This window comes from Mus musculus, chromosome 14 (genome assembly GCF_000001635.26).
Source record: "Mus musculus strain C57BL/6J chromosome 14, GRCm38.p6 C57BL/6J".
Lineage (NCBI taxonomy): Eukaryota > Metazoa > Chordata > Mammalia > Rodentia > Muridae > Mus > Mus musculus.
Window position 1 is genome coordinate 7,527,523 of NC_000080.6, and position 72,089 is coordinate 7,599,611.

Here is a 72,089-nt window from a genome sequence, read left to right on the forward strand (position 1 = left end):
TGGACACGCAAAATTTATATGCCCCAGTACAGGGGAATGCCAGGGCCAAAAAGGGGGAGTGGGTGGGTAGGGGAGTGGGGGTGGGTGGGTATGGGGGACTTTTGGTATAGCATTGGAAATGTAAATGAGCTAAATACCTAATAAAAAATTTTAAAAAAAAAGAAGCGTGCTGGCACTGCCCCAGCTCAGGGCTAAGACTGTGCTTTGAAGGGCATGTAGTTTGACAGTGATCTCCTGTATATTAGTGCCCTCCTCACCTCCATCTTTTTTGATGTCTTTGGTCCATTTTGTTCATCTTCCTATTGACTAGGTACATTTTTTTCCTCTTTACTCATTCTCTGTTTTTCACTTGTATCTTTCCTCCTGTCAGCTGAGTAGGACTTCAGGTAGTTACATTTACGTTGCTATGTGATAAGCAAAATGATTTTGTGTCCAACTTAATTTCCCAAAGGCAAAAAAAATCTGCAGGCTTGAAAGAGATGTTGGCTTGAAAAAGGCAACTGGGAGCAGTAAGGTTTCCATTCTTGGTTTTCCTCTTTACCCTTCTGTATGTTCCCTGTGAGGTGGAGTCCCCTTTAGACTCAGTGCTGTAGGTATTTCATATGCATTTCGTAGATATCAATGGTCTGAAAGGACATTGCTATAAACTCTGAATGTGAATAAGTCTGTTTGCGCCTTTTGTTGGCCTGTGAGTACAGTAATCTTTCATTGTGCCTCAATGGCTGGAGATTGTTGCTCTACTTTCAAGCTGGCATAGTTAATGGTTGGTCATACGGTGGTACACTCGGATGAGAACTGTCTCCATGACTTTCAGCCATTGAATTATCTCAGCCTGCCTGGCAGCGGTGATGCATGCCTTTAATCCCAGCACTTGAGAGGCAGAGGCAGGCAGATTTCTGAGTTCGAGGCCAGCCTGGTCTACAGAGTGAGCTCCAGGACAGCCAGGGCTACATAGAGAATCCCTGTCTCAGAAAAAAAAAACCAAAATACCAAAAAAAAACACCCAAACAAACAAACAAAAAGAAAAAACAAACAAACAAAACCCCCCAAAACAATTAAAACAATAAAACAAATAAAACAAATAAAACAATTATCTCAGCCAAGGTCAGAAAACTTTTTGTGTCAAAAATGTCTCCTGAGTAAGATATGGATTTCTTATTTTGTTTGACATTCATGTATATTCATTGTTAATTCTGAATGGCTTTAAATTTTTCTCTAAATTTGGCAAAAGTGTGCTAAACACAGAACACAGTCAGCTGATATGCACCTTGCTTTTAATTAATCATGAAAGTAGCTTTAGAGTGAGGCAATTTTGACTTCTGTTTTTCTTCCTTTATGAGATATAGTTTAGGCAATTAAAAGATTATTATCTGATATGCTTGTGTACAACTTTAATCCCACCACTTGGGAGGCAGAGGCAGGTGGATCTCTCTGAGGTTGTAGCCATCCTGCTTTATGTTGTAAGTTCCCCGGACATCCAGGGTTACACTGACAGACCTTGTCTCAAAAAAACAGAACAAAATAAAAAACCCACCACCCCCAAAACTAATAAACGGACAAACAAACAAAGCAACATTCTACCACCGTGGATTATTATTAATTTTTTAATCATGATTTCTCCAGGGAGGAGACAATAGGGCATTTGGTCACTGACTTTCAAATTGTAAATCATTTTGTCTTGGGAGGTCATGGGAGTTTCTACCTAGTGTTTTAAACAGAAACAATAAACCACAAGGTATCATTAAGAATCTCCAGCCTCTGTTTTGTGTGGAAATATTGGGATCTAGGTCCAAATAAGATGAGAAGGGAGAAGTAAGACCAAAGGTTTCCAGACAAGTTGAAGGCCAAGAGGAACATCTGCAATCATCTGGGGCAGAACTCTGCCTACTTTCCTAAAGATCAAGTGCCAAAGATGACTACCTTTGGGGCTATTAGGATTCCCTCAGAATGGCTCATCTCTGAGAATGATGGTCCAGGGAAAAAGGTAGAAGAGGGATGGAGTGATGTTTGTCAGAGGGTTCAAAATTTCTGTCAGACTGATTAAGTAAGGTCTGGAGTATAGAAAAAGTTGATTTTGACATAAACTATGTACAAAGCAAAGATAAAAAAAAAGAAAGACTTGCATCCCAAAGGTCCATCATTCTCCTCGAGTCTAAGTGTTTGTGCTCACCTTTACCAGAACTCTGGAGACCTGTGTTCATCCAGGTCTCAGGGCTCATCCAAAACACAGACCTGAACCAGCTGTGGCCAAGTGTTCCTGTGTTGTTGGCTGACCTCTGCCTCAACTTCAGAGACACTGGAGGGGCAGCCTTGGCCTTCAAGCGCCAGACATTCCAGGTCCTCTGCCAGCTAATGGAGTCTTCCACAGAGGCCTGTCATCTCAAAAATAGAAGCTTGGGTATTCCAAAGATTGGGATGCCACTCTATAGTCATGATGAGTTGGTTACGTGAGACCATACAAGTTAACTAATGTTTGTATGACTGTTTTCCTTATTTGAAAGTGAGTAATGAGATCATCTGAGGAGTGATTGCTAAGAATAAAATCACTGATTAACATGAATGATAGGTCTGTACAGAGCATGGGCTTAATTTTCTGGGTCCAGTGCAAATAGCTGGGAGAGTTCAAAACAAATCCAATAGAATCAACAGGAATACTAACAACAACAATTTTTTTAAAACCTGAGTGCTGGAATCACAGGCATGTACCAACTCTGGCTAACTTTTGTATGCTTTTATAATAAACAAACAAACAAACAAACAAACATCCCTATTCCAGTTCTAGCAGTTGCCTCAGAGAGAGCTGTGTGACACTGCATGCTGCTTCCTTTCCCCAGATAGCTCAGGAGATCTTTTCCATCTTCTATGATCTTCTGCAATTTCTTTCTTCAGAGACTTGAAGTTCTCTTTTTTTCCCTTTTTTTATTTGTGATTTTCTTCATTTACATTTCCAATGCTATCCCAAAAGTCCCCCATATCCTCCCCCTACCACTCCCCTACTCACTCACTCCCACTTTTTGGCCCTGGTGTTCCCCTGTACTGAGGCATATAAAGTTTGCAAGAACAAGGGGCCTCTTCTTCCACTGATGGCCAACTAGGCCATCTTCAGATACATACTCAGACTGAGACACGAGCTCCGGCGGAGGGGGGGGGATTGGGGGGGAGTGTACTGGTTAGTTCATATTTTGTTCCACCTATAGGGTTGCAGATCCCTTTAGCTCCTTGGGTACTTTCTCTAGCTCCTCCATTGGCGGCCATGTGATCCATCCAATAGCTGACTGTGAGCATCCACTTCTATGGCAGTTTCTAGATGATACATCCTTTCTTCTCAACTCCAAATTTTGTCTCTGTAACTCTTTCCTGGGTGTTTTGTTCCCAATTATAAGAAGGGGCAAAGTGTCCACACTTCAGTCTTAGTTCTTCTTGAGTTTCTTGTGTTTTGCAAATTGTATCTCATATCTTGGGTATTCTAAGTTTCTGGGATAATATCCACTTACCAGTGAGTACATATCATGTGAATTCTTTTGTGATTGGGTTACCTCACTCAGTATGATGCTACCTCCAGGTCCAACCATTTGGCTAGGAATTTCATAAATTCATTCTTTTTAATAGCTGAGTAGTACTCCATTGTGTAAATGTACCACATTTTCTGTATCCATTCCTCTGTTGAGGGGCATCTGGGTTATTTCCAGCTTCTGGCTATAATAAATAAGGCTGCTATGAACATAGTGGAGCATGTGTCCTTCTTACCAGTTAGAACATCTTCTGGATATATGCCCAGGAGTGGTATTCTGGGATCCTCCAGTAGTCCTATGTCCAATTTTCTGAGGAACTGCCAGATTGATTTCTAGAGTGGTTGTACAAGCTTGCAATCCCACCAACAACGGAGAAATGTTCCTTTTTCTCCACATCCTTGCCAGCATCTGCTGTCACCAGAATTTTTGATCTTAGCCATTCTGACTGGTATGAAGTGGAATCTCAGGGTTGTTTTGATTTGCATTTCCCTGATGATTAAGGATGCTGAACATTTTTCAAGTGCTTCTCTGCCATTCGGTATTCCTCAGGTGACAATTCTTTGTTTAGCTCTGAGCCCCACTTTTTAATGGTGTTATTGGATTTTCTGAAGTCCACCTTCTTGTGTTCTTTATACATATTGGTTATTAGTCCCCTATCCGATTTGGGATAGGTAAAGATCCTTTCCCAACCTATTGGTGGCCTTTTTGTCTTATTGACGGTGTCTTTTGCTTTACAGAAGCTTTGCAGTTTCATGAGGTCCCATTTGTCCATTCTCAATCTTACAGCACAAGCCATTCCTGTTCTATTCAGGAACTTTCCCCCTGTGCCCATATCTTCTATGCTTTTCCCCACTTTCTCCTCTATAAGTTTCATGGTCTCTGGTTTTATGTGGAATTCCTTGATCCACTTAGATTTGACCTTAGTACAAGGAGATAGGAATGGATCAATTCCCATTCTTCTACATGTTAACCGCCAGTAGTGCCAGCACCATTTTTTGAAAATGCTGTCTTTTCTCCACTGGATGGTTTTAGCTCCCTTGTCAAGGATCAAATGACCATAGGTGTGTGGGTTCATTTCTGTGTATTCAATTTTATTCCATTGGTCTACTTGTCTATCGTTATACCAAGACCATGCAATTTTTGATCACAATGCTCTGTAGTACAGCTTTAGGTCAGGCTACCAACAACAATTTTTAAAAAACCTTCTGAGGGCTGGAATTACAAGCTTGTACCAAATCTGGTCAACTTTTGTATGTATTTCCACCAGAGGTTCTTTTATCCTGGAGAATGGTTTTTGCTATCCTAGGTTTTTGTAATTCCAGATGAATTTGCAGATTGCCCTTTCTAATTCATTGAAGAATTGAGTTGGAATTTTGATGAAGATTGCATTGAATCTGTAGATTGCATTTGACAAGATAGCCATTTTTACTATATTGATCCTGCCAATCCATGAGCATAGAAGATCTTTCCATCTTCTGAGATCTTCTTTAATTTCTTTCTTCAGAGACTTGAAGTTCTTATCATACAGATCTTTTACTTCCTTAGTTAGAGTCACACCAAGGTATTTTCTATTGGTTTTTACTCTTGTGAACAGTGTTGTTTCCCTAATTTCTTTCTCAGCCCATTTCAAAAGACCAAGTCAGAATCAGTGTCAATCTCTTACTCCCTGCAGATCAGGATGTTAGTTAGCTCTTAGCTGTTGCTCTAGCACTAGGCCTGCCTGTCTGCGGCCATACTTCCAACCATGATGACCTTGGACTATATGAAACTCTAAGCAATCCCTCAGTTAAAAGCTTCATTGTATCTTACATTGTTTGTAGTATTTCATCACAGTAATAGAACAGTGACTACCACAGGCAGGAAAGAGTTTCTCTCAGCTTACAGTTATAGACCATCATGAACTGAAGTCAGCGCATGACGCCATGGTGGAGCCCTGCTTACAGGCTTGCTCCTCATGGCTTGTTCAGCCTGCTTCCTTACACCACAGGACCACCTGCCAAGGCAACCCACTTCTTGCAGTGGGCTTAGCCTTACCACATCAATCCTTAAACAAGAAAATGCCCGACAGACTTGCCTACAGGCGAATATTAGACAATTATTTCAAACACCTCATGAGGAAGCTACATCTTTTTTATATTTCTTTTCAGGAACTTCCATGTTGTTTTGCCTGTGGCTCCACCAATTTACATTCTTGCCTGGAGTGCACACAGCTATCCTTTGTGAGGCAGTGGACTGTGTCACCAGAGGACCATGACAACCGGTGACATGGCATAGAGTTTTCTATTGTGATGGGGTATCTAACTAGGCTCTAAGTGATTAGCCAATGAGCTTCCCTCCAATTCTGTGAAAGATATTCAATCTCTGGTTCACCCAGAGTAAGACTTGTGCATTTTCATCTACCCTGAATAAAACAGTTTAGACAAGCAAGGACTGTCTTCTTCATCAAAGACCTGAAGGGTGTGGGGGACAGTGGGCTGTGGGGGGATGGGGATGGCGGGGGGTAAGGCTTAGACACACAGAGCTGTGGTTAAGTCTCCTGTAGAGGACCCCTCTTCTAGCCCCTCCATAGTCCTGGCACTCACCTGGAGCTAAGCTGAATTCCCCACACTGGGTTCATATATGGCTACTGGCTCCTGTTCCCAACTACTTGAAGTTCCCAGTGGTATCTGCATACACAAGCGGATTGGGACCACCATTTTCAACTCATCATGGTTCCCAGGAGCTTCTGGGTGCATAGGACTCCCCCTCCCCCCAACCCTGCTGTTTTCAGCCAGAGAAACACAGGCTGGGCCCCCTATCTGAGACTGTTTCAGCCTTCCCTGAGCAATGTGGCTCAGCACCCCAGGGGCTAGGAAGAAACACAGCCTAATATCCCTGAGTTTTGCTTTCCCCAAGTGGCACGTTGGTGGCATTCCTGACCCCCAGAGGGAAGGCAGAGACACAGAATGATGCCTTTACTGTATGCTGTATGCTGTCTCTCTGCTCTGTTTTTGATATCTGTGCTCACAGGTATGGGGTATGAAGCAGAATGTCACTGTGGTTGATTTGCACTTCCTTGGTGCATAGGGATAACAAACCCTTATCATAGAAATTAACATTTAGAGTCCTACTTGCTATCACGTGCCAACATACATCCTAATAGATTTATTAGTTGGTATGTTAAATGACTTTTTTTTTAATTGGAATTTCTTTCTTAGAGCTGCTATTGTGGCAATATCATAACCAAAGTAACTTGGGAAGAAAAGTTTATTTGACTTATACTTCCACAATACAGCTCATCATGGAAGGAATCTGGACAGGAACTCAAACAGTATAGAAATCTGGAGACAGGAGCTGATGCAGAGGCCACTGAGGAATGCTGCTTACTGGCTTGCTCCTTATGGCTTGCTCAACCTAATTTCTTATAGAACCTAGGACCACCAGGCAAGTGACGGCCCCACCCACAATGGGCTGGGCCCACATCCATCAATCTAATTAAGAAAATGTCCTATAGGTGTACCAACAGCCTGATTTTGTGTTGGCATTTTCTCCATTGAGGTTCCCTCCTCTCAGATAACTTCAGCTGGTGCCAAGTTGACATTAAGTTAGCCAGCAGAGAATTGTTATGGCCAAAAGTTACTTTTCCAATGAAAGCAGTGATTCAGTGAGCTCATGTCCCTGGAGTTCCCTGACATCAGCAAGTTGCCATCATCAGAACCCCCTTAGCAAATGCTCTCAACAGAACATTCTTTGAATCAGTGGCCAAAGTGGTGTTCCCTTAACAGCCAGAAGACCAGGGTCACCAATCTGATCTGCTTGTAGAAGTCACTCTCTAACTCACTTGCAAACATCTGCAGCTTCATATCAATCCATGCAGCAACCTTTCCTTTGAAACCTTCAAAACCACTACAAGAACAAACCTGAGAGCTGAGATTGACCTGAATTAATCTTGTGGTGAAAAAATAAAAAGAGTGGAGTACTTCCTCCATCTCTGGTCCACGAAGAGATCAGCAAGCTGCTTTAAAAGTGAACATACAATGCAAAATCAAACCTCAGGAAAGAAATCAGTTGAAACAATTTGTCCTTGGTCAGGAACTCTTTCTTGAATGACTGGAGGACTATTCCGGATGTCGGCTGGTCCATTTCTCCAGCTGTGAATATGTGATATTTAATGGCAGTAGATGATAGATGAGAGGCTTCATTCAAAGTTTCAAAAGATTTTAAATCTCACAGATGAGAACATAGGCAAACCCAAGAATGAAGTGATATATCTTTTAAATTGATTCTTACAACTACTGCATCATAATGTCAGTCTGTTGGGTTGGTTATTTATCTTAGTGCATTGGTTGTAGCTGTGTATCGTGCCGTGGTATCTTTTTCAAATATAAAAGATGAAAAACTTCTTCATTACAATCTACAGCTACAAAAACCTCCAGCAAAGTGGCTGGAGGCTCAGTGGTGGAGCATTTGCCTGCCGAACATGTCCAAGGCCCCAGACTCTAGCATCAGCAACACAAACAACATCAATAACAACAAGCCAACAACAAATGAACCATACAAACTATACACTGTTGGGCTGTAAAGGGAGAGAGTAAACTTAAATAATTTACTGTCACAGAAACGGTAGTTAAGCACCTCAGGTAACTATCACTGTCGTGAGATCCAAAGCACACAAAGATAATAATCAAAATATGGTTCTGAATACAATTTAATGTTTGTTATAATATTAACCGACAAGTAATACACAAATTTGGTAGATACCAGGGAACTTAATACATGTTCATCTCTTTCCTTCTCTCTACCAAAAGAATTATGAAAGAGAGAAAGAGAGAGAGAGAGAGAGAGAGAGAGAGAGAGAGAGAGAGAGAGAAGACATCAGCTTTTTTTCCCTGAGTTCTTCTGGGTCAGGCCAACTTGAAACTCACTGTAGGCTGAGGATGAATTTCTGCTTCCCACATGTCTACCTGTAGAGTTCTGAGATTACAGACACGAGTCACCATACCTACACAGTGCTAGGAATTTAAACAAGGGCTTTGTATATACTAGCTAGGTAAACACTCCACCAACGTTGCTACATCCCAACCTGTAAAATGCCACATTTTACAGAAAAGAAAAGAAACGAAAAGGAAAGGAAAGGAAAGGAAAGGAAAGGAAAGGAAAGGAAAGGAAAGGAAAGGAAAGGAAAGGAAAGGAAAGGAAAGGAAAGGAAAGAGAAAAGGAAAGAAAAAAGAAAAGGCAGGTACATTTCTAGATAGTAGGCAACAACTTTATTACTAACCTGAGATAAGAGTTGGTATCTAGTTTTATTACCACAATTGTTGCTCTGCAAGGAGAGAAAAATAATTAAAGCTTAAAATAATATGAAAAGTGAAGCCAGCTACAATTGTATGTAGAAGGAAGCATCTGATTTGGACTCAGGAAAAAGCCCACTCAGGTATAGCCCCCATCTCCCCACACGCCATGGGTCACCTTGGGTGAAGGAGACTTGGTTGGCTGGAGGAAGAAAAGGCCCAGGAGCTGTCTTCCTGCAGACTTCCAGGAGAACAGAAAGAAATGCCTGGATTCCAGTCAGCTTTGCTGAGTTCTTGGAGAGGACCTTCATGCCTACAAAGGAAAAGGTGAAACCTGAAGATACAGCTCCAAGTGACAAGGCTTGCTCTGAGGCTATGATAGCTGATGAAGAATTATGTTCCTCTTAAAGGCAATAAGAAAGGAACTGAAGAAAAATGAAGACTTAGGTACTCACAAAAGACTACCGCTTGCTTTCTTCCTGCTTCGTTCTGAATATTGTCCAAAGATCAAGAGTGAATCACCGGGCTTGTCCACTGGGAATGTAGCAAGGAAATTGGGTGAGATGTGGTCTGAGCAGACAGCCCAAGATAGACCACCATGTGAAGAGAAGGCAGCTGAACTAAAGGAAGAAAGAGATACAGGATATTGCATGCCTTGAGAGGGCAGAGGTGATGCAAGATACAAGGGCCCTAGTGGGCCAGGAGGCTCAAGAAAGAATGCATAGATGAAGAAGAGGAGGAAGAGGAGAAGGAGAGGAGAAGATGGAGGAGGAAGAGGAAAAGGAGGATGTAGAAGAAGAAGGAGGAGGAGGAGGGGAAAGAGAAGGGAGGAGGAAGAGGAGAAGCAGGAGGAGGAGGAGAAAATGAGGCAGAGGAAAACCAAATGGTTAGTCTGTGATTCCCATGGAACTTGTGGAGGCCCAGTTACTTATTTCATTACAAATGTGAAACTTAAGTACGGCTTAACACTGGCTTCTCTATAAATATCATGCAGTTTTTTGTTTTGTATAGGATCCCTACCTACTTCAAGGCTCAGGAAACAGTATTGAAGAAGCTATGGAAAGAGTGAGTGTAAAAACCTGATGAATGGTGAGGAATACTGTGAGAAGCTGGCCTCTGAACACACCATGGCTGTTACACACACACATTCACAGCAGCTGTGTTTACCCATGCAAGCCCTTCACAAGATCCAGAGAGTTAAACTTTCCATTGTGGAGGGGGAGGGATTCTCAATACCCCAACCCCATCCCTTGCTGAGTTGCTAATGGCAACTGATAAAAGCTAAAGGACAGAGAGCCACTTTTCTTTGAGAAAGGTGGCCATTGGCAGGTTTCCCACGCCCCTTTGTATGCCCAGCAAGCATGCACGAATACAGGCAGCACCAGTTGGAGTTAGTGGGTGATTTTATTAAACAACATGAAGTTGGGAGGGATACAGGAGACTTGTTGAGGGAAGGGTGTTGATCGAAGCATATGGAAGACAGGCTAGGGGCAGGAGGTGATGGTGGTAAGGCTAGAGGGAGTAACCAAGGAATGACTACAACTAAGATACATTGTATACACGTATGAATGGATTTTATTGAATGTTATCAGGATGTAGCTCAGTAGTGGGTGCTTGCAGTGCTAACTTAATATTCACAAGGTTCTGAGTTCAATCCCTAGTACTGTGGTAGAGAAAGAAGTTTTCAATACAGTCTGTAGCTCCCCCTCCCCCCAGGGTTTGTTTATGTGTTCATTTGTTTGTTTGAAGCAGTTTCTCTGTCATCAAGCTAGGCTTACGCTCACACAGATCCCCCTGCTCCTGCCTCCTTGGTGATGCAGTAATGGTTACTCCACCACCATCTGCAAGCTGGAGGTTTTTTGGAGGCTACTATATACTTAGATTTTTAAAGTTTTGATGTTGAGTGTTCATAAATACTTAGTAGTTTCTTTAATGTCTTGCATGTGGTAACAGGGCCAATTTCATAGGCATTCATACTACTAGTATCTCCTTTTTAAGGATGTTTGTAATACAATTGTGAACATTAAAATATAAAAAATATTACTAGAGAACATCATGAATAATGTACATACTAGTTTATAAACAGAAGTGAAAATGTGAGGTGTGACATCACCGCCTATCTTTGCATCCTCCACTCTTTCTCCTGGCTCTGTTCCTCCTTTATGCAAGCTCATAGAAGTAAGGAAGGGAAGGAAGGAAGAAAGCAGGGAGGCAGGGAGGAAAAGAAAGGGGGGAGAGAGGGGTGGAGGGATGGATGGAGGGAGAGATGGAGGTAAATGGAAGGAGGGAAGGGAAAGGGGAAACCCACATACACTATAATAAAAAAAGAATTATTCAGAGGCTCATGTTATCAACACTGATCTCACAATAACATATTGTGAAACCGTCTAAAAATGCTTTCAAGCATTGTTATACAAGGGTCTCATCATTTCACTCCGATCTTTAAAGCCACCAAGAACTGACAGACTTCCCTTGCATTCTAACATCCTGTTCAACCCAAAACATTTCAACTCTGTGGAAGTGAAAACGAAAAACAAAATAAAACACAACATAGCCCGAGTTCTACAAGAGAATCCAGTTTAAGGAAAAGGTAATTCAAAATCCCTGATACTTATTCAGTCTTTAGAAATCATTTGAAAGGGTGGGAAGGATCAGGGGTTCAAGGCCTTTGAGAGACATTGCCTCAAAAAGCCAAAGGAATAAAAACTACTTGCACCTTTGTGTCTATGTTACCCAGAACTAATAGTGTCTCACTTGGATCCCCTGAGTGGCAGCTGTCCCTCAGTTGAAATCTGAGTTTCTCTATGGGCCTTACAGGAGAGAGTGTCATCATGGTACCCTCTGGGGTTGTTATGGTGGATGTGAAGAGAACATCTACTTCCTCCCTCAGCAGTGCTGTGAGAATGTCCGGGAGATCACATGGTGTGCCCTATCTGAACATCTTGCCTGATCAACATAACCTTCTTAGATCACAGTCGCCTGTCCATACTTGACCAAAACAAAGCCTGAGACAGAGTGCTTAGAACAAAAAAAAAAAAAAAAAAACAGTACACAGAATTAAACACGGGAGAGAAATGGAGAAAGTGGGCAGAATGACACAGGCACACATTTACAAAGCACCTGCCTTGCTCTGGGAACAGACAGAGTCAGATATGATTGGCCAGAGCAGTGGTTCTCCTCCTTTGTAATTGTCACTCTTTAATACAGTTCCTCATGACCTGAACCATAAAATTATTTCCATTGCTACTTCTTAACTGTAATTTTGCTATCGTTATGAGTCTTAATGTAAATATCTGATATGCAGGATATCCTGTACAGGGGTTGTGACCCACAGGTTGAGAAAGAACCACTGACATCGTGGTTGACAAAGCTGAGGCTTTCAGTGCATTCTAAACACGTGATATGCGAAACATTAAAATTGGGAAGCAGCAGAAACTCCATGCTTACAGAAGCATTATAAGATCCTCCTGTTTAAAAAAGATTTTAAAAGTGGTGATGTGTGGTACAGAAAATGTTCTCAAATGAATGTGATGGCCGTGCGGGTAAAACCACCATTCTAGGAGCTGAAATAAAGATGGTCACGATTTCTAAGCTCCCCTGGGCTAGCACCATCTCTCTGTCTCTGTCTCTCTGTCTCTGTCTCTCTCTCTGTCTCTCTCTGTCTGTCTGTCTGTCTGTTTCTGTCTCTCTCTCACACACACACAGACACACACACACAAACACACACACACACACACACACACACACACACACACATACCTATGCACTTATTTTACACTCTGGGGCTTTTTGTTTTACAGATGTGGGTGTTTTTTGGGTTACTTGGGTTATTTTTATAAGGAGACAGGGTCTGTTATGTTCTTCCCACCTAATCCCTGACCTCAAACCATCCTCCTGCCTCAGTTTCCTGAGTAGCTTAATCTACAGCACACACCACCACGTTTGGGCATTTCAGACAGACGAGAGTACTTTTATACTTTGTGCTTTCCTGACAAACGTTTATTTTTATTTTTGTTTTGCTTTGCTTTTCTGAGATAGGGTTGAGCTTCATAGTCCTGACTGTGGATCAGGCAGACCTTGACATTGTTGGTGAACGTTTTTTTCCTAATGTGTAGTTTGCCAATTTGTCCTATTGGGTATGCCCTTTGTCTTATAGAAGCTTTTCAGTTTCTTGTGGCCCATTTATAAATTTTGATGTTAGAGTCTGAGCTATTGGACTTCTGTTTATGACATTTATCCCCATTCCCATGAGTTTGAGGCTCTTTCCTGCTTTGTCTTCAGTTAGATTCAGTGAATCTGGTTTTATGTTGAGTTCTTTAATCCACCTGGCCTTGAGTATTGTGCCAGGTGACAAATATGCATCTATTTTCATTTTTCTACATACTTACTCCAAGTTAGACCAGCGACATTTATTGAAGATGTTTCTTTTTGCATTGCATATTCATGACTTTGTCCATGATTAAGTGTCCATGAGTCTAGTTTAATTTCTCGGTCTTCAAATCATTTCTTTTTCTATTTTAAACACTTTAATCTTACATTTCAAATGCTAGCTATTTTTCCGGTTTTCTGCCTAAAACCCACTTACCTCATGCCCCTTTGAACTGCTTCTATGAGGGTGCTCCACCACACAGTGCTCTCTTGCTAGCCTAGCATTCCTATACACCGGGGCATGGAGCTTTTAAAGGACCAAGGGCCTTTCCTCCCATTGATGTCCAAGAAGGCTGTCATCTGGCACACATGTGCCTAGAGCCATGGGCCAGTCCATGTGTGATTGGTGGTTTAGTCCCTGGGATATCTAGGGGATATGGTTGGTTGATATTGTTGTTCTTCCTATGGTTGCAACCCCCTATAGCTCATTCAGTCCTTTCTCCAACTCTTCCACTGGGGACTCTATGCTCATTCCAAAGAGGGGCTGCAAAAATGTGCCTTGGTATTTGTCACTCTCAGGTGGAGCCTCTGAGTAGACAACTGTAGCAGGCTCCTCTCAGAAAGCACTTATTGGCATCTTCCATAGTGTCTGGCCTTGGTGTCTGTATGTGGGATGGATCTCCAGGTGGGGAAGGCTCAGGATGGCTTTAGCTTCATTCTCTGCTCCACACCTTATCTCCACATTTCCTCCTGTGTTTGCTGGCCTAAAGGGTCCTGGATCCACCAACAAGGGGCTTACTCTATAGAGGCTCAATTTTACCAAGAAAAGAATTGTTGCAGAATCATACCATGGAACCAAGAAGTTCAACTACAGTATCTTAGGTCCAGCAGACCTGGTAGAGAACTGAAGACCTGAGCTATCTGGGGAAAGGAAGCAGTATGCAGTGTCACACAGCTCTCTCTGAGGCAACTGTTAGGACTGGAATAGGGATGTTTGTTTGTTTGTTTGTTTGTTTGTTTGTTTATTATAAGGCAGAGTTGGTACATGCCTGCAATCCTGGCACTCAGAAGGTTTTTAAAAAGTTGTTGTAGTTAGTATTCCTGATGTTTCTATTGGTTTTGTTTTGAAATCTCCCAGCTCTTTGCACTGGAGGCAGAAAATTAAGCCCATGCTCTGTACAGTCCTATCATTCATGTTAATCAGTGATTTTATTCTTAGCAACCACTCCTCAGATGATCTCATTACTCACTTTCAAATAAGGAAAACAGTCATACAGACATTAGTTAACTTGTATGATCTCATGTAACCAACTCATCATGACTGTAGAGTGGCATCCCAATCTTTGGAATACCCAAGCTTCTATTTTTGAGATGACAGACCTCTGTGGAAGACTCCATTAGCTGACAGAGGACCTGGAATGGCTGCCACCTGAAGGCCAAGCCTTCCCTTCCAGGGTCTCTGAAGCCTGAGGCAGAGGTCAGCCAATAACACAGGAAAACTTGGCCACAGCTGGTTCAGGTCTGTATTTTGGGTGAGACCTGAGACCTGGATGAACAGAGGTCTCCTGAGTTCTGGTAAAGGTGAGCACAAACACTTAGACTTGAGGAGAATATTGGATCTTTGGGATTTGTTAGTATTCCTGCTGTTTCTACTAATTTTAGTTTGAACTCTCCCAGCTATTTGCACTGGACCCAGAAAATTAAGCCCATACTCTGTACAGTCCTATCATTCATGTATTTATTGTAATCAACACAGTCATCAATAGTAAACTAAGTATATTGGTTCATGGTTATAGTCTTCTCTACTAAAATAAATGATTTGGACTGATTAACAATTTCTAGTGATTGTGTGAGTACAGGAACACATAAGAAGATATTTAACTGAGAATTAGTAAGTAGTTGCCCCTTTTTCTTAATCCATACATTGTAATATGTAAAGACAGAGTTATTTTGAAAACAAGACCTCTGGAAAAAAAAACTTTCCGCGAGCACATATTCAGCAAAAGTTTAAAGTACAAACCTGAACAGAATTATGACAATGACATCTGGTCCCTACTCTTAGATCAGTCTGCTGACAAGACTTTGAAGGATATTCAACATGAGCCTAGGGAATCACAGTTTGTGCATCTTCAGGAAGTCATTTCAAAAGATTTCAAAGTAAAACTGAAGTGCTTAAGAAAGCATGGAAAAATTGTTTCCCCAAGGAAGAAATCCTACCTCACTTCTCTAAGGAAATAGCAAGATTAAAGGTAATTCTAATTTTTAAATCAGTATATGTCCTTTGAGTGCAAAGATGCATCTGTGAGCCCACATCTGCAGAGCTTAAGAATGTCTAGACAACAGGATCTCAGCGTTGAACATGTCCTGCATCTTCTTCACACCCTCAGTCCCAGCTGCATCCTTGTCCTTGATCATTAAAGCTCTAAGGATACAGGTGTAAAATTCCGGGATCCTGTGACCCTGAGATTCTGGGTGTGTCGCAGTTCCTGGGAGTCAAGTTGCCTGTGAGACTCTAAGATTCTTGTGTGACTAACTCCTGGGATTCTGGGATCCTGGGATCCTAAGATCCTGGTCGTGATAGAGTGAGTGCATGGTAGTGGAGCCTCCTCTGTGGGCTGTGTGACTGTCCACTGTGTTTGTACCTAAGGTAGACAAGTGCTAGAGTAAACATATGCAAGAAATGATGCCAGCAGTCCTGGGAGAGATGGTGACAAACTAAGACTTTTAAGTCTCATCATCCAGATCAGAGGGGTAGAGGCTATGGCTCTTCTTGGTTGTTTGTCATGCCACTGAACAACCACCTCCTTATGTATTGTCCCTGATGCAGATGTTGCATGACAATCTGTAGATGCACAAGAATCTAAACTCGCTGATACTCAGTGCAATCTACAGTTGTCAGTTTTATCATCTTGTGGTATTAGGATATTTGATCTCTTTGTCTATTTTTACTTGCTGTAAAAGGAGCCTAGGGCAGCTCCTCATAACTCTCTGTGAGTGCTCAGCATAGCACATTCCTGGTTTGGTAATGTTTTCAACTGCAGGGTTAATCTGACCACTTACACTAGGATTTGTAGAGGCATATAGCACTGAACTAATAACAACCTTTCTAGGGGTCAACTGATTGCAGACTGATAACAGCCACGTTCCTCTTTTGGTCCTCTACTTAAGCTTGTCTTAAACTTGAAAAATCCTAAAAGTTACTCTCAAGACTTATTGTCCCCAAATGACAGATGAGTCTGACTTGCTGTGTCCCTTTCAAGTCAGGTAACAATGATGATTTATAGGCTATGTAGTATATAAATTGCCTTGAATCTGCACTAGCTCCATTATGTTCATAGCAGCCTTAATTATGATAGCCAGTAGCTGGAAAGAACCAAGATGTCCATCAACAGAGGAATGGATACATAAAATACGGTACATTTGTACAATGAAGAACTAGTCAGCTATTAAAAAGAATGAATTCATGATATTTTTAGACAAATGGATGGATCTGTAGGATATCATCCTGAGTAAGGTAATCCAATCACAAAAGAACACATATGACATGTACTTGCTGATAAGAGGATATTAGCCCAGAACCTTAGAATACCCAAGATACAAATAGCAAAGCATACAAAACTCAAGAAAAAGGAAGACCAAAGTGAGGATACTTTGATCCTTATTAGAATGAGGAACAAAATACCCATGAAAGGAGTGACAGCAACATAATGTGAAGCAGAGACTGAAGGAATGACCATCCAGAGACTGCTTCACCTGGGGATCCATCTCATAAACAACCAGAAAAACCAGACACTACTACGGATGCCAACAAGAGATTGCTGACAAGAGCCTGATATAGCTGCCAACTGAGAGGTTCTGCCAGTGCCTGACAAATACAGAAGTACATGCTCACAGCCATCAAATGGTCAGAGCACAGGGTCCCCAGTGAAGGAGCTAGAGAGAGGACCTATGGAGCTGAAGGGTTTAGAGCCCCATAAGAGGAACAACAATATGAACTAACCAGTACCTCCAGAGATCACTTGGACTAAACCACCAAACAAAGAAAACACATGATGGAACTCATTGCTCTAGGTAAATGTGTAGAGGAGGATGGCCTGGTTGGTCATCACTGGGAGGAGAGTCCTTGGTCCTATGAATGTTCTATGCCCCAGTAGAGGAGCATGCCAAGGCCAGGATGAAGGGAGTGGGTGGGTTGGGGAGCAGGGGTTGGTGTAGTAAACAGGGGATCTTCAGAGGGGAAACTAGGAAAGGGTTTAGCATTTGAAATGTAAGTAAAGAAAATATCAAATAAAAAAGGCATTTGTTAGGATTTTATAGGATGATACCTAATTACAATCTTCATTGTTTTTGAATGATGTTTTTTGGCAGACACAGGTGAATCATAAAGTAATAAAATGAACATTGAAGGACCCCCACAGAAACCACTTGCAATTACCAGTGATTGTATATTTGAAGGAACGCAGAAGCATACACTGCTGTGTTTTCTGACAGCTTTTTATTCCCTTAGACTATGCTTTGATTTAATGAGAGCTATTACAGAAATACTGATGTATTTGCCATTAATGCGTTCAACACCATCATCCACAGGATTTTCACAGTAGCTAAATATTTGACAGCAACGATGCAGCATGGGTAAGTTTTCCAACATTAAGTTCCTATCCAGACAGTTGGACAAACTCTCCATACTGAATGTATGAAGGACTTTGTAGTTAAGTCCGACTCAGAAGAAACTATGGAGCCCAAGTCCCATGAAGAGTGCAGAGATCCATCTGGGTCTGATATCTGTGGGATTTCATGATCACACCTGAAATAACAAGGCTCTTAGAGTGAAGAGTTGGAGATCACTGTGTTAGTCATAAGAAAAAATGCAATGTACTCAATTGTAACTGAAAGCTGACAGTCAATATGTACTGTGTATAACCTTATCAAAATATCAAATTAATTTAAAGAACAATAAATAACCAATAAATAACAAAACTTTGAATAAAAACAAGAAAAAAACAAATAACTAAACTAATCAAAACTCAAACCAAAATCAAACCACAAAAATTGTGCAAAGCAAAATTCTTAGTCTGCTCATTTTGTAGCACAGACTTACAGCCTGTGGCTGTCCTTGGCAACTTAGTAGAAAAGTAGTTCCTGGAGGTAACAAACTTTGCAGGAGAAATTTAAGCAACACTCTCCTTTTGGAGTGTGGGTCTGAAGGATATGGCCTCCCAAGTCAAAGCAGAACACATGTTGTAGACTTGGATCCAAGGTTTTACAATTTTGTTGACTGATCTCCATGTAATTATTGATGATGACCCATCAGGAAAAGATAAATTTGCACTCAGATTCTTCCTGGATGCCCAGCAGCTCTTGATGTGTCTCAGCATTTCTCTGAGTCCCTTTAAATGTGCACTCTTCCTGGGCCAGAGGCTAGATGAAATTAAGGCCTGTTCATACCAAAGAAACAAAATAAAAGAGGAGCATACAGCCCATTACAGCCATGGTTATTAGGGATGAGAGGCAACAGTGGTGTATTTCCTGTGCACACTCAGTGCTCTTCCTCCAGCACTTCTCTTTGAGGGAGATCATGTCGTGGTCTGTGCCATGTTCTGCTTTCTGCTGGACTATATCACACTTAGGGAAGAAAGAAACAAAGGCCAGTTAAGCATTTGTAAATTGAGCTGTCTCTCCCAGAACAGCTCTATTCAGCTGGACAAACCAACATGTCCTATCAGCTAAGATCATAACGTGCATCCCAAGTGCCATAGAGCACCTGAGCTTGGAATTGTTTCTCACCTATTAAAAACTGCTAGAATTTCATGTGTTTAGCAAATTATATTTTATATCTTGGGTATCCTAGGTTTGGGGCTAATATCCACTTATCAGTGAGTACATTTTGTGTGAGTTTCTTTGTGAATGTGTTACCTCACTCAGGATGATGCCCTCCAGGTCCATCCATTTGGCTAGGAATTTCATAAATTTATTCTTTTTAATAGCTGAGTAGTACTCCATTGTGTAGATGTACCACATTTTCTGTATCCATTCCTCTGTTGAGGGACATCTAGGTTCTTTCCAGCTTCTGGCTATTATAAATAAGGCTGCTATGAACATAGTGGAGCATGTGTCCTAAACACATGAAACTCAAGAAGAATGAAGACTGAAGTGTGAACACTATGCCCCTCCTTAGATTTGGGAACAAAACACCCATGGAAGGAGTTACAGAGACAAAGTTTGGAGCTGAGATGAAAGGATGGACCATGTAGAGACTGCCATATCCAGGGATCCACCCCATAATCAGCATCCAAACGCTGACACCATTGCATACACTAGCAAGATTTTATTGAAAGGACCCAGATGTAGCTGTCTCTTGTGAGACTATGCCGGGGCCTAGCAAACACAGAAGTGGATGCTCACAGTCAGCTAATGGATGGATCATAGGGCTCCCAATGGAGGAGCTAGAGAAAGTAGCCAAGGAGCTAATGGGATCTGCAACCCTATAGGTGGAACAACATTATGAACTAACCAGTACCCCGGAGCTCTTGACTCTAGCTGCATATATATCAAAAGATGGCCTAGTTGGCCATCACTGGAAAGAGAGGCCCATTGGACTTGCAAACTTTATATGCCCCAGTACAGGGGAACACCAGGGCCAAAAAGGGGGAGTGGGTGGGCAGGGGAGTGGAGGTGGGTGGATATGGGGGACTTTTGGTATAGCATTGGAAATGTAAATGAGCTAAATACCTAATAAAAAATGGAAAAAAAACTGCTAGAAACTGAACTGTCAACTACACATTATACTGGAGTTCTAAAAAAACACCACATTTCCCCAGTTGTGCGGGTACATTATATTGAGTAATAACATTGTAGCAATGTTTGAATGTGAGTTCAAGAGAGATGTGTGCTACCTAGAAACCATGTGGATTCCTTATGGGGTGGGAGCATGCCCTGAACTGAAGTGAAGGCTATGATTATTTCTCCAGTCAGGAACCTCACAGGGTTCCTCTTGTCAATCTTCTATCTGCAAATAACCAGAGACACCATACAACACAATACCCATGGGTAATTCATGGTTCCTAGAATCTGCAAGAGTGTGCTAAATAAAAATATTCCCAAGGCTGGGCAATGAACCTTAAAAGTGATGGTCATGAAGAAACAGAACAACACCCCTGTACATCTATGACTATTGCAGGGCACACTCTCAAACACACATAATATTTGTGTTTATGCAATACAAGCATATTGTTTTGCAGTGACCTTTTTAGTTTCGTGGTTAATACAAATATAAAAATCTCCCAGGATACTTTGCAGGAATAAAAAAACAAATCTTGAATGGGAAAGGTACTTAGTGGGCATAGCATATAGGCAGCGCAGTCAGTGATATGCTTTCCACTCATAAACCGGTCTGGGAATCAGGGTTCTTGTCCTATTATCCAATCTGGCTCAGCAAGTTCCCAAGGCTGTGTAGAATAGGTTTGTTTCCCAGCCTAGGCTCACATGTTGGTGGTGGACCAGGCTCTTGTTCTTGTTCCCTGTTTCAGACTTGTCCTAAAGTAAACAATTTCTTCCAATAGGATCTCCCTTTTCCATCACCTAACTGACTTGGTGTCCAAAGGCATGAGCCCAAAGTAATAGGAATTGTCTACAACCAGGATCCAAAAGAAACGTTTTCTCCCCAGAATGTGACTGTGTCAGGGCTATTAAGTAGGATAAGGCTGACTAGTTGAAGGACAAAAGCTTGCATGGATTATCTCACACTGAGTTCATGGAAGGGCTGTACCACACAGGGCCTTTTCATCCTTCAGCAGATGGACATCAGGATAGCTTCTCCTTCAGGGATGCTCTGAGGACCACTACAACCCTGAGCACCCTAGACTCTGTGGATAACTCCTCCTTGTTCTGGAAGCACTGGGTCAAAGTGGACTTCTTTTCCACTTTCTGAACATGGCTTCTAACAGACATAACCAGTTTTATACTACCAGAACTGTCTGAAGGTCCTCATTTCTCTCAGCCCCCACTGAGGCTGATAGAGACACAGGTCGGAAAAACCATGCATACACAAAAAGAAACACACAGACACACAGTCACAGACACACACACAAGCACACACAGACTTATTCACATAAAATCATAACTGAGCAGAAAACAATGAGGTATCTGTTATGGTTCAGGACCAAGATAATTCAGACTTTGCAGAGGTAATATTTCAAGGGAGACCCAAGGACTCTGCGATAATTTTAGAGGAATAAAAAGCACGAGAGAAGCGGGGTCATAGCGGCACACTCCTTTAATCCCAGCACTTGGGAGGCAGAGGCAGGCAGATTTCTGAGTTTGAGGCCAGCCGGGTCTACAGAGTGAGTTCCAGGAGAGCCAGTGTGAACAGAGAAACCCTGTCTGGGGGGAGGGGGGGAGGGAAACATCTAACAATGGTCCAATTTGGGGGCATATATTAAGAAATTTTTTCATGAAGCCTCAGAAATCACACACCAAACCTGAGCCTGTGTGAAGCCTTTCTATCATCTCTGGTCATCCAGCCAACTCCAGACTCTAAGGCCCAGGAATGACCACTCCAACAGCACTCAAAGAAAATTGAACTGACAAGCTGCTACTCAGGCTCTCTCAGTGTGAACCAAGATATATGAAGCCTGAAGAGACCATTTTGAGATAGAGCAGAAAAGGGGGGAATAGAAAAGCCGCCAAAAGACAGTAATGAAATCCACTTATTTGTCAATTAAACTAGGCTGTCATCCCTGCAAACTATTTCCTACCTAGAATCTCACAAGTTCCCTGTAAAGCAAATGAGCTACAGGCCTTTACTTCTTCCCTCAAAGCTCTTGCTATTCTCAAGAAGGGCTCCAACACAGCACCCTTCAAACTTAAGGCATATAGTGTTGTGATGTCTAATCAACCTATCTCCCTTAGTGATTATAGCAGAGCAGGAACATTTGCATGCCAAATATGCAGTTTCTTGAACCAGGCTACCTCCACAGAGAGCCCTGTAGATGATCACATAAACAAACACTTGGAGGAGACATAGGTGAGTGCCTGGAGAAGTTGGTGGACTATTACATTTGATTGTCTATGTTTATGTTTAGACATGAGGGCAATCTGCCTCTGATACACATCATCCTACCTGCTGCTCCTTGGCACTTGAGGCACAGATGTTCTTGCTGGCCTCCTCAGAGAACCTCTTTTCTTCCCCACAGGACACTTGTGGCCAGCCTGCTCCACCAGCAGCCTTCTGTTCTCATTCAGTAATATCCTTACGTTTTCGTGGAGTTGAGTGCACTCACGGAGGAGGTGGTCCTCCTTAATGCTGATCCACAAAGAAAAATTGGTGATTCCCAGCCAGATTCCATTGGCTTGCCACTCCTACAAGTCCTATGATCCCTGCAAGGGCCCTGATTCCCAGACAGCCCCCAGAAGAGTCCACAGTTACATAGGAGCACCAAACAGAGGCAGGTCATATCAAGATACCAGCCATATTCCACAGGACTCAACAAACTTCTAAAAACCCTGACACCAAGAGTACACCTTATACATCACAGAAGAGGAAATGTTCCTCATGGTTGATTATAGGTCTGTGGTACCATAAAACCTTCAGCAGGGAGAGGGCTTAGCCCCTCTGAGAGAGGTGAGACGACCAAACAGGTGTGCAATCTTTACATTTTTGTTGGGAATCCTAGATCTTTTAATCTGTGGTCAGAAACCCAGAGGTTCAGGGTTCCTGGATATTCCCAGCGTGGTGGAAAAGTTTTCTATGTAGAGGATCTTGAATTTGGAAGAATAAAGATTGGAGGGTCTTGGACACTCTTCACACTTAGGACACCTGTGTCCAAGAGGTACAAATCCAAGACCCTTGCCTCAGGGCAGGGTTCCTAAATAAAAAACAGATAGCATAGAACCAGAACCCTTGCTTTTGTTCAAAGTCCTAAAAGGACAGAAGCATTCCCTGCCTAGTTCTGGGGGTCTCATTTGTGTCACTGACTCACCTGTAGGAATAGTTATCTTCTATCAGTTCCTTGGAGTACTGCATGGAACCAATTATGGACTGGATCATTTTATTCATATCCAACATTGTCTTCTCATGTTGTGATTTAATGATGTTGAATTCAGTGTTCATCCTGTGGCATGGCCCAAGAAGCAAATAATATGCTGAATTAAGGAATCAATAATCATGTGCAAACAGGCTATATCATGTACTACCCAAGCCAACTGCATGCCACATCCTGGCTCATTCAAACTGGGTCCCCTAGGTGCTAATTAAACTTACTATCCTGGGCAGAGGACAGCAGAGCCAGGAGACCAAATGGAGCTAGCTGACCTTCAAGGGCTTCCCGGGCAAGCATGTAGGAATAGAGTACTTCTATGACAATTTTACACTACACTGTGCCACAGGCAAGGGTCCAGTAGATATCTGTAATGACTTTCCACTTATTTTTAAGGCAGGGATTATCATTTCTTGGTTTCTGTTGTTATGTGAATTCCCAGAGGACACAACTAGTATTTACAGGAGAAAGGCTTTATCACATCTCCTCCAGGAGATTCCTGTGTGACAACAAGGAAACACCAGGAGCAAACTTCCCTGGTGATCACTTTGGACCTCTATGGACTCAACACTAACAGGACCTGCAAACTGTGCATCACACAAATCCTCAGACCCCATCAAAGGTCCCAGAGCCCCAGTCCTGAACAAAACACACGCAACTATGTTCACACACACAGACACAATTAGAATGCCAAATAAATCCAGACAGGTGCCATCTCTCAGAATATAATGAACAATATCAGAGTAAAGCCTTGAAGCCTGCAGGCATTGCATTCACACACTGAGAGACAGTAAGTGTGAGCAGGACATTCTAGCTGTTCACAGCAACAATCAGAATGCAAAAACCCCAAGGTCAAGTACAAAAGAAGATGATAATAAACACACAGCACCTTGTTTATCCAACAATTAAACACCTGTCAGGGCTACTTAATTGAATGATGGGAGATGACGCACTCCATTCATGGAAGGAAATTGGGTTAACAGATGGCACAATACAGGCAACAGGGTACTGGGCATAATTCCTACCTGTAGTTCAAATCCTCATACATGTAAAGGTTCAGGATTCCACACATTTCCTCCATGTCATTGCTGATCTTCCTCATATCCAATTTCAGTTCTTCTAGTTCATTTATTTTTGATCTCTTCTTAGTCATTTTGGAATTTTGGGTTGAAGTATTTCTAGCAGACCCTGCAGATAGGTAAACACAAAAGAATTTGCATACTTGATGGCCCAGGGGCAGGGGAGACCATTCTGAGTCCCAAGAAGAAGATGGAGGGAGAGAAAAGATAAAGACAGTGAATTCCTAAAAGAGCAGAAAAGCTATCTTCCAGCTGGTTTGCTAAGCTATGTTCCTCTTCCTAACCACCATTGTCAGACATATGCCACACTCCCTGTTACAGGCCCGGTTGCCTTGAAATGTATAAGCTGCCTCAGACATAAAGATATGGGGAACATTGTCAGGTCATATCAGATGGGACGCAGGGAAATCCTGAAGTTCATAGTGCTTAGCACTATCAAGCACTAATTAATCGTGTGTCTTCAAATCCAAAGTGTCTGAGTCCTCACCACATGACATGACCAGGGGAGCATCCTTCTCTGTTCTTTTCATCAGAGACTCAAGTTACCTACAGTAATCTGGAAGATGAAGTGCTTCAACTCCCTTCCATGAAAGGACACACTGTTATTCTCATAGTGCCCACTCCTGACATTTTTTGCCACTCAAAATGAAATTAAATAGCTCCCAGAAAAGTAGCTGCAGGTTTGTCAATTCCTGGCTCTGTCAAACTAATCATCAGAAATTCTTGACTCTTTTTCTGACATTGACAAAGTCCAAGGCTTCAGCTTGTAAGACCTACTCCTGGAAGGCCCAGCTCAAGCCTACCTCTACCAGGAAGTTCCCCAACTCTGCCCAGGACTCACTGTGCCTTCTCCAGAACCATTTCCTTCTTCCTTTTTCATGAGAAAGGATTCCCTCTTCCTTCTCTGTTGGTCTGGTCTCTCCTTCATCGCCATTCTCTTTCTGAAATAGCCTGAGCAGCCAGGAAAACATTCCTGCTGGTGAACCCAGAGCAAACAGAAGGGATGAACCACAGGCAGTTGCTGTCACCACAACACAGGTGACAACACAGAAGATTCTAGTTCTATCCTAGATACAAGAGATTCTCCAAGGAAGGCATTACTGATGATGTCACTAGCAACTGCCATGACCTACCTGTTAACTAGTTCTGCCCAGCTTGGTCCTTTTCTGGGGTGCCTCTCCTGGAGCCTCTCATGGACCCGTGGGATCCCCTTTAGCAACCTCTCCTTCCAAAGCTGGAGAATTCTACTGCTTCATTAGATGTCATGTGCTTTTGAGGGGGAACGTTGGTTAGGACTCTGACATGCTTAAGAGATTTTGTTAGCACCCAAATCTCTAGGGACTGTGGATGTAGTAGATGTTTCACAAAAGTAAATATACCAGCTGTGTCAATTCATGTGACATACACTCCAATTTCCCAGGGATTTCCTGTATCACAGAGGCAAATATCTTTCTCCTATAGGTTTAATTGTACAAAACATGGACCATATTTTCTAACGGTGTATTCCTTGACAGAGGGCATTTTTTCATATATATATATATATATGTATATATACATGAGTTTCACAAAATCTCTGGTTTACAACCCTATCTTTTACAAAGAAAACTCCCTACTCTTTTGAACATACGGAATCATCTACAGGGCAAATATAAATGGTTAACTTGCTGTCCCTTCTTCAAAACATTATCCTGCACATGCTCCCATTCTCAAATACAACCAGACAATTTAAGTGGGCAACAGAGAGTAGTGGTCATCCTGGACTGTACATTACTGCATTGTAGCCTCATAGCAATTACTTCTCCAATATCTGTCTTCCAGAATTGCTAAGTTGAGAAATGAGGGTGTTGCAGGTTGTAACGTCATACTGTACTCACAGCAAATATAATACTCAGAAGGTAGGGCTGGGAGTGCAATGACCTGAATTGAGATGAAACCTCAATTTTAATGTGTCTATAAGGTCAGGATGCTGTCCCTTTGGCATTATCATCTCTGGCTTTTGTGTTCTTATGCTGGCTTTGCTGAACCTGTGCCCCCTAACCTCACAGATTTAAGAGTGAAAAATCATGTATATCTTCTTTCAGAAAACATCTGAATTTCACTACCTTCTTGAGCCACACAATATCAATATGCAGAGCTCAAAAATCAGGGGGAGATAGGTGATGGCTTCAAAGATGAGTGCTTTTTCTTACAATTAGGGCGCATATTTTTTTCCAATGTGATTTTTCCTTTTCTCTTTCATAAGGGTGGCTTGTGTGTTTGCTGGCCTAAAGGGTCCTGGTTCCAACAACATGGGGCTTACTCTATAGAGGCTCAATTTTATCAAGAAAAGGATTGTTGTAGAATCATGTCGTGACAGCAAGTAGTTCAACTACACTGTCTTAGGTCCAGCTGACCTGGTATAGGACTGACGACCTGAGTTATCTGAGGAAAGGAAGCAGCATGCAGTGTCACACAGCTCTCTCTGATGCAAACTGCTGGAATTGGAATAGGGATGTTTGTTTGTTTGTATGTTTGGTTGTTAATTATAAAAACAAAAAAAAGTTAGCCACAGTTGGTACATGCCAGTAATCTCAGCACTCAAAAGGGTTTTAAACAATTGTTGTTGTTTGTATTCCTGTTGCTTTTATTGGTTTTGTTTTGAACTCTCCCAGCTATTTGCACTGGACCCAGAATATTAAGCCCATGCTCTGTACAGTCCTATCATTTATGTTAATCAGTGATTTTTTTCTTAGCAACCACTCCTGAGATGATCTCATTACTCACTTTCAAATAAAGAAAACAGTCATACAGACATTAGTTAACTTGTATGGTCTCACGTAATCAACTCATCATGACTGTAGAGTGGCATCCCAATCTTTGAAATACCCAAGCTTCTATTTTTGAGATGCCAGGCATCTGTGGAAGACTCGCTATCTGGTATGGTAGGGGACCTGGAATGGCTGCCACCTGAAGGCCAACACTGCCCCTCCAGTGCCTCTGAAGCCTGAGGCAGAGGTCAGCCAACAACACAGGAACACTTGGCCACAGCCAGTTCAGGACTGTACTTTGGATGAGCCCTGAGACCTGGATTAACAGAGGTTTCCAGAGTTCTGGTAAAAGTGAGCACAAACACTTAGACTTGAGGAGAATAATGGATCTATGGGACAAACATCTTTCTTTTTTATTTATCTTTGCTATGTTCCTAGTTTATGTCAATACCAAAGGCACCCTACTTTACAACATCTATTCTCTCTGGGTGTTAAAGTTATTGCCTGTGTATACACACTAGAGTTACTAGAACAATACATTCTGTCCAATTTTTTTAAATAATTAAATATTTTTATTGATATCTTTTTATTTATTCACTTTACACTCTGCTTTCTGCCCCCTGACACCTATATTCTTTCCCCAATATTGCTGGCTGCTTCTTTTCTGAGGGAATATGTGGCAGCTATCTCAGGTCATCCCTTCTTCTACCAAAGTTGAGTGACCCTGTCCTGGAGAAAGGTGCTGAGGGTGCTGGGAATGAATGACTTCTGCTTGGCTTTCTTGTTGTTCCACTTGGCTGTCTTTGAGCAGTTCTTGCAGAACTGTCCTTGAACTTGGTACTTCATCCTGATGGTCCGTAAGAAGCACTGGTTTTATTAATTATTCTTGAGAGTATATTTCCATCAAACTGAATCCCATCAGTATACTAACAAGGACAAAGGAAATGAGATATGAGACATCTATTCCAGGAGTTTCCAATTGTTCTCAGACCAGCAGTAGAGAAGCCCACAAAGCTGGCAAAGGTAACTGAGGTCACACAGGGACCTGAGAGCATACTGCTGCTTTCCTAAAGAATGTTCTAGAGGATTATTATATCTAAACTCCCATAGATTCGTGTGCACTGGACACCAAAGGGCTCAACATACTTTGCTTTTGTCACTCAGCTTCTCCAAGTATTAGAAGTCCCCCAATTTAGAGGGATTTGAAGGTATAAATAAGTCCCAGTGGCTAGAGGTACCTCAAAACAATGTGTAAGAACAGAGAACTTCTTGAGAATCAGAAAGACAAGAGCAAAGTCATAGCCCAATAAGAAAATCTGAGTAACAAGCCATCAAGTGAAAACTGAAAGTAGCAGGCCATGCACCAGTAAGGTTGGTCCTTGGCTCTCAGGTAGATCTATCTGAAAATTTCTGAGGAACTCCATTTTGATTTCCAGAGTTGCCATAGCACTTTGCAGTCCCACCAGAAATGGAAGAATGTTCCTCTTTCTTCAAATTCTCACCAACATATGCTTTCACATGAGTTTTTTTGATCTTAGCATTCTTCACTGGAAAGTATAACGCTGGACACCACCTCAGGGTCATTTTGATATTCATTTACCTGAAAAAAAAGGACTTTGCACACTTCTTCAGTGCTTCTCAGCCATTCAAGATGAGTTGTTGTGAATGTTGTGTTTAGTTCTCTACCTCATTTTTAGATTGTGTTCTTAGCTCTTATGAAGGTTATCTACTTGAGTTCTTTATAACATAACAACAGAACCTGAGGAAATCCAAAACATCATCAGATCCTACTACAAAAGGCTATACTCAGGAAAACTGAAAACCTGTATGAAATAAACAACTTCCTAGACAGATACCAGATACCAAAGTTAAATGAGAATCAGATTAACGATGTAAACACTCTCATTTCCCTAAAGAAATAGAAGCAGTCATCAATAGTCTCCCAGCCCCAAAAAGTCCAGGACCTGACGGGTTTAGTGCAAAGTTCTAGCAGACCTTCGAAGAAGACCATATTCCAACTCTCCTCAAACTATTCCACAAAATAGAAACAGAAGGCACTCTACCCAATTCTTTCTATGAAGCCACAATTACTCTGATACCTAAACCACACAAAGATCCAAGAAAGAAAGAGAACTTCAGACCAATTTCTCTTATGACCATGGATGCAAAAATACTTAATAAAATCCTCACAAACCGAATCCAAGAACACATCAAGACAATCATCCATCATGACCAAGTAGGCTGGATCCCAGGGATGCAGGGATGGTTTAATATACGCAAATCCATCAGCGTAATTCACAATATAAACCAAATCAAAGAAAAAACACATGATTATCTCATTAGATGCTGAGAAAGCATTTGACAAAATCCAATACCCATTCATGATAAAAGTCTTGGAAAGATCAGGAATTCAAGGCCCATACCTAAACATGACAAATGCAATCTACAGAAAACCACCATCAAACTAAATGGAGAGAAGCTGGAAGCAATCTCACTAAAATCAGGAACTAGACAAGGATGCCCACTTTCTCCCTACCTATTCAATATAGTACTTGAAGTCCTAGCCAGAGCAATTCGACAACAAAGGAAGATCGAGGGGATACAAATTGGAAAGGAAGAAGTCAAACTATCACTATTTGCAGATGATATGATAGTATGTATAAGTGACCCTAATAATTCCACCAGAGAACTCCTAATCCTGATAAACAGCTTCAGTGCAGTAGCTGGATATAAAATTAACTCAAACAAATGAATGCCCTTTCTCTACACACAGGATAAACGGACTAAGAAAGAAATTAGGGAAACAACACCATTCACAAGAGTCACAAGCAATATAAAATACCTTGGCGTGACTCTAACTAAGGAAGTGAAAGATCTGTATGATAAGAACTTCAAGTCTGTGAAGAAAGAAATTGAATAAGAACACAGAAGATGGAAAGATCCCCCATGCTCATGGGTTGGCAGGATTAATATAGTCAAAATGGCTATCCTGATGAAAGCAATCTACAGATTCAAACTTCCAACTCAATTCTTCACTGAGTTAGAAAATGCAATTTGCAAATTCATCTGGAATAATAAAAAAAACCTAAGATAGCAAAAACTATTCCCAACAATAAAAGAACCTCTGGGGGAATCACCATGCCTGAACTCAAGCTGTAGTACAGAGCAATTGTGCTAAAAACTGCATGGTACTGGTACAGCAACAGACAGGTAGATCAATGGAAAAGAATTGAAGACCCAGTAATGAATCCATACACCTATGGTCACTTGATCTTTGACAAGGGAGCTAAAACCATCCAGTGGGAAAAAGACAGCATTTTCACCAAATGGTGCTGCCACAACTGGCAGTTATGTAGAAGAATGCAAATTGATCCATTCTTATCTCCTTAAACAAGACTCAAGTCTAAGTGGATCAAAGTACTCCACATAAAACCAGAGACACTGAAACTTATAGAGGAGAAAGTGGGGAAAAGCCTCAAAGATATGGGCACAAGGAAAAAGTTCCTGAATAGAACAGCAATGGCTTGTGCTGTAAGATCGAGAATCAACAAATGGGACCTCACAAAATTGCAAAGCAAAAGACACTGCCTCTGGTGCATTCTGGGGGTCCAGTTTCCTGAGGTTGCCTGTTTACATTCTTTCTGCCAGACATCAGGACTTCAGTCATTTTCCCTCTACCAATACCAGATCAGGTTTCCCTCTCCCCACACCAACTGCCCCCTACCATGTTAGGGAGGGAGGGAAGGACCTGGGAGGGAAAGTGATCCTGTTTGTTTAAAAATGACTTTCATTATGATGTGTTAGACTTAGGACTAGCTCTGGATGCTGTATGCTGGCTCTTATGGGACTCTGTTAAAGAACACTCCTCTGAAGTGCTCTAGGCATCCCTGCAGCAGAGGCTCTGCCTGGGTTCATCCAGCTACCTCCTAAATCTTCTCTATCCAGAGAACACTATTCACTAGAAATAGGCAGAAACTGCAGAGACCCGGGTTCAAGGGTGGCAATCTCAGGTCTACAGGCAGTATTTCTCAATAAAAGTGTAGTTTCTTCCAACCATGGTTATGCACTCCTTTAAATCCCATCACTTAAAAGTTATAAACAGGAGCATCTCTGTGTGTTCAAAAACAGCAAGCTCATAACATATCAGAGAGTTTGGAATGGAGGAAGACACTCACTGAGTATCAAACATATTGTTTCCTGGACAGAAGGTCCTGAAGACTAGATCCATGTAAACTCTGATGTGTTCTCTTTCTGGCTGTGACCATCAGGTTGTCCATGAGCAGAAAGAAGCCCACAAAAGTCACTCCACAGGATCCTCCCAGGCTTTGTTCCTACTTCATCTGAGAGACAACCAAGCAAGACCAGATTTTTTTTTTATTGCTTGTTCTTCTTCTGCATGACCAGGTCCTTCTGCTCAGCAGTACTATAGCCTTTGCTCCAGACTATCCTGTTCCTGATAATTAGAGTATGTGTTCTTAGTGGAGGGGTATCAAAAAGCATGCACACACTGGAATAAAAATGCAAGTGTTTACAAAGGATACCAGTGGTTGATGATCAGCCAGGCAAGCAAAGCAGCGAGCTTCTGGGGGAAAGAGCAAACAGTATTTCAAGACAGAGGCTGAAAATGAAACCCAATGAGATCTTCTAGAAAATGAAGAAAATGCATGAAAAAGTGCATGAAAAAAAATACCACATGCCTATACTATACAAAAAAGAAAATATACACACACACAAAAACACACATATCCGCAGCCTATCCACCACACAGAGAGGATGTAAATGAGAGCAAAATACCAAAAAAAAAGCACCTCGTGCTGCAAGAACACATTCGTTTAGTTATAGCATACCAGCAATTTGAGCGGTATCTTACACTATGCTAAACAAAAGGTGGAAGATACAATTGCTATGGTGAGCATGCTTTGCTTGGCCAGACTATGCTGAAGTGGTTGCATAAAATTTCCTCTTGCAATCTTAAATCTCTGACACCATGTCCCTAGCTTGTCAGAATCCCTACCCACATCCATAGTCATCCAGTCAACAGGAGAATGCAATCTACAGAAAAGGAGAATACTCCAGCCTCATTGACAAAACACATGGCTAACACTCTGCTAGTCAGAGTTCAGTCAGTGTGAGTCTGTCCTGGGCAGATTAAAAAGATTGTCTTGAAATGTAGACAGCAAAGATGAGAAATGCCACATGTCACCCCAAAAAAGATGACATCAAGAACTGCTCATTTGGCATTTGCAAAGGGATTCCCCCCACCCTTGCAAGCTGCTTCTCACATGTGAATTATATGACTGATGCCAAGCAAATAAGCCACAAGCCCTGACTTCACTCACTTAAAGCTCTGTGCACTGAACCCTGTAGGCATGTGGTGTATTATTGAACTGTACTCATCTTTGGGCTGAAGTATTAAGCAGAGGTGGATTTGCTTGCTGATAATCCACTTTCTCACAAGAAGCTCATTCCCCAGAAATATTTGTGCTTGGACATAGACCTGAACAATTGGCTGTCATGAGGTATGTACTTAGATTGCTGTGTGGATGAGTAAGATAATGGATGAAAGCACAGGTAGGTGGATGAGCTCGTCTAGAAGTTACAAGGGCAGATGGAGCTAACCATTAGCCTGACAAAGCTGCCTGTCTCTACCTGTTGTTCCTGACTCTGGAAGTCACTGGCCTCTTCCTATTGGTCCTTATGGAGCCCCTTTAAGTCCCACAAGTACTGCAGCACCAGTGCCTCATCTTCCAGCACTTTCTTATTCCTGTGCCTCCTCAGCATGTGTACCTTCTTCTTCAGCTGATTCAGTTCCATCAGAAGGTGGCTCTGCAGGTTTCTGCAAACACCCAATGCATACAAAGCCCCTGCTATCCTTTTCCTATTAACTTGTAAGAAACACCATCAACCCCACCAGACCCTGGTTCTCAGGAAGACCTAGATAAGAACTCAGGACATCTAGGTGAGCTGCACTCAGAAAGCAAAAATTAGAGAACAGCAAATTCCAGAAACACTCATGCTACTTCCAAAAGTCCCAACACTAAGAGGGATCCATGTTTCCTAAAAAGAAGAAGTGGACTACAGTTGTCCCTACCTGTCCATCCTAATGGAGAAACATCACGAAGGAATGGGCAAAGGCACTATGAATTGGAAAGGAGAAACAAGGGGAATACTTGCTACATATGGGTCTGCTGGTAACTAGCTCTCTACAGATCCTGACTCAGCCCCGGGGGTCAAGAAGACCTCACATGATACAAATAGTTCTTCTGTCAAGACCAGGGTTTCTCAATTTACCAAATGCTGTGGATGCTTTAATGCAGTGACCTCCCAAACTTAAGATTATTTTCATTGCTACTTGGGTACTATAATTTTTGTACTGTTATAAGCCATAATAGAAGTGTCTGAGATAAAGGATTGTCTGATACACAACCTCTGTGAAAGGGTCCTTTGACCTTTTTTTTTTTTTACCCCAAAAAGTGTTTCAACCCACAGGTTTACAACAGAAAAATCTAAAGGCTCCTGTGTGAAGTGGCAGAAAGCAAGAACCAGAGCTCGAGAGTCTCCTGTGCAGGATCAAAAGCAGAGATGGCAATTCTACAGCTCATGTGCTCCCAAGCAAGACAGACAGTTACCTATAGCAGCCTTTCTCTTTGCCAGGAATTCAAATGTCTCTGAGGCCTCAGTGTACACATTCTGTAAGCTCTGCAGGTCCAACATTACCTGCTTAGTCTCCACTTTCAATTTTTCATAGTAAGGATTTGATCTGTGGTTGGGCCTGGCCCCAAGAGCAAAGAGTCCCAAGAACACAGGCTTCAAGTGTCACCTGAATCCAGGATGGATTCTGAACTATCCAAGCTCACAGTATGTTACCTTCTACCTCCTATGTACTAGGATCATCTAAGCTTATTAATCTTGCTATCTTGTCCAAAGGTCTCCAGAGGCTGGGTGTCCAGGTGGTTAGAGTTCTGGTTGTTTGAGCTCCCGCATAGGACTGGAGGGACAGATGAGGTCTCTAAACTCTCAGTAGTTTATGGCACAGGTGTGGGTATACAGAAACTATGAGGACATTTCTCCTTTTTTTTTTCTTTCAGAACAAGGACTCTTGATCTTTGGCCTAGTCCTATGAATTTGGCCAAACTATATAATCCACATTTCAGGGAGAATTACCCAGAATGAGGAGGTCATGGTGAATTCACCACAGAACTCAAATATTTCATCAAGTTGAACACATAATGCAAGTGCATTGTTGCTTGAAGTATGGTTTCCAGTCCTAAGCATTGGCATTGTCAGCAGACTGTAAGGCAGGCAATTCCTCAGGTCCTACCACATACCCTTATGACCAGAATATAGAGAGAGTCACACACACACACACATGCATGCACACAGAATCAGGGTGTGTTTGCAGGGAGAATGAGAAAGTACAATTGAAATAGAATCCAGAGGAAATGCAGAGGACATTCTGTTTATAAGACCCAAAATCTGAGAAGAGTATTAATGAGCCCAAGACCTTCCATCATGTATCAGGATGGACCAAATGGGACCAAGCTTTCCTGGTGATATAGCAAGCTTCAGCAAGCAACACCTGCCAGACAATTACAAAGCTTTGCAAACAAACAAACAACGAACTCAAGCAAGCAAACAATCAATCAAAACCTCACAGCAACTAATATCTCACTCAAACGGTCACATGTCAGTGCCTCTATCAATACATGCTGAGACATCACATCCTCTTTAATCCCTGAGTGGTAGGATTTCAGTTTCATATAAAAGAAATTGAATAGCCTATGTCCGCAGCTCACTCCTGCTCTGACTTCAAGTTCAGCCTGTGAGAATGTTTAGCGAGAAAAGGTTGGGCACAGTGACACCCTGGAGTTACAGTCTCCCAGTACCATAAAATTTAATAAGAATAAATTGTAGGCCATACCATAGACCCAAGAAATTGACCATGATGTTTGACAGAATGAAAAATACCTCTTGTGCAAAGCTTTCTCACTGATGAAGATCAGGTGATCTTGTAGCTCATTTTTCCCACTGGTCATCGGCTGACTGATTAGACTTTCCACTTTCCTCACCCATCTTCTGAACAGGAGTGTTGGGGATGATGGTGGTACACCAGCAGCCCCTATGGGTAGATGAACACAAGTGAATATGCATACTGTCAAGGAACAGAGCATTGACAGAACACTGAGTCCTATACAGACATCTGACAAAACAGGAATCCATGTGACCCAGTCAGACCTCTTTTGCTTCATTAGCACATGCATCATGTGACCAAGGACAGGATCCTCAGGCTTATTCATAGCTACGTATGATTTAATTAGGCAGTACTGTCCATAAGCCTGTGGTATAGAAACCATCACAAAAATACCATAGCCCACAAGCACCAAGATGGTGTGGAGATGTCCATATCTCCTGTCAGGTCACTCTAGAAACAATACTATGGATGGAAAACAGTGCAAGAGCACAACTCGCTCCCAGACTCACCAAGTCAGCTGCGTGAGAGCCCAGTGTGCCCAGAGTTGGCAAGAAAGCACCAGTCTCTACTCTGGCTCACTATTTTGACAGTCCAGTGGATAGACTAGAGAACAAACTGATACCCACACCTGCTACCTATATGGGCAACTTTTAGGGAACACTGTTCAGAGACATTCTTCTGTGACATCTGAGAAATGAAAGGTCTTCCCTGGGAAGCCAATTTCTTTCCTTCTTAGGAGAGCTGGACAGACAGTTCACCTAATGGAGTCCCTGGGGTAAAGGGCAGTGATGCCCAGCCCTGAGGTGCTGACATCTCACTCACAGTCCTCTGCCTGCTGCTGCTTTCACTTTTGTCCCATTCAAACTCATTTCCCCTGTAAGAGCAGAAGCCTGAAACTCCCAGGACAACAGCTTTAGCCTTAAAACTTCATTGATCTGGGACAAACTAATGTCCTGTAATCATTGGCAAATTCAGGATCCATGAAAATCAGGGAAGGCCAGAAGCTTCCCAGAGAGACTAACTACTGAGTCCCAATTCCTGAAGACCCAGAAACAGACTGTGGTCTCCTTCAGGAATTTTCCCATCTTCTGACCAATACTTATGGTGGCGCATTTTCAAGGACCATTTATTTCTTGATGCTTTAGCCTGAGGGTCAAGGGTCATCTTTCTTCCTCTCACTTGTGTCCATTCTTTTTCCTAAGTAGCATCCTTCCTCTGTCAACATATCTATGGGTGATTAGGAAAGGCAGTGCATAAAGTGGTCCAAGAGCAGTTGGTGTTGCCACAACAGAGGTGACATCTCAAACCATGCCAGGCCTCTCCAGGATACAAAAGAATGTCTAGGGAAGGAACTGCTGATGTCATGGGGAGCTGACACTGCAACCATGCTAACTAGCTCTCCTCACAATTCATGCTGCACTTTCCAGGAGCCACTCCTAACACTGAAGGGAATCCTTTCAGTACCTCCTCCTTCCAAAGACCTCCATTAGATTTTTTTGGAAACTCATTACTAATTCCCTTGTGGGGAACTGATTGTTTACTTTCAAAAATTTACCCAGGAATGTTTCATTTCTTTCTCAAAATTCCCCTATTCATCTAAATGTGAAATAAAATATTCCTGAAAACTCAGATTAGGATGAATATGGATGCAGAAGGAACACCTGCCTCAAGTACTGATGCTTGGAAGCACACCCAGGAAGAGCCTGCAGGGCCTTGAACTCACAGATATCTACTTGTCTCTGAGTACTCCCAAGTGCTGAAATTAAAGGCAGGCAGAACCAGGCAGGCATCCCCCTCACCTCCTTTCTCTCTCCTACTTCAACTTGTGTCCCAACATTTTCTTTGGTCCCTACCTCTAATAGAAAGCAGGGCAGAAGGTACTTGGATTCTAGCTAGTGGCTCTTTTACTGTCATTCTCTTGTGAAGTCTGGACCACATGTGTGCTGTTAGTCAATGTGGTCACATATAGCTTCAAACATTAAAATATACCTTTTGTTACAAGATCCAATCTTCTTGAAACTCAAACTGTGTTCACTGAAAAATAGATCATACATAGGAGAGAGACAGAGAGAGAGAGACAGAGAGAGAGAGAGACAGAGAGACAGAGAGATAGAGAGATAGAGAGAGAGAGAGAGACCAAATTCTTGCATGCATGTTGCCATATGCCATAATAGCACAGTAATCCCCTTTAGTCAAGTTTGTATGGTAAAATATTAAATTGCCTATATTTAAATTTTAAGAAAGTTTAAAAAAATAAAACAACTCAGAACTGGAATCCCGGTTAAAACAGGTTTGCTTTCTTTGCTGTTGTTTATTTTGTTTTAAGAGAGGAAGGATTTATTTTGTCTCAGAGGATAAATGTATCTTGATTGGAGAGGCATGGAGCTGGGGCTCTAGCTGTGGTTGCCAGAGCATGTACCAGCTGCTTGTTCTGTGCCACCTACTAGGAAGCAATGGGGGGAGGGGACACACACAGGTCTTGAAAATGAGAGTCTCTAAGCACACACAGTCAAGAAAGCTGTGATTCTACTGTTTAGATCTGATCTCTCTCTCTCTCTCTCTCTCTCTCTCTCTCTCTCTCTCTCTCTCTCCCCGCACTCTACCTCTCTCTCTCTCTCTCTCTCTCTCTCTCTCTCTATCTGTGTGTGTGTGTGTCTGTGTGTGTGTCTGTGTGTGTGTTTGTGTTAGACAGACAGACAGACAGTGTGGCTTCTTAAAATTATATATAGGCCCCTCCCCCTCACCGAGGAGGAGAATGGCACTCAAACAGATTTCCAGCAACAGGTACTTTGGCGGGCTCCAGTAAGTTTTTGAACATAGCAGTGTTGAGCTGAAATGTAAAATGAAATTTGCTGTCTACCTACCACCCCAGGCCGAGAGTGGAAAATGTCCAGCGCTTTACTGGCTGTCTGGTTTAACTTGCACAGAACAAAATTTCATATCAAAGTCTGGCTATCAGCAAGCTGCCTCAGAGCCCGGCCTTGTGGTCATTGCCCCTGATACCAGCCCTCGTGGCTGCAATATTAAAGGAGAAGATGACAGCTGGGACTTCGGCACTGGTGCTGGGTTTTATGTGAATGCCACTGAAGATCCTTGGAAAGCTAACTACAGAATGTACTCTTATGTCACAGAGGAGCTTCCACAACTCATAAATGCCAATTTCCCAGTGGACCCACAGAGGATGGTCTATTTTTGATCACTCCATGAGAGGCCACGGAGCTCTGATTTGTGCTTTGAAAAATCCTGGAAAATACAGATCTCTGTCAGCATTTGCTCCAATTTGCAACCCTGTGCTCTGTCCTTGGGGCAAAAAAGCTTTTAGTGGATATTTGGGACCAGATGAAAGCAAATGGAAGGCATATGATGCAACCTGTCTCGTGAAGTCCTATTCGGGTTCCCAGATTGACATCCTAATTGATCAAGGAAAAGATGACGAGATTCTTTCAAATGGGCAGTTACTCCCTGATAACTTCATAGCTGCCTGCACAGAGAAGAAAATCCCTGTTGTTTTTAGGCTACAAGAGGGTTATGATCATAGCTACTGCTTCATTGCAACCTTAATCGCTGACCACATCAGACACCATGCTAAGTACCTGAATGCATGAGAACCCTTAGCCAAGAGAATCTCATCAGGAGGCTGGAAGGGAATCAACAGGAGTGCTGACTTCCTCACAGAAGATCATGCCCCTGCAGCTGAATCGCTTTTGTGAATAAATATATCAAACTTTCAAAAAAAATTGTATATAGACTAGCAATTAATGTTCTAAGTATAGCTTACCGCATGGCGGTCATATCGATTCATTCTGAAGGAAACCAGAACTCACTTCATTCAGATTCTTGAGATCCCTGAATCAAAGTTAAAGACTCTGATTTTGGGGAATTTGATGATGCCTCGTACTCTGCTGAAGCAAGAACAGGGCATGCAGTTTCAGTCCTGCCTGGCCTACCGGGTAAATCCCACAGCAGCCTGTCCTACAGTGTGATGCTCTGTCCCAAACATAAACAACACGGATTCGGATGGACCCAGTGTTCCTTCAAAACATATTTAGATTAAATCGTCAACCCCACTTGCACCCCATGCCAGAAAATTTAACATTTAAAGCTGTTTCCTCTACTACATTCTTGCTTTCTCTTGAATATACTCCTCTTTTAGTCGTTCAGGTAACACAACTTTCTTAAGTAGTTATATAAAGCATTTGAAAAATCCTTAAATATTGTAGTCATTACACAAAGTTCTGAATAAAATCCCTCGTGAGAACTTTTTATGACACATACTTGGATAGATGTCAACCTTCAGCTATAAAGTAAGGTTCTTGGGGACAACGCTTGTCTGAGAGTTAACAACTTGCCCAACAATCTCAGAACACGACAGGTGTTGGATAAGAATATCTGCTGAACTAATAAAATGCCTTAGCCACCTACATACGCCAAGTTTTGAAGAGTTCAGCAATTAGCCACTGCTCCTGCTCCATCTCGCTTCTCTGTGAAGGTTTTAGCTTTAAACGTTCATGTGGCGAGACGAGTACTGAAGATTTTCAAGGAGAATAAGAAAGCACTCTGTTTCTTAGCACTTTGGAGAAGAAAGCCGGAGGTTCTCTAATTTTCTAACTGCGGTGAAGTCCTAGCATTCAGCACCCAAAAAGCACTACACATAACTTGGAGCTTCCCGCTGTACGTGGTGGAAGCTGATAAGATTTTATATAGTAAAGTTCAAAACAGGTCGCTGGATTTCATTCCCAATGATCTAAAATGTCAAGACTGAATTGTATGTTTAACCAAGAACACCTTACTCCCTAATAATGATCGCAATAGAACACGAGCAGATGGGCTACCTAACGTGCAAACTCACGAAAGCAAACGCAGTGGCAGATGGATCAAAGTCGAAAGACACTCGTGAAAGGTCAGGAAGCAGGAGGCAGTAAATTGTACCCTGGCAAAAGGGCTGGAAGTCTAAGGGTAGAAAAGAAGCAAACCTGGCCCCTGACCTACAAGCTCTCAACAGGCAGAGGGCGCACATGAGCAGACTCAGGAAGTCCCTGGGAAAATGTCATCAGAACAGCACCTCAGCATGAATGAAGCCAGAAATTTTGGACCAGGCTTTTGAGATGGTTCACAACGTCAATCAAAAAGGAGTAAGAAATACATAGATAGGGTATGCAGAGCCAAAATTCATTGCCCACTCAAGATTACAAGGGTCTACGCAGGGCGGGATTCCTGCGAGGAATCCCTGATGGGATGGATGGATAACAGAAGGTTCAGTTTGAGGTGCAAGAAATAAGTTAATGGATTTTAGGGAATAAATCCAAAGACCCCGACTCTCATCTTCTCACACGCAACACTCTGAGCCCCAAAAGTGACTCCATCTGCGCGTGGCGTGTGCTTTGAGATCCAGGCGAAAGCGAAGTTAGCTGGGGCTGGATCCTGGGCCAGGTCCTTGACCCTCGGAACAGTTCAGGGCAGCCTAGGCCACCCGAGTCGGAGGCGTGGCTCTGGGCTTCTGGCAGCCGCGGGCCTCCCCAGGCGGCTTTCCTCTGGAACCTGCATGCCCAGATGACTGCCAGCGTGCGGTCAAGAGGTGAGCCCCGTCCCCTCCCTGTGCCACCCGCTGACTGCGCAACCTAGTCACCTCCACTCCCCGGGCCCCCGACCACTCTCGGGAATGAAGTGCAAAGCTGAGAAAAGGATGAAGCGAGGAAACGGTCCTCTAAGGACCCTCACCAGAGGCCGACCCGACAAAGGCGCTTCGGGCGGCGAGCAAGGAGGAGCCAGGGCGCTGGAGGAAGCGCTGTCCCGGCTGGGAAGCAGCTGGGGACCTCATCCCGGACCGCTTCCTGCACGGAACCTGGGCCGGGAGAGGGAGGCGGGGAGCAAGGACAAGCGGGAGGGGTGGGCGCGGGCGCTGGCATGGTACCCACCGGTTCCACCCAGGCTGTGCTCTGGGATCCAAACCCGGGGCGCAGATGCTGAGGCTCCATCCCGCTGGCCCGCGCTCACTGACCGACGGAGCGCAGGGTCAAGGCGCTCTCTGGCTTCCGCCGCGCTCTCCCCGCCCCTCCCCCTGCGCTGGTCCCTTCCTTCGTCACCACCTCCGCAGCCGCAGGAGTGCAGCTCCTTGGCGCGGTGGAGAGCCCTAGGCTCCTCAAGCCTTTGCCGCCTCCCATGGCCTCAGAATCCGCCCCCTCTCTCTCCTGTCCCCGCCTCCGACTCCCTCCCCTTTTCTCCCGCCCTCCGCCCCTTCCCCAGCGACCCCTCCAGGCGGGCGGCCCGGGATGCATGTGACCCACTTGCCAGGCCATATATGGTGCTGAAAGGAAAGCAGCCACCAGGTGGTCACAGGCACCTGGCATGCTGCAGCTAAAAGAGGAACCCTCACCAAGGACCCAGGCTTGACAGGAGCATTGGGGGATGTTGGGGACAAGTAGCTCTCAAGGGGCGAGCAGGACCTGGCACCTTTCCTTTAGGCATTCCTTGCCACAGGTGCCTGTAGCTCCAGGTGGTCGCCTCCTGAGCTGAGCCTGGAGCCAATTGCCCAGGACAGTACCTGGCTTCAACAGAGCAAGGCTGTGCTTTGCACCCCTGGGCCGCTCCCAAGCACCTATTCTGGCAGCTGAGATGTCTGGCTGGGCTGTCTGGGGAGCCCTGCTTTTATTCATTTTCTATGGCTGAAAGATTTTGTGGAAAGAAAACCAGCTAAGGAGCAGGTCTGTGGTTCCCTGTGAGCTCTCAACTCAAATTAGGGACAGGGGCAGTTCAGACACACAGCTCAAATGTCAACTGTCTCTCCTGCTGCTCTCTGGGAAAAAGAAAATAAAATTGCAACTAGCAAGTTTTTCAATCATCTTTCCTGAAATCGTCTTTACTGGCAGTGGAGACAGTTTCCATCTAGTTGCAAACAGAGGAGTGACTGCATTTGCATGGGTCATTTCCTCTCTCATGGACTTCAGACTCCTGCCAGCATCATCTCCTGGCCCTTAGTCTGGTAGACAGATGCATTACCATCTCATGGCTCTTAGTCTGGTAGACAGATGCATTCACACGTTTTGAAACCGAAAATTCAAAACACGTACTTGATCCAGCATGCTCCCACGTCATACTAACTTCCGAGGCTAATATTCCACTGGAATATTAAAGGTCACTAAGGTCACTAAGGATTAAAGGTCACTAAGGTCACTAAGGATTGTGGAGAGAGCTAAGCCACTAGATGGCGTCCAGCCCTCACGTTCTATAACTTGACTGACTAGATTTGCATTCCTGAATCTCTCCTTTAAAGGGGCCTTGGAATGTTGGGTCTTCTTTGTTTGTGACTATGCTTTGTTCAGTGGCCTCTTACCTGCTGCCTAAGTAGCCTGCCCTTCATTTACTTTGAATGAGGGTTAAGTGGGGTGAGTGAGCAGTCTACAAGTTCCTTCCTTGCTTTTAGTTAGCAGCCAGATGATAACTCACAGATCTCCATCATTCTGACCATGCTGCCTTTACCTCAGCACTGGGATCACAGATGAACACTGGGGCTCACTCAAACCCAGCCCTTCATTCCTCTAGGCCAACTGAGCTATCCCAGACCAGAAGCGAACTGCTGTTTTTCAAGCATGTTGTTACATTTTTTGACTTTTCTTTTTCACTTGGGTGTCTGTGTCTGTGTGTGGGTTTGTGCACAGCAGTGTGAATTCTCATGGAGGCCAGAAGCATCCAGTACCCCTAGAGCTGGAGTTAGGAGGCACCCAGTGTGGGTGCTCCAAATCAAACTCCCTGCCCTCAGAGAGGACAGTGTGTGCTCTTAATCACTGAGCCATCTCTCCAGCCCAGAAGCCTGCCAACTTCCTAACCAGGAATGTCTGCCTTTATCCCCTGGCCTTATTTTCAGCCTGTGTAAAATGATGTGCTTTCCTGACAGCTGACTTTTCTCTCTAGCCTTATGTAAATGTCACCACAATTCACTTAGTCCTGCAAAGGAAAAGAAAAAAAAAAAAAAAGCCTGGGTTCCCCCCTTCTCTCATTGCTTCCCCTTCCTGGCAATTTCTCTCCCTCTCCTCTCTGGCCTGCATTATGTTCCTTACTAATTTTGAAGTTTTTACTCTATTTTTACTTATTTGTGTGTGGGCCCCATGTGCAAGTGTGGAGAGGTCAGAAGACAGCTTGCAGGAATTGTTTCCCAACTTCTGCCATATGAGAGCTGGGTATTGAACTCAGGTGGTCAGGCTTGGCCTCAGGTGCCTGACCAACCAAGCCCCACCCCACCCCCGGCTCCCCTCATTGGTTGTGTCCTCTCTAAGCTGCTTATATGTCATCCCTCTTGCCATGACCCAAGTCACAAGTTGAAGTCCTAGTATCTTCACTAGGAATCCCTTGGAACAAGGAGTTCCATGCAGGTGATTATCCTCAGGCCACTTGTCTTTGTGCTGCACCCTGTTCTGGAATGGTCTTCCTCTTACTCAGCCTTGTACAGCACCTGTTCATCTTTCACAATTCACCCTAAGGGCTACCTTTCTCATAAAAGTATTCCCGACTTTACTGCATGGTAAAAGAAAGAAAGAAAGAAAGAAAGAAAGAAAGAAAGAAAGAAAGAAAGAAAGAAAGAAAGGAAAGGAAAGGAAAGGAAAGGAAAGGAAAGGAAAGGAAAGGAAAGGAAAGGAAAGGAAAGGAAAGGAAAGGAAAGGAAAGGAAAGGAAAGGAAAGGAAAAGAAAAGAAAAGAAAAGAAAAGAAAAGAAAAGAAAAGAAAAGAAAAGAAAAGAAAAGAAAAGAAAAGAAGAGGAAAGAAAAGAAAAGAAAAAAGAAAAACAAAAACCCGTCTGCCCTCTCTACACTAAATGGCTACACACAATCCTGTCATAATGCCTGAGAAGACTTTTGAAGTCAGCTTTCACATATCGTCTTCCTGGTAGCAAATATTATACCTGACATCTTCCATCTTCCTGGCTCTGGTACAGTTCTCAGCACACTCCATGTTTCTCAAGTCTGTTGAAAGAATGACTTGTCATGCGGTATGAGTTATGTTTCCCCTGCATCGTCCCACTTCGTTCTCACAGCAGTCAGTGCCATTCATGGAAAACCAGAGCAGAGGCTGGTGATGTAACTCAGGAGTAAAGGCACTCACTGTCAAGCCTGCCTTTCAGACTCCCAAACCCATCTGGCAGAATGAGCAACCCAACTCCCAAAAGTTGTGTTTCCTCTCTCTCTCTCTCTCTCTCTCTCTCTCTCTCTCTCTCTCTCTCTCTCTCTCTCTCTCTCTGTCTCAAACACACACATACGTTATTTTTTTATAGAAAGAAAGAAAGAAAGAAAGGAAGGAAGGCAGGAAGGAAGGAAGAAAGAAAGGAAAAAAGAAAGAAAGAAAGAAAGGAAGGAAGGAAGGAAGGAAGGAAGGAAGAAAGAAAGAAAGAAAGAAAGAAAGAAAGAAAGAAAGAAAGAAAGAAAGAAAGAAAGAAAGAAAGAAAGAAAGAAAGAAAGAAAGAAAGATTAAAACTGGAAAAGAAGAATGCAGCTTGCCCAGGGACCTGTGTAACTCCCAGAGCCAGGGTTATAATCCAGATTGCTTCATTAATGTGACTACATATACAGCTGTTTCTATGTTCTAAATGTTGGTATCTCCCCAGTTCCCGTTGAAGTCCTAACTTGCATGAGCACCCAAGAAAGGGGTCTGGTTATGAAAGCAGATTCTGTATAAATGGAACTGGTGTCTTGTAGGTGGAGGGGCTGGAGAGATGGCTCAGTGACTAAGAACACTCAGTGTTCCTCCTGAGGACCCACGTTCAGTGCCCAGTACCCACCTTGCGCAGCTCACAACTACCTGTAACACCAGTTCCAAAAGATCCAATACCCTCTTCTGGCCTCAGGTACCTGCATGAACATGGTGCACAGATAGACAGGCAGGCACACACTCACATAAAACAATTCAAAACATAAAGCAAGAAACAGTATACCATCTCCATTGTCTTATAACATTAAATTCTGTCCTGTATAATAAAAATGTTCTCTTTGCTCCTGAATGCACAGTATAACTAGTTCTGTTTTTCAACTCTTCCAAGTCATTGTGTTTTAAGGATGTCCTAAAAATACGGTTTGATCTCACTACTACCAGACCATCCTAAGAGCACTACTTTTAGCATGACTGTTTTCATTCATTGTATGTATTAATCAGACTATAGGGCTCTAGGAAAGCCTTGCTGCCACCGCCCCTCCCCCTCACCTTGTTTCCTTCTCAGGGAACAGTACACTTTAGGAGATTGTGGGGTGTGTCCTCTGTTCCATATTACCATCCACCTCCTAAGGCTGTGCCCTCATACAGAGGAGGGAAGTGATACAGAGTCTGCGGTGGGAGACAAAAAAGGCAGGGAGGGGCATTGCTTCACAGACCTCTAGACACTGGTGTGTGTGTGTGTGTGTGTGTGTGTGTGTGTGTGTGTGTGTGTATGTGTGTCTGTATGTCTGTGTATGTGTGTGTCTCTGTGTGTGTGTATATGTGTGTGTGTCTGTGTGTGTGTGTATCTGTGTGTGTGTGTCTCTGTGTGTTTATGTGTGTGTCTGTGTGTCTCTGTGTGTGTGTGTCTCTGTGTGTGTCTCTGTGTGTTTATGTGTGTGTCTGTGTGTGTATGTGTGTGTCTGAGAATGTGCTTTTCAATTTCTTTCACCAAAGGCCTCTGAGTCTTGTATTTTTATTTCCTCCTATGCCTACATCAAAATTTCAATGTCTACAGAATTCTACATGGAAAGTGATTAACACCAACCCTTCATAACAACCTTTTGGCACCTCGGGCCAGCAATGAGATGTCTACTCTCAGTCCACTATGTTTCTGTCCATCAAGTTTTAATATTTTCATTTTGTGTTTGGACTAATGGTTTGAATCTAAGTGGATTTTAGTTTTAGGATTGTTTGTTTCTTCTTATGAAATTGATATTCATTTTACCCTGAAATATAAATCCTTCTCTAAATCTGAAAATGTTTTTTGGGTTTGGGGGGGTGGATTTTTAATTAATCATTTTGTTTACATTTCAAATGATATCCCCCTTTAACTGTCCACAACCACCCCCACCCAACCCTCTTTCTCCTGCCTCCTCTTTGCCTATATGAGGGTGATCCCCCACTCCCCCACCTACTCCCACCCTTCCTTTAGCATCCCCCTACACTGGGTCATCAAACCTGCACAGGACCAAGGGCCTCTCCTCCCACTAATGCCGAGCAAGGTCATCCTCTGCTACATATGTATCTGGAGCCATGGATCCCTCCATGTATACTCTTTGGTTGATGGTTTAGTCTCTTGGAGCATGGGGTGGTCCAGTTAGTTGATATTGCTCTTCCTATGGGGATGCAACCCCCTTCAGCTCCTTCAGTCCTTCCCCTAGCTCTTTCACTGGTATCCTCATGCTCAGTTAGATGGTTGCCTATGAGTATCTGCATCTGTATTGGTCAGGGGACACTCATACCAGATTCCTGTCAGCAAGTGCTTCTTGGCATCAACAATAGTGTCTGGGTTTGGTGTCTCCAGATAACTAATATCAACAATCGGCAAATGGGACCTCAAAAAATTGCAAACATTTTGTATGGCAAAGAACCCTGTCAATGAAACAAAATGGCAACCAACAGATTGGGAAAAGATCTTTACCAATCCTATATACTATCAAAGGCTAATATCCAGTCTATACAAAGAACTCAAGAAGAACTCCAGAGAACCAAATAACCCTATTAAAAATGGGGAACAGAGCTAAACAGAGAATTCTCAACTGAGGAATACTGAATGACCATGAAGCACCTAAAGAAATGTTCAACATCCCTAGTCACCAGGGAAATGCAAACCAAACAACCCTGAGATTCTACCTCACACCAGTCAGAATGGCTAAGATCAAAAATTCAGGTGACAGCAGATGCTGGCGAAGATACGGAGAAAGAGGAACACTCCTCCATTGCTGGTGGGACTGAAAGCTGGTCAAACCACTTCTGAAATCAATCTGGCGATTCCTCAGAAATTGGTAAATAGATCTACCTGAAGACCCAGCTATACCACTAATTGACATGTACCCAAAACATACGCCAACATATAACCAGGACACATGCTCCACTATGTTTATAGCAGCCTTATTTATAATAGCCAGGAGCTGGAAACAACCCAGATGTCCCTCAAGAGAAGACTGAAAATGTTTTAAATTCAACTGTTACTTATCTTCATTCCTGTTCCATGCAATTTTCTCTATTTTGAGTTTCTATAACTAGATTTGACACAGAGATTTTATACTATCCTCCAAATCTCGATCTTTCTTTCACCGTTCTCCTCTTTGTTGTTGTTGTTGTTGTTGTTGTTGTTGTTGTTGTTGTTGCTGGTGATGGTGATGGTGATGATGATGATGATTTGTTTTCTTTTGTTTTGTTTTGTTTTGTTTTGTTTGTGTCTGTGTGTGTTTTGCTAGTCTTGGATAATTTTCTCTGATATATTATCCAATTCCCTAATTTTGTTTGCAACAATGTTCAGTTGCCAGTGCTGATTTCTTGTCCTTTTGAGGTAAGGTTTTGCTATGTAGTTCTGGTGATTGGCCTGCCAGTCTCTACAGAGATGGGACTGGCTTCAAATTTGTAGTAATCTTCCTGTCTCCGTTTAGCCTGCTTCTTAATTTCTTAATATGACCACTGTCTTCTCATTTGTTAATCTTCCTACAACTTTCATCTCATTCTTTTAAAAAGCTGTTAGGTCTTTTTAAATATACTTTGTGTTTTATTTATCTTTTAAACCTGTGTGTGAGCATGGGTGGGCGGGCATGTATGTACAACAGGATCTTTCTACATAGGCCTGGCTACCCTGCCACTTGTTGACAGGGTTAGGGTTAGGATTAGGCCTCAGATTCACAGATATCCACCTGCCCCTGCCTCCCAAATGCTAGAACTAAAGGCATGTGTTACCACGCCTAGCATCTCATTAACCATTTTAAGCACTTTTATTTAGAAATATTTCTTTTATTTATAGTTGCCTGAATAAATTCTCCCATTTGTCCACATATGGGCCCCATTTGTGTCAGCTTGCTTTCTTGCATGCTTAGTAGTGTTTTGCTGGGCAGTTCTCCTCAGTGACCTTGTTTGCTTTAGTTTGGAGGTTTTTGGTTTTGTTTTGTTTTTGGTTGTTTGGTTTGGTTTTTGTTGTTGTTTGCTTTTTGCAGGGGTGAGGGTAGGGAATAAAGCATGCATCCTGGAGGTGTCTACCCAAAAGGGTCTGCTCTGGATTTTCCCAGGAGCCACCAGATTTTCTTGTCTGAGTAGAGTTTGTAGTCCTTAATGATTTGAGACTCAGGACTCTGAGTACATGCAGGGCTTCTTAGGAATCTGCAGCTCCAAGGCCAGGCTCTCACTTGTTCTAGCATGCTGGCTTCGCAGTATTGAATGGAACTTTGTACACCGAAAGTCAGGTGTCCCAAGATTTATTCTGAGATAGAAAGAGAGATATACTCACACTGCACTTTGAAGTCTCAGAAGTCGCATAGCATCATTGTCACCAAATGAGTCATTTGAACCTGTCATAAATCCTTACCTAGACTAAGAGGGCCAGAACATACAGCCTTCATAAAAAACCTTGTCAAACGAGCATGTGGATTAGATATGTATACATGACTATATATATATATTGGAACAATCTGTCACAATGCTCTCTGTACTTGATAAGTTTTGACATTCATGCTCCAGGCAACCAGTATCCATTTTTTTCCATGCTCATCAGTGTGGGCTATTTCTTCCCTCTAATGCAGCCCCTGGAGACCATGGTGAAGGCAGTCCCCCAGAATAGAGGCATGTGTATCTCCCATTCAAACAACAAAAAACAGTAGTTTCTACCTTTCTAGCCAGACTTCAGTGGAACGTGCTGGAGACGAACACTTTCCCACAGAAATAAACTGATAAAGACTCTAAAGTGAGGACTGCCCTTGAGGGAGGCTCACAAGCAGATTGCATCTCAGTACTGATAATACATCTGGTGCAAGGAAGGAGAACTCTGGTCTCAATCCCACTTTATGAAGCCCCTGTGGAGCTCGCAATGAAGGAACAGCTACGCTTTAGTTGTGTGGGCGAGTATCATTCCTATGGTGCTTCATAGAGTACAATGGAGCTTTTCCTTTTTTCTTCTTTCTTCACAGGTGCTGAGATTGCAGGCATGTAAACATGACCATCCCACATGCACTGTTACTTCCAGCTCATAACTCAAGGTGTAAATTCTACAAATGACCTTATTTTCCTGTTGTCCTCATCTCACCTAATTATCAAGAGAAACAAAAAAACTAAATGTCATTTTAAAATGAAAGACAGATTTTTTTTTTAAAGCACAATATAGGGGTGGTGAGATGGCTCAGTGGGTAAAGGCATGGGCCACACAAGCCTAATGATGTCAGTTAAATAGATCACTAAATGCACATAAATGTGGAAGGAGAGAACTAAGGCTACAAAGTTGTCCCCTGACCCCACATGTCCAGGATAGCATGTTCTTCTGCACACACACACACATTACTAATAGTAAAAAAAATTGTTATTATTAAAAATAAAAAACTGTTAAATATTTTAGCTAACTAAAGCCCAATGCGTAAAAAGTGTACATATGATAAAATAAGAATTTTTGAATTGGTAGGTTATGTCTCAACATGGCTACTGGTTATTAATGTGCAACAGGATTCCATAATTGCATGTATTTTTTTCCTTCCTTTTGGCTAAAATATGGTAAGATGATGTATTTTTTTTCTCCGCACACTTGATGTTGCTTATAAGAGAAGAAAATGATTAATAATTACAAATGATTCATCTAACAAAGAGATCAGTATAGAAAACTATGAAAAAAGTATTCCATGACTGCTGGGTGAGATTGTTAACGATGCAGAGAAAAGAACAAACCAACATGAGGTCTGCTTTCCACAGAGAGAGGATGAAACAATTGAGTCTAAAATAAATATAAATTGTGACAGATTTAGTTGTAGTTCAAGAAATGGCACGTTCAGGGCAGGAGAGTCAGCTATAGGTTAAGAGCACTGGTTGTCTTCCAGGGGACCCAAGTTGGGTTCCTAGCACTCACACAATGGCTAACATTCATCTGCAACTCCAATTTCAGAGGATCTGACACCCTCTTCTGGCCTCTACGCATACAGCAAAGTCATGGTGCAAAGACATATACTGTGGGCAAAATGCTCATATACCTAAAATAAACTTGAAAATAAATACGTTTTCTTTTAAAGAAATAGAAAACACAAGGTTCCCTCCAAATGTGCAGGGGAAACGCCAGGGGCAGCATGGGAAAGCTAGCTCTTATGATCCCCTGAGGATACTTCTAGCAGAGCCCCTCTATACAGTGGTAGGACCCAGCACTTCAGATTCCAGCTTAGAGCTCCAAAGACAAGACACGCAGTTGCCAAAAATAAACCCAGGTGCTCTCGGAATCAATAATTCTGTGATTATTCTCTTGGAATCAACTCTGGAGAATAATCACAGAAGGAGCCTGAAGGCGGCTGTAGGTGACTCAGTAGCCAGCATGACATCTACCAGGGAGGCAGGAATCCAGGAGACTAGAGAGGGCCTTTGAAACTAAAGGGCTGGGGAAGGCACTTCAGGAAAGGTCCCCAAGCAGTCCTGGGCTGCATAGTAATGGCAGTGGAAATGGAAGACACAGCTCAACATTGGCAACTGTCCCTTAGGGGGACTTCTACTCACTGAAAAATGAGACTCTTAACTTACACCACAAAAGAGAAATTTAGTACAAGTCTGTATGAACCATAAATGGAGTTTACTGAGAACGACTGTGTGGGGGTTGGGTGGTGGTAGTTGTACATATCAGGGGGCCGTCTTGGTTACTTTGCTACTGCTATGGAGAGAAAGCATGACCAAGGCAACGTATAGAGGAAGGCGTCTACTGGGGCTCATGGGTGCACAGGGCTAGTCCATGACTCTTATGGTGGGGAGCATGGCAGGAGACAGGCATCATACTGGAGTGGTAGCTGAGAGTTTATATCTGATCCACAGGCAGGAGACAGGGAATGCTATGGGCTTTTGAAACTCCTCCATTAGGCTACATCTCTTAATCCTTCCCAAATATATGGGGGCTATTTGCATTCAGACCTCCACAGTGCCCATGGACTGTTCAAGAAAGAAGTTATCAAAGTCACATCTACGTGTCTTAACAATAAACTCTCTCTCTCTCTCTCTCTCTCTCTCTCTCTCTCTCTCTCTCTCTCTCTCTCTCTCTCTCTCTTTCTCTCTCTCCCTCTCTCTCTCTCAGAACACACACACACACAGTATTGTTGATCTCACACCTGCCCATTTCCCTGTAGCTCAGACTAGTCCCAAACTTGTTATGAAGCTGAAGAAATTGACTTACCTGTCTCCATCCCCCTGAGTTCATGCTAGGGAAGTACTCTACCAACTGAACAAATGCTTATAAAACAAACTTTGGTTTTGTTTTGTTTTGTTTTGTTTTGTTTTGTTTGGAAATAGCATGATGTAGCTCATGGTGGCCCTGGACTTGTACTTTTCACACCTTTCCTGAGTCTTGGGATATCAGTAATGTTCCATCACGTCTGACTTAAAGAACTTCTCTTTAGTACATGAGGTTACTGTTGTGTCCGGCCAGCAGATCACAACATGGGTTCTAGCCTGGAAAGGCATTTTGGAAACCTGGAAGAGAAGAGGGGCTAGGTGGCGAGATAAAGAAATGTAGCTAAGACAGTCATTCTGATCAAAGCTCAATTTTACTGTTCCACACGCAACTATAAAGCAGGGAAAGGGGGCCCCTATTCCCGCCAATTAATCTTGGGTTGCAATAGCAGAGTGACAATGTGCAGGGCTCCGAACAGCAAAGCAGCAGGTTCCAGCAGTGGGCATGGCAGAATGATTGAGCGAGAAGCTCCACCCCTGAGCAAGCAGGTTTCAGGCTGGGGGAGGGGAGACTACAGGTTACAAAGTGGTATGTCAGGTATGTTGTCTGTGTTTAAAGACAGATAAAAGAGGGGGCTGGCGAGATGGCTCAGTGGGTAAGAGCACCCGACTGCTCTTCCAAAGGTCCGAAGTTCAAATCCCAGCAACCACATGGTGGCTCACAACCACCCGTAATGAGATCTGATGCCCTCTTCTGGAGTGTCTGAAGACAGCTACAGTGTACTTACATATAATAAATAAATAAATCTTTAAAAAAAAAAAAGCTTGCCACATGAGAACTTAAAGACAGATAAAAGATGCATAGACCAGAAAAGGTCAAAGGGATTCATAATGTACTTAGGTTACAGTGTCAGCGCCTGTTTGGTGTGCCTGTATACCTGTGTGTGGATGCATGTGTACAAATTTGTGTTCAAATTTGTGCTGAGGCAGGAGGACACCTCATATCCATCCAGAGACTTCACCTGGGGATCCATCCCATAAACAACCACAAAAACCAGACACTACAACAGATGCCAACAAGAGATTGCTGACAGGAGCCTGATATATCTGTCTACTGAGAGGCTCTGCCACTGCCTGACCAATACAGCAGTAGATGTTCACAGCCATCTATTGGTCAAAGCACAGGGTCCCCAGTGAAGGAGCTAGAGAAAGGAACTATGGAGCTGAAGGGTTTGCAGCCCCATAGAAGGAACAACAATATGAACTAACCAGTACCTCCAGAGATCCCTGGGACTAAACCACCAGCCAAAGAAAACACATGGTGAAACTCATGGATCTAGCTAAATATGTAGTAGAGGAAGGCCTGGTTGGTCATCACTGGGAGGAGATCCTTGGTCCTGTGAAGGTTCTGTGCCCCAGTAAAGGGGAATGCCAGGGCCAGGAAGAGGGAGTGGGTAGGTTGGGAAGCAGGGGTTGGGGGTAGGAAAAAGGGGATCTTCAGAGAGGAAACAAGGAAAGGGTTTAACATTTGAAATGTATGTAAAGAAAATATCAAATAAAAAAGCATTTGTTAGGATTTTATAGGATGATACCTAATTGCAGTCTTCATCGTTTTTGAATGATGTCTTTTGGCAGACACAGGTGAATCATAAAGTAATAAAATGAATGTTGAAGGACCCGTAGAGAAACCTGTCCAGAAACAGATTGTGGAATTTATTATCTCTACTTACAGTTACCAGTGATTTTATATTTGAAGGAAAGCTGAAGCATACACTGCTGTGTTTTCTGACAGCTTTTTATTCCCTTAGACTATGCTTTTAATTAATGAGAGTTATTACAGAAATACTGATGTATTTGCCATTAATGTGTTCAACATCATCATCCACAGAATTTTCACAGTAGCTAAATATTTGACAACAAGGATGCAGCATGGGTAAGTTTTTCAACATTAAGTTCCTATCCAGAGAGTTGGACACACTCTCCACAATGAATTTATGATGGACTTTGTAGTGCAGTCTGGCTCAGAAGAAACTATGGAGCCCAGGTCCCGTGAAGAATGCAGAGATCCATCTGGGTCTGATATCTGTGGGATTTCATGATCACACCTGAAATAACAAGGTTTTTAAGAGTGAAGAGTTGGAGATCAAGGTGTTAGTCATAAGAATAAATGCAATGTACTCAATTGTAACTAAAAGCTGACAGTCAATATGTACTGTATATAGCCTTATCAAAATATCAAATTAATTACAAGAACAAATAAACAACCAATTAATAACAAAACTTTGAATGAAAACAAGAAAAAACCAAATAACTAAACTAATCAAAACTCAAACCAAAATCAAACCAAAAAATTGTGCAAAGCAAAATTCTTAGTCTGCTTATTTTGTAGCGCAGACTTATAGCCTGTGGCTGTCCTTGGCAACTAAGTAGAAAAGCAGTTCCTGCAGGTAAAAATCTTTGCAGGAGAAATTTAAGCAACACTCTCCTTTTGGATTGTGGGTCTGAAGGATATGGCCTCCCAAGTCAAAGCAGAACACAGGTTGTAGACTTGGAGCCAAGGTTTTACAATTTTCTTGACTGATCTCCATGTAATTAGTCATGATGACCCATCAGGAAAAGAGAAATTTGCACTCAGATTCTTCCTGGATGCCCAGCAGCTCTTAATGTGTCTCAGCATTTCTCTTAATCCCTTTAAATGTGCACTCTTCCTGGGCCAGAGGCTAGATGAAATTAAGGCCTGTTCATACCAAAGAAACAAAATAAAGGAGGAGCATACAGCCCATTACAGCCATGGTTATTAGGGATGAGAGGCAACAGTGGTGTATTTCCTGTGCACACTCAGTGCTCTTCCTCCAGCACTTCTCTTTGAGGGAGATCATGTCGTGGTCTGTGCCATGTTCTGCTTTCTGCTGGACTATTTCAGACTTAGGGAAGGAAGAAACAAAGGCCTGGTAAGCATTTGTCAATTGAGCTGTCCCTCCCAGAACAGCTCTATTCAGCTGGACAAACCAACATGACCTATCAGCTGAGATCATACCGTGCATCCCAAGTGTCATAGAACACCTGAGCTTGGAATTGTTTCTCACCTTTTAAAAACTGCTAGAATCAGAACTGTCAATGACACATTATACTGGAGTTTAAAAAAAACACCACATTTCCCCAGTTGTGCGGGTATATTATATTGAGTAATAACAATTGAACAATGTCTGAATGTGAGTCCAAGAGAGATGTGTGCAACCTAGAAAACCATGTGGATTCCTTATGGGGTGCGAGCATGCCCTGAACTGAAGTGAAGGCTATGATTATTTCTCCAGTGCAGGAACCTCACAAGGTTCCTCTTGTCAATCCCTCTATCTCCAAATAACCAGAGACAACATACAACACAAAACCCCATGGGTACTTCATAGGTCCTAGAATCTGCAAGAGTTTGCTAAATAAAAATATTCCCAAGGCCGAGCAATGAACCTTAAAAGTGATGGTCATGAAAAAAACAGAACACCCCTGTACAGCTATGACTATTGTAGGGCACACTCTCAAACACACCTATTTGTGTTTATGCAATACAAGCATATTGTATTGCAGTGCCCCGTTTAGTTTCCCGGTTAATACAAATATAAAAATCTCCCAGGAAACTTTAGAGGCATAAAAAACCAAATCTTGAATGGGAAAGGTACTTAGTGGGCAAAGCATATAGGCAGCGCAGTCAGTGATATGCTTTCCACTCATAAACCGGTCTGGGAATCAGGGTTCTTGTCCTATTATCCAATCTGGCTCAGCAAGTTCCCAAGGCTGTGTAGAATAGGTTTGTTTCCCAGCCTAGACTCACATGTTGGTGGTGGACCAGCCTCTTGTTCTTGCTCACTGTTTCAGACTTGTCTCAAAGTAAACAAATTCTTTCAATAGGATCTCCATTTTCCATCACCTAACTGACTTGGTGTCCAAAGGTATGAGCCCAGAGTAATAGGAACTGTCTATAACAGGATCCAAAGGAACCATTTTCTCCCCAGAATGTGATTGTGTCAGGGCTATTTTGAGTAAGAAAAGGCTGACTAGTTGAAGGACAAAAGCTTGCATGGATTATCTCACACTGAGTTCATGGAAGGGCTGCACCACACAGTACCATTTCATTCTTCAGCAAACGGACATCAGGATAACTTCTCCTTCAGGGCTGCTCTGAGGACCACTACAACCCTGAATACCCTAGACTCTGTGGATACCTCCTACTTGTTCTGGAAGGACTGGGTCATTGAGGACTTCTTTTCTACTTTCAGAACATGGCTTCTAACAGACATAACCAATTTTATACTACCAGAACTGTCTGAAGGTCCTCATTTCTCCCAACCCCAACTGAGGCTGATTTTAACTCTGAGAAAATGATGTTGAAGAACAGTCCCGCTGAATGCTACAAAGATAAGATAGTGTGAGTACTTTAGATTATCAAGACCTTCAATGGGCTCCTGAAACAGGCCTGGTTTGCTCCACAGCTATGGGAATTCTGCTGGATCCAAGTTCAGCTCCAAGCAACTCAATCTCTCAATGAGTAAAATCCAAGACAAAGTACATGGCAAAGCTTTACTGAGCAGAGATAGCAGGAAATGTAATGGTGGCAGGCAATGAGGAAAACAACCTGGAATGCTTAGAAGACACAGTGAGCCACCTGACCTTCCAGTGGTCCTTCACAGTTCACCAAGAGCAGAAAAGGGTCATAAACACAACGATTTTATACAGCAATGTCCTCCTTACCTCCATATACCATATCCCTTACATTTGCTCTAAAGATTTCAATGAGAATCAATAGTTTTGTCTCTAGTCAGTTAAAAATCTGACCCTACAAGAATTCTTGTGTCCTTTTATTCTTGGGTGTTAGGTGAGCATGCAGAATAATTGGACTGCTGTATTTGATATTTCATAGGTGCAAACTAAAACCTCAGAGTGTATTTCTCATTAAATTTGACCTCTAGAGACACACACAGCTGCATTTATGCACAATCACACACACACACACACACACACACACACACACACACACACACACTTGTATATACCAGCACCCATATCACAAACACAAAATTACCTAGTATTACACTAATACACAACTTTAGTATAAACAAGCTCAGCCAAACTTGGTCCAAACACACACAGACAAACACACACACCACACACAAGGAACAAAAACATACACACCACACAATACACACAGAGACACACAAACACAAATCAATGAAAATATTACTGTCGCCCAGCAAAGTTCCTGTTGCATGAGCAGCTACTGGGACCTCTGATGTATATGTGTATAAGGTTCTTAGACTCAGGCAGTCTTTGCGGCCCTCATCTGTAATTAACTCCTCTTCAAAAAAATTTTTATGCAGATGCTTTCTGGTCCTACCAGGAAGTTACAAGCTCTGCACAGATAACCTGGACAACACAATACCAAATTCCCAAGAAAGAGATTCCTAAGAAAAGCCCCCAGCAAGCCCCATGTTGACTCTCTCGGTCCCCTCACTATACCTACACTGGTTCCTTGGTAGCATCAGAGGAAGACAGTGACTTTTGGTCACTACCCAGGAACTTTTCAACCTATTACAGTTCATGTGATATTAAATCTTCCTCAATATCAGTCAGAAAAAAAGCTGGTGAAATAACGTGCTGTGACATTTATGAAATGCAGCACTGTGCCAACTATGAGGAGGAATCTATCCTGAAACAAAGCCACGCCCACGATATAGTTAGCAAAAGCCATGTTAGCAGAGGGATGCACGGTAGGATTCTATGCATGTTCATGGTGGAGCCAATAAGACAAACCCAAATCTCCTAGGGAGATAACTCTATGCAGGGAAAGTGAAGAAATCTAACACTTATTTTTAAAATAGCTGTATTGTTTATTAATTTGATGAAATAAATGAGAGAGGGGGTGCTACCTGATAGTGAACAGGAGATGCAAAGACTACTGGACAGAACAAAACAGGAAATGTCACTTTTATTGAGAGACCAATGCTCAAAGAAGTAATATAGAGAATAACTGGACAACTCAGATGTCACTGAATGGCCTCCCAACATACCGAGAGAGACACAGGTCAAGAAAACAATGCATACACAAAAAGAAACACACAGACATACTGTCAGAGACAAAGACACACACAGAAGCACACACAGACTGATTCACATAAAATCATAACTGAGCAGAAAACAATGAGGTATCTGTTATGGTTCAGGACCAAGATAATTCAGACTATGCAGAGGAGATGTTTCAAGGGAGACCCAACGACTCTGCGATTATTTTAGAGGAATAAAATGCCCTAGAGAAGCCAGGTCATAGTGGCTCACTACTTTAATCCCAGCACTTGGGAGGCAGAGGCAGGCAGATTTCTGAATTCAAAAACAGCCGGGTCTACAGAGTGAGTTCCATGACAGCAGGTGCTTCACAGAGAATCCCTGTCACAGGGGACAGAAAAAAAAAAAACATCTAACAAAAATCACTAGAGAACACTCTTCTTGGTCAAAATTGGGGGCATATATTAAGAAATTTTTTCATGAAGCCTCAGAAATCACACACCAAACCTGAGCCTGTGAGAAGCCTCTCTGTCATCTCTGGTCATCCAGACAACTCCAGACTCTAAGGCCCAGGAATGACCACTCCAACATCACTCAAAGAAAATGGGACTGACAATATGCTACTCAGGACCTCTCAGTGTGAACCAAGATATATGAAGCCTGTAGAGACTATTTTGAGATAGAGGGGAAAGGGGTGAATGGAAGTGGCCAAAAGACAGCTATGAAATCCACTTATTTGTCAATTACACAAGGCTGTCATCCCTGCAAACTATTTCCTACCTAGAATCTCACAAGATCCCTGTAAAGCAAATGAGCTACAGGCCTTTACTTCTTCCTTCAAAGCTCTTTCTATTATCAAGAAGGGCTCCAACACAGCATCCTTCAAACTTAAGGCATGTAGTGTTGTGATGTGTAATCAACCTATCTCCCTTAGTGATTCTAGCAGAGCAGGAACATTTGCATGCCAAACATGCAGTTTCTTGAACCAGGCTACCTCCACAGAGAGTCCTGTAGATGATCACATAAACAAACACTTGGAGGAGACATAGGTGAGTGCCTGGAGAAGTTGGTGGACTGTGACATTGGATTGTCTATGTTTATGTTTAGACATGAGGGCAATCTGCCTCTGATACACATCATCCTACCTGCTGCTCCTTGGCACTTGAGGCACAGATGTTCTTGCTGGCCTCCTCACAGAACCTCTTTTCTTCCCCATGGGACACTTGCGTTCCAGCCTGCTCCACCAGCAGCTTTCTGTTCTCATTCAGTAATATCCTCACTTTTTCCTTTAGTTGAGTGCACTCACGGAGGCGGTGTTTCTGCTTGATGCTGATCCACAAAGAAAAATTGGTGATTCCCAGCCAGATTCCATTGGCTTTCCACTCCTACAAGTCCCATGGTCTCACTAGGGCCCTGAACCCCTGACAGTCCCAGAAGAGTCTACAGTATATGTAGCAGCACCAAACAGAGGCAGGTCAAATCAAGATACCAGCCATATTCCACAGGACTCAACAAACTTCTGAAAGCCCTGACACCAAGAGTGCACCCTATACATCACAGAAGAGGAAATGTTCTTCATGGTTGATTATAGGTCTGTGGGACCATAAAACCTTCAGCAGGGAGAGGGCTTATCTCCTCTGAGAGAGGTGAGCTGACCCAACAAGTGTACACTCTTTCCATTTTTGTCGGGAATCCTAGATCTTTTAATCTGTGGTCAGAACCCTAGAGGTTCAGGGTTCCTGGATATTCCCAGCGTGGTGGAAAAGTTTTCTATATAGAGGGCCTTGAATTTGGAAGAATAAAGATTGGAGGGTCTTGGACACTCTTCACACTTAGGACAACTGAGTCCAAGAGGTACAAATCCAAGACCCTTGCCTCAGGGCAGTGTTCCTAAATAAAAAAAACAGATAACATAGAACCAGAGCCCTTGCATTTGTTCAAAGTCCTAAAAGGACAGAAGCATTCCCTGCCTAGTTCTGGGGGTCTCAGTGGTGTCACTGACTCACCTGTAGGAATAGTTATCTTTTAACAGTTCCTCGGAGAACTTCATGGAAATAATTATGGACTGGGTCATTTTATCCATATCAAACATTGTCTTCTCATGTTGTGATTTAATGATGTTGAATTCAGTGTTCATTCTGTGTTAGGGCATGGCCCAAGAAGCAAATAATCTGCTGAATTGAGGATTCAATAATCATTTGCAAACAGGCTGTATCATGGACTACCCAAGCCAATTGCATGCCACTTCCTGGTTCCTTAAAACTGGGTCCCCTAGGTGCTAATTAAACTTACTATCCTGGGCAGAGGACAGCAGAGCCAGGGGACCAAATGGAGCTAGCTGACCTTCAATGGCTTCCCGGGCAAGCATGTAGGAATAGAGTACTTCTATGACAATTTTACACTACACTGTGCCACAGGCATGGGTCCAGTAGATATCTGTAATGACTTTCCTCTTATTTTTAAGGCAGGGATTCTCATTCCTTGGTTCCTGTTGTTATGTGAATTCCCAGAGGACACAACTAGTATTTACAGGAGAAAGGCTTTATCACATCTCCTCCCCCAGGAGATTCCTGTGTTGTTATTAGCGTTCTCACGCCCGGCCAGGAAGAACACAGCAAACCAGAATCTTCTGCGGCAAAACTTTATTGCTTACATCTTCAGGAGCAAGAGTGTAAGAAGCAAGAGAGCGAGAAAACGAAACCCCGTCCCTATTAAGGAGAATTATCCTTCGCCTAGGACGTGTCACTCCCTGATTGGCTGCAGCCCATCGGCCGAGTTGACGTCACGGGGAAGGCAGAGCACATGGAGTGGAGAACCACCCTCGGCACATGCGCAGATTATTTGTTTACCACTTAGAACACAGCTGTCAGCGCCATCTTGTAACGGCGAATGTGGGCGCGGCTCCCAACATCTCCCCCTTTCCTTTTAATAAGAGCAAATAGGCCACCCATATTAATGAGAGTGGAGATAGAGGTCAAATCCCCAGTGTGTAGGTAAAGGAGCCATGTACAGGATTAGCTCTTAGGCTCACAGGCTTTTACCCAGAGCAACCCTGACCTGCTCCCGTGTCGTTTTGCCTGGAGAGAAGGACACTTGGACACTCAACCTTCTTGAAAGATGACATGTCTCCCTAGAATAGGCTCATATATGCCGCAGAGCCTTTCTACTGCAGTGCTTAGCTGTGCAACTCTCTCGGGCTGCTGAAGCACACTCACTCTATCCCGTGCAATGAGACTAGCCTCATGGGATATAAGAGCTGAGTGGCCAGCGACCTATTGCCTAAGCATAGATATATCAGGGGAAGCTCCATGTTCTAGTCCTGCAAGCGCCTGGGCAATAACCACCTTGTCTCTCCTAGTTTGGGCCTTAAGCTTACAGACCAATCAAAGAAGCAACACTAATCCACAGCAAAGTGTATCTCCAAATAATATTAATCCCACCCATTTTTTAAAGAAAGAAAATGCTGAGGAGATCCAATTGGGTAATCCTTTGGTCAGGGACAGGTCCAAGCGCGTGGAGTTGACCTGAAGTCTCAATTCTCGAAGGATCTGTTCAAATTCAGCCGTCCAATTCTGTAACATATACTGAAAAAGACTTTTTGACAAATTAGCTGTCCTAGTAAATTTCTCATACTGAATGGAAGTAACACACAATCTCGGAAACTTTTGTTTATACCCCAGCTGAGCTATTTGCCATAATACATCTAGTTGTTTCTGGACAAGATCTATGAGTTGATTAACCAGCATGAGACCTCTCTGTATCTTGACATTAGCTGAGGCCTGTTTATCTATGACTGTAGTCACTGAGGCTGACAAAGTGTTAATGGTGTCAGTCGTCTGGACCTGTCCAGACAGAGCCAAGGCTGTCTGAATCAAGGCCAAACCCAGTTCCTAGTTAGTGGTAAAAAAGCAGGAGAATACTTGAGCATTATACATCACCATCATTGGGAGTGGAAATATCGACATTATCCCCCAACGCTGCTCTCTCTTTATTATTGACGCCCTGGACATCACCAAGACGAGGGACATCAGTATTCCCTTGGTCAGTCTGGATTTTTCGGGTGAGTCTTTCTGGTATCCAAAATGGGTTGTCTTCATTCTGTGGGAAAACACAGATAGCTCCCCTGGATCTTATCAAAATAGGATCCGGGCCATACCATTTATTATCAAGGACATTTTTCCATTTAACCATCTCATTGGGCCTATCTGGCTCTGAACAATGACGTTCAGCCGCAGTATGGCCATGAGCATCAATATTTAAAAAATTGAGTGTAAAGAGTGCCAAAGACACAGACACTCTTGGTGCTCGGGGTAAAATCTCTTCAATTCCCCTCTTCTGTTTTATAAGATAGGTTTTGAGGGTGCGATGCGCACGCTCAACAATACCCTGTCCTTGAGGGTTGTATGGAAGTCCAGTCAGGTGGGTTACGTCCATCTGACGGCAGAACTGCTGAAATTTTTGAGACGTATAGCTGGTCCATTATCAGTCTTAAGGAGTTTGGGTTTCCCCCAAGCACTCCATGCCTCAAGGCAATGTTGAATCACATGTGAGGCTTTTTCTCCGGTTAACGGAGAAGCAAACATGATGCCAGAACATGTGTCAATGGACACATGGAGATATTGAAGTTTTCCAAAGGAAGAAACATGTGTAACATCCATTTGCCAGACCTGTAGAGGTCGAATACCGCGTGGGTTAATTCCCACATGAGGAACTGGCAAGAACTCACAGCAGCTTTGACATTGAGTAACAATGTCACGGGCTTCTTTTCTTGTCAAGGAGAAACGACTGCGTAATGTTTCAGCCGTCACATGAAAATTGTTATGAAAATTTCTTGCAGCCTCTACCGGGGATGATAGGGCAGCAGCCACCACTTTAGTGGCCTTATCTGCCAAATCATTTCCCAGAGCCATGGGGCCAGGTAGGCCTGAATGGGCTCTAACATGAGTAATATAAACAGGAAATCTTCTAGATAACAAAACTAATTGTATTTGCTGAAAAATATTGGCAACTCTACTGGAAGGCTTAATCACTCCAGCCACTTCTAAAAGATTTACTGCATTAACCACATAACAGGAATCTGACACAATATTAAGGGGTTCTAAAAAGGTTTTTAAAACTTCTAAGACCACTAAACATTCTACCACTTGAGGTGAATTTTCATTATATTGTTTGGATACCACTTTACCATTAGCCACATAGGCACCTATGCCAGTTTTTGATCCATCAGTATATACCACAATCCCATTTTTAAGTGGGTTTCTTACTGTTATTTGTGGAAACACAACAGATTGATTTTGGGCAAACTGTAAGATTGGATGCTTTGGATAATGGTTATCTATTTTTCCTGAAAAGGAGGTAACTAAAACTGCCCAATCATTAGATGTGGCTGCCAAGGTTTGAACCTGTGCAGCGGTATAAGGTACAATTAAAAGATATGGACTTCGCCCAAAGTGGGTGATTGCTGCTTTTAGACCTTTAAGGGCAAGCTGTGCAATTGCATCAGGATACCAATCTATTATTTTAGCTGGGGATACGTTTGGATGGATCCACAACAATGGCCCATTCTGCCACAAAACTGCAGTTGGCAATTGTGCTGTCTTAAAGACACACAAACTGAAAGGCTGCGAATCCTCAATACGTTGTAATTGTGCATTTTGTAAGGCATTTTCCACTTTTTGTAAGGCCTGGTTAGCAGCTAGAGTAAGAGTCCTAGGGGAGGAGATATGAGGATCTCCTTCTAAAATACCAAACAAAGGCCTTAACTCAGCGGAAGGAATCTTTAAAAAAGGTCTGAGCCAATTAATATCTCCCAACAGCTTTTGAAAATCATTTAAGGTATGGAGGTGATCTCTTCTTATCTCTACCTTTTGGGGCACAATCTTATCTGGGGACACCACAGAGCCCAAGAATTGTCCTGTATCAGAAATTTGGACCTTTTCTGTGGCTATCTGTAAACCCCACTGACTTAAAGTTTTAAGTAGAAAAGGATATGCCTTTTGTAGCATGGTAAGGTCTTTATGGCACAGGAGGATGTCATCCATGTAAAGGAGCAAAATTAAAGAGGGGAATTGTTCCCTCACTGGCAAAAGAGCTTCTTGCACATAAAGTTGGCACATTGTAGGACTATTGGACATTCCCTGTTCTTGATGTCCTAACCCTTTTCCTTCTTTATAACCCATCTTTGCCATGATATTTTTTGCTTTAGTTGAATACCCTCCCGATGGGGCGTTTTCATTGGACAAAATAAGGCCCAAATGCTGCATAATATCCCTTCCCCAGAGGTTAACCGGGAGTGGGAGCACATAAGGTATGAATTTCCCTTGCTGTCCTTCAGAGGATTCCCACGTCAAGGCAACGGAGCTTATAGTGGGACATGATTGATAACCTAGGCCCTGTAATGAATGAGATGACTCTGTGGTGGGCCATGCTTTGGGCCACCAATGTGTAGAGATTATACTTTTATCTGCTCCGGTATCAAGGATGCCTTCAAACTCTTTTCCATTAATCTTAAGGCGGAGCTTAGGTCTATCATTTAAAGATACAACCAAATAGGCAGAATCATTTCCTGAGGAGCCCATTTTCTTTATCTCAGGTCCTGCAGATTTTTCCCTGGTATTATCAGGGAGGAGCAGCAGCTGAGCTATCCTATCTCCTTTACTAATAGAAAAAACGCCCTTAGGGCTTGAGCACAGGACCTGTATTTCAGGGGAATGTTGACAATCCATAACTCCAGGGTGGACTACTAAGCCCTGCAAGGTGAGTGAACCCCGGCCGAGAATAAGGCCCATGGTTCCCGGGGGCAAGGATGGTATAGGCTCCACTGGCACCGGCTGAATACTCATTTGAGGCATTAATAGGAAGTCGGAGGCGGCACGCAGGTCCACCCTTGTGGGTCTTCCTGGGTCGCCTCTCTGACTGCTTCCTGGGTCCTGACAAACCGGTTCCCATATCTTTGAGGGCCCTGGGACCGAGGGCCCGATGACCCGTTTTTTGGCACATCAGTTGATTGACTATCAGGTGGGGGAAGGATTCTGCCCTTTATATCCCTCACAGAGCGACACTGGTCAGCTCTATGATAACCCTTGCCACACTTAGAGCAAAGAGTGAGAGTCCCCCCCTGTTTATCTGGAGCTCTGCAATCTTTCTTAAAATGCCCAGGCTTTCCGCAATTAAAACATGTCCTCTGATCATTTCTGCTCATGGAGCGGTTCTGAGATTGGAGGATGGCGGCCGCTAAGCCTGCATTGGTGAGAGGTCCCCCAAGCTCTCGACAGACCCTGAGCCAGTCTTGTAAGCCTTTGTTCTTTCTTGGGGCTATGGCCGCTCGGCACTCCTTTGTGGCTTGCTCATAGATTAGCTGTTCTACCAGAGGCGCGGCTTGCTCTGAATCTCCAAAAATACGCTCTGCTGCCTCTGTCATTCTGGCCACAAAATCTGAGAAGGACTCCTGAGGTCCCTGGACAACTTTTGTTAATTGACCAGTGGTTTCACCTGCTCGGGAGAGCGCCTTCCAGGCCCTAATAGCCGTGGAGGAAACTTGGGCATAAGCTCCCCAATGGTAGTTTGTTTGATCAGCAGAATAAGCTCCCTGACCCGTTAACAAGTCAAAAGTCCAATCTCTCTGCTCTGGAGTCAAAGCAGCTGCGTTTGCTCGGGCCTGCGCTTGTGCAGTTTCATGCCAAAGAGCTCTCCATTCCATATATTTGCCCATACTAGGGAGAGCGGCTTTTACAACCGTTTGCCAGTCAGCAGGAGTTAGTGCCATGCCGGCAAGCCTGTCTAACTGCACCAAGGTAAAATTAGCATTGGTTCCATATTTACGGACCGACTCGGCAAGCTCTTTAATTTGTAAGTATTCTACCGGAGCGTGGACACGCCCACCCTCGGCTCCTTCAAAGACCGGAAATGCCTGTTGTATTTTCCTTTGTTCCTCTCTGGGAATGAATGAGTCTGCGCACTGCCTCTCTGCGCATTGTCTCTCTGCGCAGGGCTGACGCACTACGCAGGGCGGGGACTCCGCATAGGGCGGACCTTGAAGCCGACTGCCCTGAGGTTGAACAGTACGCTGGCTTTCGCCAGCCGCTTTTGGCTTTTTTCTTGACCAATTAGCTGGCTGGTAATGGGCTGCTTCTTCCTCCCAGTCTGTTTCCTCAGAGGAGAATTCTTCATCTGCTTCAGAGCTACTAAGAGCTGGCTTCCTGAGCTCATCTAGTGACGAGTATCTCCTAGAGACCTCCGCTAATCGATCTTTTTTCTTTTCTTTTTTCTTTTCCTTCCTTCTAATCTCTCCCCAGGTATTCTTACCTGACCTAAACTTTTCCTCGGGTTCAAGACCCGTGGAAAGGCCTGTATACTTATTTTGTGTACCATATTTTCTCTTTGCTCCTACTCTCTCTCCCCGCTTTACTTCTGATAGATTGCCCTGAATTTCATCCAGAATCCGCCCTGCCTTAACCACTTGATAACATGTGAAAAGGAACAAAAGGGCTTCTAACATTAGAAAAAATTCAAGGCCAAACATATTCCACTTTACTTCTGATAGACTGTCTTGAATTTCCTTAGAAAGTTCAAGACCAGACTTACCTCGTAAAGCTGTACTCACTGGTACTCTCGTTCCCCAGCTGAAAAGTTCTGAATTCATACAGTTGAATCCTTCTTAACAGTCTGCTTTACGGGAACCTTTATTACCGCGACCCGCAGTTCTGGTTCTGGAATGAGGGATCTTCCTTGCGCCAGTCCCGAGTTTTTTTCTCGTCCCGGAATTCGGCACCAATTGTTATTAGCGTTCTCACGCCCGGCCAGGAAGAACACAGCAAACCAGAATCTTCTGCGGCAAAACTTTATTGCTTACATCTTCAGGAGCAAGAGTGTAAGAAGCAAGAGAGCGAGAAAACGAAACCCCGTCCCTATTAAGGAGAATTATCCTTCGCCTAGGACGTGTCACTCCCTGATTGGCTGCAGCCCATCGGCCGAGTTGACGTCACGGGGAAGGCAGAGCACATGGAGTGGAGAACCACCCTCGGCACATGCGCAGATTATTTGTTTACCACTTAGAACACAGCTGTCAGCGCCATCTTGTAACGGCGAATGTGGGCGCGGCTCCCAACACTGTGTGACAACAAGGAAACACCAGGAGCAAACTTCCCTGGTGATCACTTTGGACCTCTATGGACAAACACTAAAAGGACCTGCAAACTGTGCATCACACAAATCCTCAGACCCCATCAAAGGTCCCAGAGCCTCAGTCCTGAACAAAACATACACAGCTAAGTTCACACACATAGACACAATTAGAATGCCAAATAAATCCAGGGAGGTGCCATCTCTCAGAATATAATGAACAATATCAGAGTAAACGTGTGATAGCCTGCAGGTATTGCATTCACACACTGAGAGACAGTAAGTGTGAGCAGGTCCTTCCAGCTGTTGACAGCAACAATCAGATTGCAAGCACCCCAAGGTCAAGTACAAAAGATGATAATAAACACACAGCACCTTGTTTATCCAACAATTAAACACCTGTCAGGGCTACTTAATTGAATGATGGGAGATGACACACTCCATTCATGGAAGGATATTGGGTTAACAGATGGCACAATACAGGCAACAGGGTACTGGGCATAATTCCTACCTGTAGTTCAAATCCTCATACATGTAAAGGTTCAGGATTCCACACATTTCCTCCATGTCATTGCTGATCTTCCTCATATCTAATTTCAGTTCTTCTAGTTCATTTATTTTTGATCTCTTCTTAGTCATTTTGGAATTTTGGGTTGAAGTATTTCTAGCAGACCCTGCAGATAGGTAAACACAAAAGAATTTGCATACTTGATGGCCCAGGAGAGGGGAGACCATTCTGAGTCCCAAGAAGAAGACTGAGGGAGAGAAAAGGTAAAGACAGGGTGAATCCCTAAAAGAGCAGAAAAGCTATCTTCCAGCTGGTTTGCTAAGCTATGTCCTCTTCCTAACCACCATTATCAGACATATGCCACACTCCCTATTACAGGACCCCTTGCCCTGAAATCTATAATTTGCCTCAGACGTAAAGATATGGGGAACATTGTCAGGTCATATCAGATGTGTTGCAGGGAAATCCTGGATTTCATAGTGCTTAGCACTATCAAGCACTAATTAATAGTGTGTCTTCAAATCCAATGTGTCTGAGTCCTCACCACATGACATGACCAGGGGAGCATCCTTCTCTGTTCTTTTCATCAGATATTCAAGTTACCTACAGTAATCTGGAAGGTGAAGTGCTTCAACTCCCTTCCATGAAAGGAATAACACACTGATATTCCCATAGTGCCCACTCCTGGCATTCTTTGCCACTCAAATTGAAATTAAATAGCTCCCAGAAAAGTAGCTGCAGGTTTGTCAATTCCTGGCTCTGTCAAACTAATCATCAGAAATTCTTGACTCTTTGACATTGGCAAAGTCCAAGGCTTCAGCTTGTAAGACCTACTCCTGGACGGCCCAGCTCAAGCCTACCTCTACCAGGAAGTTCCCAACTCTGCCCAGGACTCACTGTGCCTTCTCAAGAATGACTTCCTTCTTCCTTTTTCATGAGAAAGGATTCCCTCTTCCTTCTCCGTTGGTCTGGTCTCTCCTTCATCGCCATTCTCTTTCTGACATAGCCTGAGCAGCCAGGAAAACATTCCTGCTGGTAATCCCAGAGCAAACAGAAGGGATGAACCACAGGCAGTTGCTGTCACCACAACACAGGTGACAACACAGAAGATTCTAGTTCTATCCTAGATACAAGAGATTCTCCAAGGAAGGCATTACTGATGATATCACTAGCAACTGCCATGACCTACCTGCTAACTAGTTCTCCCCAACTTGGTCCTTTTCTGGGGTGCCTCTCCTGGAGCCTCTCATGGACCCGTGGGATCCCCTTTGGCAACCTATCCTTCCAAAGCTGGAGAATTCTAACTGCTTTATTAGATGTCATGTGCTTTTGAGGGGGAACGTTGGTTAGGACTCTGACATGCTTAAGAGATTTTGTTAGCCCCAAATCTCTAGGGACTGTGGATGTAGTAGATTTTTCTCAAAAATAAATATGCCACCTGAGTCAATTCATATGACATATACTCCAATTTCCCAGGGATTTCCTGTATCACAGAGGCAAATATCTTTCTCCTATACATTTAATTGTATAAAACCTGGATGATATTTTCTAACGGTGCATTCCTTGATAGTGGTTATTCTTGTCATTCTTTCCATACATAAATACATACATATATATGTATATATATATCTATGTGTTTCACAAAATCTCTGGTTTACAATGCTATCTTTTATAAGGAAAACTCCCTATTCTTTCAAACATAGGGGATCAACTACAGGGCAAATATAAATGGTAAACTTGCTGTCCCATCTTCAAAACATTATCTTGCACATGGTCCTGTTCTCAAATACAACCAGACAATTTAAGTGGGCATCAGAGAGCAAAGGTCATCCCGGACTTTACATTACTACATTTTAGCCTCATTGCAATAACTTCTCCAATATCTGTCTTCCGGAATGGAGAAGTTGAGCAATAAGGATGTTGCTGGTTGTACCGTGATACTGTACTCACAGCAAGTATAAGACTCAGGAGGTAGGACAGGGAGTGCAATGGCCTGAGTTGAGATGAAACCTCAATTTTAATGTGTCTATAAGTTCAGGATGCTGTCCCTTGGCATTATCATCTCTGGCTTCTGTGTTCTTATGCTGGGTCTGCTGAATCTGTGCTATAATGCCCGCTAACCTCACAGATAAAGAGTGAAAAACTATGTATGTCTTCATTGGGAAACCATCTGAATTTCACTCCCTTCTTGAGCCAAACAATATCAATATGCAGAGCTCAAAAATCAAGGGGAGATAGGTGATAGATTCAAAGTTGAGGTCTTTTTCTTCCAATTTTCCTTTTCTCTTTCACTGAGGGTGGCTTATGTGTTTGCTGGCCTAACGGGGCCTGGATCCAACAACAAGGGGCTCACTGTATACAGGATCAATTTTACCAAGAAAAGGATTGTTGCAGAATCATGGCATGGCACCAGCTTTAGCTCCAGCTGACCTGGTATAGGACAGAAGACCTGAGCTATCTGGGGAAAGGAAGCACCATGCAGTGTCACACAGCTCTCTCTGATGCAACTGCTAGAACTAGAATAGGGATGTTTGTTTGTTTGTTTGTTATACATACACAAAAAAGTAGGGTAGAGTTGGTACATGCCTGTAATCCCAGCACTCAGAAGGTTTTTAAACAATTGTTTTTGTTAGTATTCCTGTTGTTTCTATTGGTTTTGTTTTGAACTTTCCCAGCTATTTGCACTTGACCCAGAAAATTAAGCCCATACTCTGTACAGTCCTATCACTCATTTTAATCAGTGATTTTACTCTTAGCACCCACTCCTCAGATGATCTCATTACTCACTTTCAAATAAGGAAAATAGTCATACAGACATTAGTTAACTTGTATGATCTCATGTAACCAATTCATCATGACTGTAGAGTGGCATCCCAAACTTTGGAAATACCCAAGCTTCTATTTTTGAGTTGACAGGCCTCTGTGGAAGACTCATTATCTGGTATGGTAGAGGACCTGAAATGGCTGCCACCTAAAGGCCAAGACTGCCCCTCCAGTGCCTCTGAAGCCTGAGGCAGAGGTCAGCCAACAACACAGGAACACTTGGTTGGCCACATCAGGTTCAGGACTGTACTTTGGATGAGCCCTGAGACCTGGATGAACAGAGGTCTCTTGAATTCTTGTGAAGGTGAGCATGAACACTTAGACTTGGGTAGAATAATGGATCTTTTGGATGCAAGTCTTTCTTTTTTATTTATCTTTGCTATGTTCATATTTTATGTCAATAAAAAAGGTACCCTACTTTACAACTTCTAGTCTCTCTGTGTGTTAAAGTGATTGCCAGTGTATACACACTAGAGTTACTAGAACAATACATTTTGTCACATTTTGTTAAATAATTAAATATTTTTGTATTAATATCTTTTTACTAATTCACTTTACACTCTGTTTTTTTGCCCCCTGACACCCATATTCTTTCCCCAATATTGCTGGCTGCTTCTTTTCTGAAGGAATATGGGGCAGCTATCTCAGGTCATCCCTTCTCCTACCAAAGCTAAGTGACCCTGTCCTGGAGAAAGGTGCTGCAGGTGCTGGTAATGAATAACTTCTGCTTGGCTTTCTTCTTGCTCCACTTGGCTGGCTTTGAGCAGTTCTTGCAGAACTGTCCTTGAACTTGGTACTTCATCCTGATGGTCCATATGAAGCACTTGTTTTATTAATGTTCTTGAGAGTATTTTTCCTTCAAACCTACTCCCACTAGTATACTAACAATGACAAAGGAAATGAGATATGAGACATCTATTCCAGGAGTTTCCAATTGTTCTCAGACCAGCAGTAGAGAAACCCACAAAGCTGGCAAAGGTAAGTGAGGTCACACAGGTACCTTAGAGCATACTGCTGTTTTCCTGCTGCTTTCCTAAGGAATGTTCTAGAGGATTATCATATCTAGACTCCCATAGATTCGTGTGCACTGGACACCAAAGGGCTCAACATACTTTGCTTTTGTCACTCAGCTTCCTCAAGTATAAAAAGTCCCCCAATTTAGAGGGATTTGAAGGTATAAATAAGTCCCAGTGGATAGAGGTTCCTCAAAAAATGTGTAAGAACAAAGAACTGCTTTAGAATCAGAGAGACCAAATGCTTACCAAGAGCAAAGTCATAGCTCAATAAATAAGAAAATCTGAGTAATAAGCCATCAAGTAAAAACTGAAAGTTGCAGGCCATTCACCAGTAAGGTTGGTAAATGGCCTTCAAGTAGATCTATGTGGGAATTTCTGAGGAACCTCCATATTGATTTCCATAGTTGTCATAGCAGTTTGCAGTCCTACCAGAAATGGAAGAATGTTTCTGTTTCTTTAAATTCTGACCATGTGTTTTCACAGAAGTTTTTGATCTTGGCATTCTTCACTAGAAAGTATACTCCTGGACACCAACCTCAGGGTCATTTTGGTTTTATTCCCTGAAGATTAAGGATGTTGCAGACTTCTTCAGTGCTCTCAGCCATTCAAGATTCATTGTGAATTTTTTGTGTAGTTCTATACCCCATTTTTAGATGGTGTACTTAGCTCTTATGGTGGTTAGCTACTTGAATTCTTTATATATTTTGTATATTAGCTGTGCATTGGATGGGGAGTTAGTAAACATTATTTCCGAATATATAGCTTGCCAATTTGTCCTATTGGCTATGCCCTTTGTCTTACAGAAGCTTTTCAGTTTCTTGTGGCCCATTTATAAATTTTGATGTTAGAACCTGAGATATTGGAGTTCATTTATGATATTTATCCCCATTCCCATGAGTTTGAGGCTCTTTCCTGCTTTCTCTTCCATTAGATTCAGTGGGGATTTGGCTGCACTGATGAATCTGCCTTTAGTTTTAGCATCAATAGCTGCTTGGCTGGACTTTTTGGTCCTTGAGTTCATAAGCCTTCTGCTTTGGTGTGGAAATTCTGGAGTTGCTTGAGACCATTCTGATCATCACCCCTAAAAGAGAGAGAAGCCTTGCATATTATCAGGTTTATTCTGGCCAAAATGCAGAAGAGTATATTTCTCTTGTCCTATTTTGAAAGGACAGCTGACTATCTCTCTGATGCTTATTTTCTGGATGGAAAGACTTCCTATGCAATAGGTCTGCAGTGTCAAAGACATATAGGTTAAAATACTCATAGATGT

At 42.9% G+C, this 72,089-nt stretch overlaps 2 protein-coding genes, 1 long non-coding RNA gene and 1 pseudogene across 3 annotated transcripts; 1 reads left to right on the forward strand and 3 right to left on the reverse strand.

Moving 5' to 3' along the window:
* Positions 1–8,664: 8,664 nt before the first annotated feature.
* Positions 8,665–9,544, reverse strand: Gm46467. The gene is made up of 3 exons (XR_001781395.1): positions 9,238–9,544; positions 8,961–9,095; positions 8,665–8,814 (listed from the first exon to the last, which is right to left on the reverse strand). It is a non-coding gene; the product is annotated as a predicted gene, 46467 (long non-coding RNA).
* An 8,084-nt stretch (positions 9,545–17,628) lies between these two features.
* On the reverse strand, positions 17,629–41,044 carry Gm3558 (predicted gene 3558). Its single transcript, NM_001270842.1, has 7 exons — positions 40,898–41,044; positions 34,979–35,129; positions 25,105–25,239; positions 24,210–24,372; positions 23,128–23,259; positions 22,269–22,451; positions 17,629–18,772 (listed from the first exon to the last, which is right to left on the reverse strand). Exons 3-7 carry the CDS (start codon positions 25,232–25,234, stop codon positions 18,763–18,765), a joined length of 618 nt encoding a protein of 205 aa, NP_001257771.1. The 5' UTR covers positions 25,235–25,239; positions 34,979–35,129; positions 40,898–41,044; the 3' UTR covers positions 17,629–18,762.
* Gm17121 (predicted gene 17121) lies at positions 37,716–38,711 on the forward strand (annotated as a pseudogene).
* Positions 41,045–54,176: 13,132 nt separating the features above from the next.
* On the reverse strand, positions 54,177–68,007 carry Gm10338 (predicted gene 10338). Its single transcript, XM_011244817.1, has 6 exons — positions 67,878–68,007; positions 66,984–67,146; positions 59,359–59,490; positions 58,498–58,681; positions 56,327–56,335; positions 54,177–54,215 (listed from the first exon to the last, which is right to left on the reverse strand). Exons 1-6 carry the CDS (start codon positions 68,005–68,007, stop codon positions 54,177–54,179), a joined length of 657 nt encoding a protein of 218 aa, XP_011243119.1.
* Positions 68,008–72,089: the final 4,082 nt, after the last annotated feature.

Excerpts from the sequence above, each read along its gene's own strand:
- Gm10338 (XM_011244817.1), bottom strand. The coding sequence starts at position 68,007 with ATGTTTTCCTGGCTGCTCAGGCTATGTCAGAAAGAGAATGGCGATGAA. Across the intron at positions 67,147-67,877 it reads GTCATTCTTGAGAAGGCACA|GGTCTGCTAGAAATACTTCA; the intron begins GTGAGTCCTGGG and ends ACCTATCTGCAG. Across the intron at positions 58,682-59,358 it reads AAAGATAACTATTCCTACAG|CATCAAGCAGAAACACCGCC; the intron begins GTGAGTCAGTGA and ends TTTGTGGATCAG.
- Gm3558 (NM_001270842.1), bottom strand. The coding sequence starts at position 25,234 with ATGTTTTCCTGGCTGCTCAGGCTATTTCAGAAAGAGAATGGCGATGAA. Across the intron at positions 24,373-25,104 it reads ATGGTTCTGGAGAAGGCACA|GGTCTGCTAGAAATACTTCA; the intron begins GTGAGTCCTGGG and ends ACCTATCTGCAG. Across the intron at positions 23,260-24,209 it reads TATGAGGATTTGAACTACAG|GATGAACACTGAATTCAACA; the intron begins GTAGGAATTATG and ends GCCATGCCACAG.